Here is a 71896-nt window from a genome sequence, read left to right as displayed (position 1 = left end):
TAAAAAGAAGCCCTTCCTGAGATAATATTCCCCCGGGGCGCTCAACCTCTCTCCAGCGCACGTCTCGTCCGAGGTCTCTGATGGAGTTAACGCAAGGCCCCTTCAATCTTCTTAAGCATCTTGCCTTTCAGAAGACAGTGAGATCATTTCATTGCAATTTCCCGTGGACAATCTTCCCATTATATGCAGAGGGACATCAATTATGGAGTTAGAGCGGATTGCTTTGTGTCTTCATAAAAGGCCATTTAACCTCGGGTTGCATGTGACTCTCAAGACTCCGGATCTCAGGAACTGGCAAGACATCAAAGTAGGCTGGGCACACCAGTTAATTGACCACTCAGCTATTGACAATCAACTGCCTATTATTTGACTGTCGTCAGATATTGTCAAGCATTCCAAGAAAGCCGCTGGGTAAATGGTACCGAACCTTTCTTCTTTTAACAAAATCATTTTGATGCCCCTTGTTAGCAAGGGAGCAAATCACCTCCCTCTGTCTTTCTCCTACGACAGGGATGTCAGAAAAGTCCAGCAAGGACTGGAGAAATTCCAACGAAAGAGCAATGGCAAGAAAAACTGATGAACTATGCGGAGTTGGCAAAGCTGACAGACAGGACAATAGTGATTTTGAAAAAGAGTGGGAACCTTTCATATTATATTTGCAGAAACAAAGAAAGGATATTGACTCGATGGCAGGATTTAAATAAACATTCACAATTGTATGGATAGGGAACAAATAACATAACAAAGGGAAAATATGATAATATTGTAAAAACAGCAGAATACAATGGAGAGGATAACAAATCAGAAATGGAAGTTGAGGGAAGTCAAAAGAGAGGGAGGGGGATATGTTATATAAACTGTATGTTATTGTAATGGTTTTAAGGGGGTTGCTCGTGCGTAAGTTGCCGCCACTCCTGGCTAGGTTGCCTGGTTGAACCCTTTCTCTCTGGACAGCCCTTCACTTCGTGGCTGTCTCAGTCGCTGGCAGAATCCGTCAGTGGGCGTTTCTTAAACTTCTTCCAGCAAAGAAGTTCTTTGACGCCAAGTCTCCTCCTACTCTCCCTGCGCGGAAGTCTTCTGCGCAGGTAGGGTGTGGGCAGCAGAGCACCCGTGCTCTCCCCACTGGTCTCCGGTGAAGAGTCCTGGGGCCTTCTCTCCAATTCCCCCATCTGCCCCCCTTCTCTCCTGGTGTTACGCTGATTTCCTTCCCCAGCAGCTGGGCTGCCTCTCTCCCTGCTGGGACCCTCTCCGGCATCACTCTGGAGCCTCCCCTCTGCCTCTGGCTCCGATGGCAGTTCCCTGACAGTTATGGATATATTTGTGGTGAGAGAAAAGAAAATTAATAATTTTTAATTAAAGAAAAGTCCAGCAAGAATGGAAATGGGAGTTGAAATTGCCAATGTTCTGGCCTTGTCCTAAATAAAAAACGATTGCAGTGAATATTATTGGGACAACAGTGTCAACAAACCTAGCCATTTGGATATTCCAGAGGTCAGCCAGGGCTTCAACAGGGAAATAATTCATAATTGGTTGTGCCCAACCCCAACAAATTTGTATCGTGTTTCTTTTGCACTGAAATGAATGTGGTAGATTAACAGAATGACTATGTAATTTGCACAGTCAGTTACATACTTTACTCAAGTTACTTAAGTTTGCCACCATGGATGGTGAGACAAATGGCATAGGTTTTGGCAGAAGAGAACAGCAGGGGAACAGCAGGGGAACAGCAACTGCATGTGAATAATAATAATAATAATAATAATAATAATAATAATAATTTTATTTATATCCTGCCCTCCCCAGCCGAAGCCGGGCTCAGAGCGGCTAACAACAGTAAAATAACACAGCATTCTAAAATCAATTTATTATAAAATCAGTTCAAATCAAATTGATGGCAACCATTGGGCTAGAGTTCTGTGAAGAATTACCAAAGGAGGGGGGTCAGGCTGTGCCTTGGCCAAAGGCCTGGTGTCAAGTACCACAGGGCCTTAGTCTCTTGTGGCAGAGCGTTCCACCAGATCGGAGACACAGCCGAAAAAGCCCTGGAAGTGACCGTCGTGCGGATCACAGTGGCTAGGTCAGGGCGAGAGAGGTAAGGAGCCAACTGCTTAGTTTGCAGAGATGAAAAAACGCCGCCTTTGTTATAGCTGCAATCTGCGCCTCCATGGAAAGGGAGGTGTCGAAGATTACACCCAAACTCTTAACGGACGGTGCTGGCACTAATTACACCCCTGCAAGAGATGGGAGTTGCCCCCCCCCAATCCCAACCCAGCCAAAGGACCTCTGTCTTTGAAGGATTTAACTTCAACCGGCTCCCACGTAACCATCCAGCCATAGCTTCCAAACATCTGATCATCTGAACATCTGATGTAATGCAAGGTTGTTCTTCAACCCTGGATGTTGTTGAATCACAGCTCCTATCGTCACTGACCACTCGCTAAGAGTTTTAGTCCAGCAACACTTGGGAACTCAAGGTTGTAGGACCCTGGTCTAGATGTTTTTCAGCTCCAACTCCCATCAGCCCCAATCAGTATGGCCAACACTTAGGAATGATGGAAGCTGTAATCTAAAAATATATGGTGAGTCAACATGGAAGATGGAACACTGCTGTGGAGCCCTCCCATTGGTCAATGTTCCTTTTTTTTTTTGGGCAGGAGTCAGTTACTGTACCAGTCCCATATTTCATGGATCGGTGCTCTGGTCAGAGCCTTTGCTGGTGTCATCAGTTTCTCATTAGTGGAGACAGTGGAAACAATATTGCACAGCCTGTATCTATAACTCCAGGAATGCGTAACTGGATTACAGCAAAGAGGAATCCCAAGAGATGAAGGAGATTAAGGGAAGAAGAGAAAGGTCAGGTCAATGGAGATGGGGAGAAGATTGAAACGTCTCCAGAGCTAATTGGGGTCACCTACACTAGTGGAAAAATGCATGCTGGTTCAGCTGTCAGTCAATGTAAAGCCATCAGAAGTGGCCTGTTCATTATGTCAATGTAAACAAGCTGTGCAAAGCAACCACATTACTTGAAAAAAACACCCCACACGTCTCTGATGTTCTATCTTGGCACCATGTTCTTTTCCCCCTCGCCTTCACTGTCCTTGCCTTCATTTGCCTACGCAGCCTTGAAATCCAATCAGCTGTGGTGATTTTCTTGGCAAGCATCCATGACATTCCCAAGTCCAAAGTAGAACTGTGGCCTTGGGGACAAAACTGTGTGGATCATCACTGCAGGATTGAAGGGCAATGTAAGCAAATGAGGGCCAGGGCAGTGAAGGCAAGGAAGTGCAATGGTCTTCCAAGAGGAATAGCCTGTGGGATGTGTAAGTTACAAATGGGAAAAGGTGGAACCCTCTCGCCAAACAATTAAGACATAGGCTTATGGAAATTATGCTGATGATGAACTGATATCGAAGCATCTCATAGAATCGTAGAGTCGGAAGGGACCCCAAAGGCCATCTAATTAAACTCCTTGCAATACAAGCACTTTACAAAGTACAAGAGGACAGGTGCTTATCCCAAGGAATGTACAGACTAAGATATGATACACAATAAACACACGAGACGTAACTGGCTGTGTTCTTAGACAAATAAGATATACTATTCATAGTATCAAATTGTAAATTTCAACAGAAGGGACTCATAAAGTTCAACAAACGAACAAAACAGAAGACCCAGTGGATCAGATCATTCTATAGTCAGGTCAATCCGTGGAATGGTGTCTGTTCCACCTGTCTGTTCATAAACCATCCACATGAAAGGTTGTTACAGTTCCACAAAATCCTTTCACAAAGTCTAAGACAAGGATTTCCAGATTTTCTTAACCTCATTCTGGAGGTCCGTTCTTAACCTGAAACTGTTCTTAACCTGAAGCACCACTTTAACTAATGGGGCCTCCGGCTGCCACTGCACCGCCGCTGCATGATTTCTGTTCTCATCCTGAAGGAAAGTTCTTAACCCGAGGTACTATTTCTGGGTTAGCGGAGTCTGTAACCTGAAGCGTATGTAACCCGAGGTACCACTGTATTGGCCTTGTTTTGCTGTCCTGGGCTTCCTCAGTAGTTGAAGCTCATATGTGATATTACAGGGCAGTGGATCTTATGGCATAGTAGCAGAACTGTAACAACCTTTGTTGAACTTTATGAGTTACTTCTGCTGAACTTTACAATTCGATACTATGAGTAGTATATCTTATTTAGCTAAGAACACAGCCTGTTACGTCTTATGTGTTTATTGAGTATGCTTTACGTGACCATAGGTTTGTTTGTTGTTGTTGTTAAGATATGATACAAGCAAGAATATGCATTTATCTGAGTTGGAGCAGTAAGATTTGACAGGATTCAACACTTTCAAAATGGCAGTCTTAGGTGACATTAGTTGACATTATTGCTCTCAGTGATTTTGCAGTAGTAAAGGTAAAAGGTAAAGGACCCCTGGACGGTTAAGTCCGGTAAAAGGCAACTATAGGGTTGTGGCGCTCATCTCACTTTCAGGCTGAAGGAGCTGGCATTTGTCCACAGACAGCTTTCCCGGTCATGTGGCCAGCAGGACTAAACCGCTTCTGGCGCAATGGAACACTGTGACGGAAACCAGAGCACATGGAAATGCTGTTACCTTCCCGCCACAGTGGTACCTGTTTATCTACTTGCACTGTTGTGCTTTCGAACTGCTAGGCTGGCAGGAACAGGGACCGAGCAACGGGAGCTCACCCTGTTGCGGGGATTCGAACCGCCAACCTTCTGATCAGCAAGCCCAAGAGGTTCAGTGGTTTAGACCTCAGCACCACCCGCTCCCAGGTTTTTGCAGTAGTAATCGCTTGTACGTGGACATTGTAAATGTTTTTTTTTTTTAAAAAAAAAAAGTTATAAAAAGGGGGCCTGACCCTTTTACCTCTGAAGATGACCAAGGACTTTGTGACTGACTTCAACGCAAACAAACACCATTCCAAAACTAGCTGTAGGAAATCCAGCATTTGGAATGTGGTTGTGTGTGTTTGAACCATCCCAAGTGAGACATATAGGAAAGAATTTTCAGGTTTCCGTTCATGTCGTCTGAACAGCCTTGATTCCTTTTTAGGTCATTCTTAAAGCTGCAGGGCATCAGGAGCCAGGGATGGGCAAATGTGCCAATGTTGAATCCTCCCTTTTCTAAGCCTAAATTCCTCTCTCCACATCACTTTGCTTCCTTAAAATGTCCTCTCGAAAATCCATCACCATGTAAGTGCAAACTTCTAATACACCTGTTTTACACAATTTTGCCTAGCATGCACCTTGTCGCAGAGCATTTTTCATCAAAATCTTGTCAGATGCATTCATTTGCATGTTTAACCCCAGTATGTGCAGTTTTGTGTACATTATTTGGTTCAGTGACTGCACTGACAAATTTAGGAAAATGCCGGTTTTGAAGGTCGGCTGTCTTTCTGGTTCATGAATTGCTTCAGAAAGTGTAAATCAGGTGGGTTCACCTTTAAATGTGAACTGGCTTCCAATTTCACTCCCATCCTGCTTAGGAATACAGATCTCTTTGCTCTGAAGGTGGAGAGGAGCTTGAGGAATTTCCAAGAGCAACAGAAATCACCAGTAAATCCACAGAGCATTCACTGTGACCTGAAATTATCAATAATGCAGTGCTTTTCATTTTGGGTTAAATTCACTCTCAGTGTTGCCCATCTGAATTCAGGGAAATGCTGTTGTGGTGTGTTTGATTCCTGAGCTGCTACAAGCGGCTTGTGGAAGCTTATTATGGGATGTGGGTTGTTTTGTTTTCTTAAGTTGTAAGAGCAGAAGGAGGACACGGAACAAAATATCCATTATTCCGTTTACCCTTTGCACCAAGTCCCTCCCTGTCCCTGCTGGGAGGAGTCCACAGAAAAGAAATGCCATTGTGCATCTGCAGCAGCCCAACTGGACACCTTCATCTGCCCTGGCTGCAACAAAACATGTCCCTCCCATATCGGTCTCTACAGCCACAGCAGGTGCTGCAACCTTCCAAAAATTTGACTTCCTCCCCAACGGCGCACTCCTCTTTATTGGCACCCTAACACCCATCTCAGTGGACGCGGGTGGTGCTGTGGTCTAAACCACAGAGCCTAGGGCTTGCCGATCAGAAGGTTGGCTGTTCGAATCCCCGCCACGGGGTGAGCTCCTATTGTTCGGTCCCTGCTCCTGCCAACCTAGCAGTTTGAAAGCATGAAGTGCAAGTAGATAAATAGCTACCGCTCCGGCGGGAAGATAAACAGCGTTTCCGTGCGCTGCTCTGGTTCGCCAGAAGCGGCTTAGTCATGCTGGCCACATAACCTGGAAGCTGTCTGCAGACAAATGCCGGCTCCCTCGGCCTATAGAACGAGATGAGCACACAACCCCAGAGTCGTCCATGACTGGACTTAATGGTCAGGGGTCCCTTTACCTTACCTTACATTGTCCGTATTTCTTACATTACAAGTGGGATTAAAATCCTGCTAACGTTTTCCTCTGCTTACAGTGGTCTCCTAAATAAATTATAAACTTTCCCCGTTCTTCCTTGAATTTCTCGTCTTCTTGGTCTCTGAGTTTCCCAGTCAGTTTTGCCATTTCGGCATAATCTAACAGCTTAGTTTGCCACATTTCTGCATAAACCAGGGCCACATCCACGCCATGCATTTACAGCAGCATCATGCCGTGTTAAACCACCGTGGCTTCCCGCAAAGAATTCTGGGAGCTGTAGTTTGTTCAGGGTGGTGAGCGCTGTTGGGAGGCCTCCTGATTCCCCCCACAGAGCTACAGTTCCCAGAGCTCCCTGTGAAGGTAAAAAAGGTAAAGGTAAAGGACCCCTGAGAGTTAAGTCCAATCACAGACAAATCTGGGGTTGTGGCTTCTACAGTCAGGGGTACCTTTACCTTTAACACCCATCTCAGCTGCTTTCCACATCTATTTGTGTTTTATGAAACTGGGACCGTGGGCTATGCGCTAATGTCATCGCAAATGCTATGCATCAAATGCATAGGGTAAAAATCTGTTTTAAATCTTGGTCTCATAAATGCAGACAAAGTACCTGTTGGTTCTTTTTGTTCCTGAGTAGTGCAAATGCAGATTAACTGTGTGTTATAGTCTCCCCCTGAACAGCAACCCCCCAGCCTTAAAAGTTTCTTCTGCTGAAGTGGAATATGGATCCAGCTGCATCTTATGTGCTTTTTAAAAAAGCAGACATTATGGAAGCTAAACAGGATATGCAACTATTATTTAAAAACCCCGAAACCAGCTGAATTTGAATGGATTTTGTGTTCCAAGAGCTTGCTTTTGTTTCTGCCCTGATCCACTCTGTTGAGAAAGTAGATGTCAGCATTTCAAAAAGTGGGAAAGGAAAACCCTTTCGAAACGTTTTGCAAAAGTGTTCAAGCGACCCATGAAGAGCCGTGGCAGTCAGATTGCTTGGATCATAGTATGTCAAAAGGGAAACATTTTGCATGCTTTTTGGGGGTGGGCAGGCGGGTTGGGGTTGGTGGGGAGTTGTTCTTAAAAGAAATCTCAGCTTTGGCATCGTAGGAAACTTATTTTGTAAATTGAGTCAAGTCAGCCCATTTCCCTGCCCAGCTCTCTCTACTTTTTGGCAATACTAGTCAGTTTGGTGTAGTTGAACACCACTCCAGTCTCTGAGCGATGTGAAATTCCAGGGGTCCAGGCATATACCCATGCTTCTTTTTAGATATACGATATCTTTATTGTCATTGTCCCATACAGAACAATGAACTGAAAATCTACATAAAACATTCAAAAACTCCTAAAAACTCTAAAACCCCATTTTAAAATACAATATACTATAGAGACTCCTTATGCTGCGTTTAGAACCAGAATTGCATTTGCGTAGAAACTGTTTCTCTGGCAGCTAGTCCTAGTCTTTATAACCCTGTACCTTCTTCCAGAAGGCAGAAGCTGAAAGAGATCATTTCCGGGGTGTGCACAATCCTGCACTATCTCTGCAGCTTTCTTATGGCACCTGGAAGCATAGATTTGATCCAAGGTGGGAAGAGTGCACCCAATTATTCTCTCCGCAGTCTTTACAACCCTAGACAGCATTGTTTTTTCCCTGGCCATGCAGCTCCCAAACCACACACACGAACCATAAGTTAATGCACTCTCCACAGTACAATGGTAAAATGCCATCAACCAGTCCTTTGAGAGATTGTTTTTCCGGAGGATTCTCAGAAAATATAACCTCTGCTGTGCTCTCTTCATCAGGTCTTTGCTGTTTTCTCCCCAGGTTAGGTCATCTCTCAACTCCATTCCCAGAAATTGAAACACCGAGACCTGTTCCACACACTTCCCCTCAATAATAAGTGGCTGAATATTCAATTTACATTTCCTAAAGTCCACAATAATCTATTTTGTTTTCTTTAGGTTAAGGAGTAAGGGAATGAGAGACAGTGGAGATTGTGGTGTCCTTATGACATATGGTTTATTTACCCATATATAAAACCTGAGCCTACAGTGGAGGCATTGTTGTTGTTTAGTTGTTTAGTCATCTCCAACTCTTCGTGACCCCATGGATCAGAGGACACCCAAAAAGGTCTTGTTTCTCCCATAACTGCAGCCTCAAATTCAAGCAGGAATCAAACATTTTTTTCTTCCATGTCACATTTCAGCCCCAAAACTTCCACACAATCTCTGGCTTTTCCTTCCACAGCTGTGTGGAGATTAGAACCCAGATATTTTTCTGAACCATGCCTAACACACTATATGTCCTGTAATCTCTTTCTCCTCCATTTAAAATGCTGACATTTCCTGCACACTGGGGGTTGGGGTTTGCCGGCAAGGTCAGCTGACCAGCAGCAAGAGGGCAGGGCAAGTCACATGATCACAAGGCCATCAACACTCCAAAGGCCATGGAAAGCAGCTGCTATGATTTACAAACAGGTGAACAACTTCTTGGGAGAAAAGCAATGACAAACCTAGACAGCATCTTAAAAAGCAGAGACATCACCTTGCCAACAAAGGTCCGTATAGTTCAAGCTATGGTTTTCCCAGTAGTGATGTATGGAAGTGAGAGCTGGACCATAAAGAAGGCTGATCGCCGAAGAATGGGTGCTTTTGAATTCTGGTGCTGGAGGAGACCCTTGAGAGTTCCATGGACTGCAAGAAGATCAAAGCTATCCATTCTTAAGGAAATCAGCCCTGAGTGCTCACTGGAAGGACAGATCCTGAAGCTGAGGCTCCAATACTTTGGCCACCTCATGAGAAGAGAAGACTCCCTGGAAAAGACTGTGATGTTGGGAAAGATGGAGGGCACAAGGAGAAGGGGACAACAGAGGATGAGATGGTTGGACAGCGTTCTCGAAGCTACCAGCATGAGTTTGACCAAATTGCGGGAGGCAGTGGAAGACAGGAGTGCCTAGCATGCTCTGGTCCATGGGGTCACGAAGAGTCGGACATGACTAAATGACTAAACAAGAACAACAGAACAACTCCAGGTGCAAAGCATCCCAAAGGCCAGCCAAACTAATTTTCTATGGCACCAGAGGCAACTAGCTGCCTGATGGTAGATCATCCTACCATCTAATCGACATTTGCCCCTTGTGTATACAGTGGTACCTCGGGTTACAGATGCTTCAGGTTACAGACACTTCAGGTTACAGACTCCGCTAACCCAGAAATATTACCGTGGGTTAAGAACTTTGCTTCAGGATGAGAACAGAAATCGTGCGCCGGCAGCAGGAGGCCCCATTAGCTAAAGTGGTACCTCAGGTTAAGAACAGACCTCCGGAACGAATTAAGTTCTTAACCCGAGGTACCACTGTACATGCCATGGTACAATGTCTGTTGAATGAAATCCAATTCAGGCAGCCAGAAACATAGTAAAGGTAAAGGTAAAGGTACCCCTGCCCGTACGGGCCAGTCTTGACAGACTCTGGGGTTGTGCGCCCATCTCACTTAAGAGGCCAGGGGCCAGCGCTGTCCGGAGACACTTCCGGGTCACGTGGCCAGCGTGACATCGCTGCTCTGGCGAGCCAGAGCTGCACACGGAAACGCCGTTTACCTTCCCGCTGGTAAGCGGTCCCTATTTATCTACTTGCACCCGGAGGTGCTTTCGAACTGCTAGGTTGGCAGGCGCTGGGACCGAGCAGCAGGAGCGCACCCCGCCGCAGGGATTCGAACCGCCGACCTTTTGATCGGCAAGCCCTAGGCGCTGAGGCTTTAACCCACAGCGCCACCTGCGTCCCCCAGCCAGAAACATAGACTTACGCAAAGGAGATGAAGCTGTGAGAGTTGATGTCAACATGCAGGTCATTTCTCATGCTTCTTGGTATCCCTGGGCAACAGTGTACTTTGGGAACCATAGGAACTCCCTTTTTCCCATGTCTCCCAGCATCTCTAGTCTGCTGTGTCCACAGGTGTGATTATGGTCCACCAGAGATGCTGCCACAACACGTGGCTCGTGAGCTAAAGGGGGATAGAGGAGTTTCTCCCTTGTGGGCCTCTAGGATAGCGGGGGACCGGTCCACTCCAGAACCAGACCCCCAATATTAAAGGGGAAGGCTTGAAAATGGGGGAGCGCCGAAATCAGGAGGGGAAAGGGTTATGGTGACGGGGTGTGGCAGGGACAGAGAAGAAAGAACAAGGAGTGGGGTGGCAGGGAACAATTTCTACGGAGGAAGGAGCTGGAGAGGAAGAAAAATGGGGAGAACAGCTGTTCTAAGGACTGACAGAGGAAACAGAAAGGTCATCAAATACAAAGAAGGGCTTTGTTTCCTCGGGAAGAGGCTCCCTGAAAAACACAAACAGGAGGAGGGGATAGAAAGCTGACAGTCCTGTGGAGCTGGCCTGCATCCTGAACTGGTGTGGTATAGCCTTTGTCTCTCCACACCGCTCAGGAGAAGGGGTTGTGGCTCAGCGGTACAGCCTCTATCTTGCATGCCAAAGGTTCCAGGTTCAATTTCCAACATCTCCTGGGAGATGGCAGGGAAGAAGAAGAAGAAGAAGAAGAAGAAGAAGAAAAGAAGAAAAGGAGGAGTTTGGATTTGATATCCCACTTTAGCACTACCCTGAGGAGTCTCAAAGTGGTTAACAATCTCCTTTCCCTTCCTCCCCCACAACAAACACTCTGTGAGGTGAGTGAGGCTGAGAGACTTCAGAGAAGTGTGACTAGCCCAGGGTCACCCAGCAGCTGCATGTGGAGGAGCAGGGAAGCGAACCCGGTTCACCAGATTACGAGTCCACCGCTCTTAACCACTACACCACACTGGCTCTCGGGGTTTGAGCATGCACAGAAGTGATTCCCGGCACCGCGGACATGCACAGACACAATTTCTGGCATCTGGGCATGTGCAGAAGCGATTTCTGGAACCGCAGAAGAGAGTCCCTGCGCTGTGCTGCACCGGTTTAGTGCAGCACGCGGGGACTCGCCGAGTGGGTGGCTCAGTTCGGGAACGGCTCATGGGCCGGCTAGACGGCCTCCATGGCCCATTTCTGGCCTATGGGCCTGAGGTTGCCGGTCCCTAGTGGGCAGTTGGTCAGACTCACCTAAGGCTGTTTCCTATTCTTCACAGGTGAACCCAAATGGAAAGCAGACTGGTTGGGTGAAATCTCCATTGGCCATTACAAGTGACTTACTCCAAATGTAATGGCCTGGGAATCTGATTCAGAGGCTTAACCGGAGGAACCCCAGCCTGCACAGGAGTCCCCGCCTCCAGGGCCGGCTGAGCTGGGGCGGGGCCTTGGATCTGAAGCACCTGCACCTGTGCCGGATCCTCAGGAGCAGGCACCAGGTGATTCCACTCTAGCTCCGGAGGTGATTGAGGACACAGTGCCTACAGGTGTGCCTCTCCCGGCCCTGCCAGAGGAAGGTGAGTCTCCCCCTGGGTCCAGTAACTCCCCAGCCTCTCCTGAGCTGCAGAGGCTCAGGGCAGAGAGGCGGAGGGAACTGGTTTCTCTCAGGAGGAGTGCTCGCCCTAAGGCCGGGAGAGGCGGGTCTCCTGGGGGCCGGGACTGCCCCTGGCCTCAGAGAAGATAAAGGCCAGTCAGCCCGGCCCCAGGTTGTGGGAGCAACATCGTTGAATACCTGCTCCTGCCTGGACCTTCCAGTGTTCCCGTCCCCGCCCGGCTTCCTGCTTCGGACCCCGCCTCGCTCTTTGTGAACTGTTTCCAGACTAGTGACCCAGGACCGGACTTTGACTACGCCAATGGTAAACCTTCCCCCCGGGACCAGCACACCAAAGTTGGAAGCAGCAATGCTACTGAATGCCAGTTGATGGAAAACACAGAATGAGAGAGGGCTGTTGTGCTCATGGTCTCATTGCTGGTTCCCCACAGGGATCTGGCTGGCCCCTGTGAGAACAGGATTCTGGACTAGGTGGACCATTGGTCTGATCCAGCAGCTTCTTCTTCTGTTCTTAGGTTCTTGCTCTGTCTGGTGTTTTGTTGCGGTTTCTTTTCTTGTATAAGGAAGGACCTGATCCAAATAAATGTATGGCAATATATTCTGAACATCTTCACTGTCCCTGAAGGACCAGGTGTGCAGCCTGGGAGTCATTTTGGACTCACAGCTGTCCATGGAGGCGCAGGTCAATTCTGTGTCCAGGGCAGCTGTCTACCAGCTCCGTCTGGTATGCATGCTGAGACCCTACCTGCCCACGGACTGTCTCGCCAGAGTGGTGCATGCTCTGGTTATCTCTCACTTGGACTGCTGCAATGCACTCTACATGGGGCTACCTTTGAAGGTGACCCAGAAACTACAACTAATGCAGCAGCTAGACTGGTGACTGGGAGCGGCCGCCGAGACCACATAACACTGGTCTTGAAAGACCAACATTGGCTCCCAGTACGTTTCCGAGCACAATTCAAAGTGTTGGTGCTGACTTTTAAACCCCTAAACGGCCTCGGCCCAGTATATCTGAAGGAGCATCTCTTACCCCATATTTCTGCCTGGACATAGAGGTCCAGCTCCAAGGGCCTTCTGGCGGTTCCCTCCCTGCAAGAAACCAAGTTACAGGGAAGCAGGCAGAGGGCCTTCTCGGTAGTGGCACCCGCCCTGTGGAACGCCCTCCCACCAGATGTCAAAGAGAAGAACAACTACCAAAGTTTTAGATGACATCTAAAGGCAGCCCTGTTTAGGGAAGCTTTTAATGTTTGATGTATTACTGTATTTTAATATTTTGTTGGAAGCCACCCAGAGTGGCTTGGGAAACCCAGCCAGATGGGCAGGGCATAAATAATAAATTGTTGTTGTTGTTCTCTAGTCCAGCATCCTGTTCTCACAGTGGCCAACCAGATGCCTGTGGGAAACCAGCAATCAGGATTTGAGCACATAAGCCCTCTTTCCTTCTTTGGTTTCCAGCAACTGCTTTTCAGAAGCATTTTCTGCCTCCTACTGTTGGGGCAGAGTATAACCATCATGGCCAACAGCCATAGATAACCTTCTGTGATTTTGTCCAATCCTCTTTTAAAGCCCTCTAGGTTGGTGGCCAAGGGACGCAGGTGGCGCTGTGGGTTAAAGCCTCAGCGCCTAGGACTTGCCGATCGAAAGGTCGGCGGTTCGAATCCCTGTGGCGGGGTGCGCTCCCGCTGCTCGGTCCCAGCGCCTGCCAACCTAGCAGTTTGAAAGCACCTCCGGGTACAAGTAGATAAATAGGGACCGCTTACCAGCGGGAAGGTAAACGGCGTTTCCGTGTGCGGCTCTGGCTCGCCAGATGCAGCTTTGTCACGCTGGCCACGTGACCCGGAAGTGTCTCCGGACAGCGCTGGCCCCTGGCCACTTAAGTGAGATGGGCGCACAACCCCAGAGTCTGTCAAGACTGGCCCGTTCGGGCAGGGGTACCTTTACCTTTAGGTTGGTGGCCATTGGTGTGTCCTGTGGAAGTGAGTTCCACAGTTCAACTATGTGCTGTGTAAAGAAGTACAGGAGCATTGTGAGATCTTGCAATCACAGCGGGGCACTTTTGGCTGGGATCACACTAGTCCCAGGTTGGTTCCTGCTGTTTTAGATTTTGCTGAGATCTCATCATGCTGTTTCTTGGAGGTTTCCTCCTCACGCAAGATGGAATGGGCTGGGGTTTTCCTTTTTAAAAATGCAGCTAGGTCTCTGTAAGGCAGTGGTTCTCAACCTGTGGGTCCCCAGATGTTGCTGGACTACAACTCCCATCATCCCTGGGCTCTGGCCTTGCTAGCTAGGGGTGATGGGAGTTGTAGTCCAACAACATCTGGGGAACCACAGATTGAGAAAGGCTGCTGTAAGGTAAAAGGTAAAGATAAAGGACCCCTGGATGGCTAAGTCCAGTCAAAGGCAACTATGGGGTTGCGACACTCATCTCGCTTTCAGGCTGAGGGAGCTGCCGTTTGTCCACAGACAGCTTCCGGTTCATGTGGCCAGCAGGACTAAACCGCTTCTGGCGCAACAGAACACCGTGACAGAAGCCAGAGCGCACAGAAATGCCATTTACCTTCCTGCCAGAGTGGTACCTATTTATCTATTTGCATTGACGTGCTTTCGAACTGCTAGGTTGGCAGGAGCTGGGACAGAGCAACAGGAGCTCACTCCGTTGAGGGGATTTGAACCGCCGACCTTCTGATCAGCAAACCCAAGAGGCTCAGTAGTTTAGACCACAGTGCCACCCGCATCCCTAGGTCTCTGTGTGCATACTCTTTAGAATGAGTGTCAAGGGAGATGTTTACATAGCACTTCATTCATTCTTTTGAGCATGGCTGACCCAACTTCATTCCAGGCCACTTCTCTGGCCATGGCACCAACTTGGTGAGACTGAAAAAAAGAGAGAAAGGCTTGAAGTGATGCCAGTAAGTTGATGCTTCCTTATCACCTTGCTCTGAAGCAAGCACCATACCTCCTGCCTTGAGTGATGCTGTTCAACACACCATGTCCCTCTTCTTTCCAAATTCCCTGGAGCAGTTCATATATCATGGCACAGGTAAAGGCAGCGAGTGTGTTGGCCCCAGGTTTGGGGGTAAAATCATACAGTCATACTTTGTAATTCGAATAGAATCCATTCCAGAAGTCCGTTAGACTTCCAAAACGTTCAGAAATCAAAGCACAGCTTCTGATTGGCTTCAGGAAGCTCCTGCAGCCAATCGGAAGCCCCGTCGGACGTTTGACTTCCAAAAGAATGTTCAAAAACCGGAACACGCACTTCCGGTTTTCAATCGATTGGGAACCTATTAGTTCGGGAGTAAGGCGTTCAGAATCCAAGGTACGACTGTAGAATCATACACTTGCAGAGTTGGATTGTCTTGTTCAACCCTGTGCAACGCAGGAATCTCAAGGATCCATGACAGAGGACCATCCAACCTCTGCTGGAAAAGCTCCTATGAAAGAGACCCAACCATCTCCCGAGGGAGTCTATTCCACTGACTCTCCGTGCCAGAAACTTCTTCCTGATCTTTAGCCAGAATCTGCTTTCTAGTAACTCTTTTAAAGCCATCCAAGTTGCCTCTCCCAGCAGTGAGTTCCATAGTTTGACAAAACACCGCACGGATAACTGCCGTATTTTTCGCTCTATAAGACGCACCAGACCATAAGACGCACCTAGTTTTTGGAAGAGGAAAACAAGAAAAAAAATATTCTGAATCCCAGAAGCCAGGACAGCAAGAGGGATCGCAGCACAGCGATCCTGCTGGCTGTTCTGGCTTATGGGATAGTCGCGTGCCGCCTCTCCCGGGCAGGGGAGGCTGTGCGCAGCTAAGGCTCCCCCAAGAGCCACGCTCCCTTTAAAGAGCCGCACGGAGTGTGTGTGTGGCTCTTGGGGGCTTTTTGCTGAGGAGGGAGAAGGGAGCGCTGAGCAGAGCCTCCATAAGATGCACACACATTTCCCCTTACCTTTTAGCACGGGAAAAGTGTGTCTTATAGAGCGAAAAATACGGTACTTTTTTAAATTGGGGATCTTGTAGCCGGGGCGGAGGAAAGGGGATGCGGTGGGTGCAGGCCGCCCTGGGTGTCGCCACTGAGGGGGATGGCAAAATTCCGGGTGGCACTCACCACAGGGCCTGCATCTCGCTCAAGCCATGCGTCTCTCCTGGGAGTGACGCAGTGGCTTGGGCGCCTGCAGGGTCCGCGCTGCTCCAAGTGGTCCGCCTGCTGTCTCTCCCTCAGCTGTAGGGTGACTGAGGGGGAGGAGGCAGGCAGACTCCTCAGAGGCCCCATGGAGCATCCTGCCCCAGCTAGCCCCACCCCCGTAGGGAGCTGGCCCCGCCCCCATGGATGTCTGGCCCTGCCCCTGGGCGCAGGGCATGGGCTCTGCCCCAGGCGCCTGATCTGATTTCTCCGCCACTTCTTGTATCAGGGGATCTCCTCCATCAGCTGGCGTTTAAACTGGGGGAAGTCCATTTCAACTCTTCCCCATCTATGCAATAAATAAGCAACCCAATGTTCTCTCATCTCATCCGACGTAAGCTGTATGGACACTGAATGCTGCCGAAGCTGAAATTTCAATGGAAGTTGGGAGGACACTTTTAAGATTCACAGGGTGTCACCATGTGTGTGTGGATTCTATACATCTTTGATAGTGAATGCCCAGAAAACCTCAATGCGGGCCTCTTAATCCTTCCATTAGCAATAGTTTCCTGAAGGTAGATGGTGCATCAGTTTTGAGAAGTGGAGTTAGACATGGGTTTGGTCCGTTCCTGGGAGCCTGACGGTGCAAGGCCATATATGTCTACTGCAAAGTAAGCTTTATTGAGTTCATTGGGACTTGCTCCCAGGTAGGTATAGGATTGCAAGCCTAAGCCATTCTATAATTAGAAAGGTAAGAAGAAACAACAACAACAACAACAATTTATTTATTATACCCCACCCATCTGGCTGGGTTTCCCCAGCCATTCTGGGCGGCTCCCAACAGAATACTAAAAACACGAAAAAACATCAAGCATTAAAAACTTCCCTACACAGGGCTGCCTTCAGATGTCTTCTAAAAGTTGTTTATTTCTTTGACATCTGATGGGAGGGCATTCCACAGGGTGGGTACCACTTCTGAGAAGGCCCTCTGCCTGGTTTCCTGTAACCTCACTTCTCGCAGTAAGGGTACCACCAGAAGGCCCTCGGAGCTGGACCTCAGTGTCCGGGCAGAACGATGGCGGTGGAGACGCTCCTTCGGGTATACTGGGCCGAGGCTGTTTAGGCCTTTAAAGGTCAGCACCAACACTTTGAATTGTGCTCGGAAACATACATATACATGTACATATACAAGGTTAGAGTTGTCATCAACTTTTCTCCTTACGATAATATTTGAGATGATCTCGAAGGGTTCTGCTCCAGCTATGTGAGGAATTTGAAGGAATGAGTTTAGCTAAAGCTAGCACAACTTCATAGAAAGTTTCATACATAGTGCGGCATGTGGAAAAATACAATTCAGTTCTCATCCAAAGGCAATTCTATCCAATTTGTACATTCTAAAACAATGTGAGAAAGAACACCATCCATCAGAATTCATACTTGACTGAATTTTGCAATGCAGTTCTCTCACCAAAGAATGGCTGCCAAAAAATAAATAAAAAATTCGACACTTTGTGTATTCTCTAAGTCGTGTTTATTTTATTAAGGGAAAGTGTGCTTGAAAAGCAAACATATTTGGGAAAACAATGTACCATAAATGTATGATATTAGGGGGAAATGCTGCCAAAAAAGTCTGTGTCAATCATTACTGCATGTGAACATGTATTGATTAGGAGTAATGAACACAAAAAATGATGGTGAATTTTCATGAGGATTTTGAAACGTGTCTGTGTGTATCTGGGAGACCAGGACTCAACCATAAAACTCATTGGGTGACCTTCGGTCAGACACCACCCCTCAGTCTAACCTACCTTAAAGGGTTGTTGTGGGGATTAAATGAGGCAGGAGAGCCACCTTGGAAAAACAGGTGAGATATACATGCAACAACAAGAGCAACAACATATCCAAACTTGGTGCAGAACTGAATTTAAGGCTGGGAAAATGAGAAACGGAGGGGGTCAAAATTTGCAGATGCTTCCATCCCTAGTTGGGATCAGAAGCTATTCGTAACAACCTTTTTTGAATAAACCAAGCAGGCACTGCCATGTCTGTTAGCAGCTCTTTAGCATAAGTAAAACCACTTACCTTGGAAATTGCATAACCCAAATTTTAGAAAGAGCTCAGTCCCCATAGAGCGCAATGGACTCCTATAGTTGATAACAGGTGGAAAATATGAAATGGATTTTTCCACTCCCTTTTATTGCAGCAATCAAACTTTTCTTTTTAGTATTCAATTTGCTGTCCCTCCTTGTTCACCAAAGGGGAGAATAAATAGCCCCTGAGCATGTAAGGAGACCCAGTTAGTTCAGAGAGAAAGGCAGGGAAAGAGGGATGGAAGAGGAGAGAGATTCAAAAGCCTGGTAAGAGCTTTCGCTCAGGTCTGCCTCCTGCCTCCCTCGCTATCTGGAGAGCACAGCGAAGATCTTAGCAGCTCTGCAGACAAACCCTCCCAACGGCTCTTGCAGTGAGAATGCCTTTAAAAAGCACTTGGGAACAAGAGCACAGCAGAGTTTGTGAAGGAAGGCAGAGAAGTTGCCTGGGCGGGGGAAGCCGGTGGAGGAAGGAGGGAGGGGGGAAGAAACAAATTGGCAGGCAACTCGTGGTGCCTTGCATCCGTACCAGAGGCAGCATCAATTGTCAATGTTCCTTTCCTCCCTTTGTACAACACCCCTTTCCCTCCTACAGACCACCCAAAGCCCTATAAATAACCGGAGCACTCTCTTCCTCCCTCAGACTCCTCTCTCTTCAGCAAGGAAGCCTGCGAGCGAGAAGGCAAGAAGGAACAGGGCAGAGATGGCCAGCGAATTCAAGAAGAAGAAGTTCTGGAGGGCGGTGGTGGCTGAGTTCTTTGCCATGAGCCTCTTCATCTTCATCAGCATCGGCGCGGCGCTGGGCATCAACTTCCCCATCCCCAGCGCCAACGACACCGTGCCGCGGGTCCAAGACAACGTGAAAGTCTCCCTGGCTTTCGGGATCTCTATCGCCACCATGGCCCAAAGCGTGGGACACATCAGTGGCTGTCACCTGAACCCGGCCGTGACTCTGGGCCTCCTGCTCAGCTGCCAAATCAGCATCTTGAGGGCCGTCATGTACATTATCGCCCAGTGCTTGGGGGCAGTCGTGGCCACAGCCATCCTTTCCGGGATCACGTCTGGGCTGTCGGACAACTCATTGGGGCTCAATGCGGTAAGGCGAGCACATCCCAGACTTCCTTCTCTGCTCCTCCTCCTCTGTACCTGTACCTGTCTGTGGGTTAAGGCTCCAGAAAACCACAAAAGGAGATTTGCTCTACTCAGCTGCTTTGGGGGGCAGGTTATAAAGACATAGCAGAAATTGATAACTGAACAGGTGATGTGTAGGGAGAAGGGATGGAGTTTTGAAATGAAAGTTGGAGATCTTATTGTACTTAGGAACAGCAAAGGAAGGAGGAAAAATAGAAGGATCAACCAGGGGGTGGGTGGGAAGTCAGCTTTTAAAATTGCATAAAATTTGTACTAATTTGGTCACAGTTTGTTAAAAAATGATGAGAAATCAATTTTAAAAACTGGCAAAAAAAACAAACCCTCAAGAAAACCAATAGCCTCAAAAGGCCAGATGTTTGGCCACTGGTTTCCAGAGCCACTTGTTAAAAGGGTGTGGAGGTTGCTGGGTCTCTTTCCAGGGATGTTGGAGTCGTAAGGTGGCAAAGGTCGCAGATGTGCCAGAAGGTGGCCAGCTTTTATTTTCATTGGTCCAGCAGGGCCCTTTCGCTTCTACCCACTCTGCAACAGGACAGGGTTCAGCAGGTGCCCCGCGTTCTGGCTAGATGCAAAGGGAGGCGAATGGGTTTTGCAGAACGAAGGCATCTGGGGAGAGGCAGCTGACAAGTTCTCTCTTTTACAGGAAGGTTCCAAGCTTGGCAGTTGTGCTGGCTGTCTCTGTGGCTGGTCACACTGGGTGGGAATTTCCATACACAGCTGTGAATGGCCATGCAGCCCTGCCAGAAGAAAGTTGACAATCCCATTAAGACTCTCTCTCTCTCTCTCTCTCTCTCTCTCTCACACACACACACACACACACACACACACACACACGCTATGGAGACAAATGTAACAGGAGTGGCAGATGGGATGGATGTAAAATGAGAGTTCCCCGTGAAGACCATATTACAGGTGTTCAGGATTTCCGTAGTTTTTCTTGGAAATAGCTTCCTGGCCGGTAGAAACTTCAGCTGCTGGTGGTAACCAATTCCCCATCTCAGCATTTCATTCCGGGGGGGGGGGGGAACCACACCTGTTGATTTTCTGCCTGGCAGCTGCTATTCTGAAAATCACAGGAACTGGGAGACACCTGCTTGTTTCAGTCTGGCTAAAACCCCTTAGGCATTGCTTCGCGTGGGCTTTGACCGAATGCATTTACTGGCGAAAAGCACTAATTCCTGGAGAGTGAAGGATTCAACCCTAACCTTTGCCGCCACATGCATATATTGTAATCGTCAGCAACTGTGTATTTCTTATCCCTTTCTCTGGTTGCTTACTACGTTGGAGGTATTGAGAGTCACCAAAGCCATTGTAGGGCTGTCCAGTGTCGAGTTCGAGTGGGCTGAAGTATCTTTAAGAGTGGCACTGAAGGGAGAATTCTGCCAAAGGCACCCCTTTCCTTACCCAGAACAGTAACAACAGTGGCTGGTTCCTCTCGTCCTATGCTGCCAAGTTTCCACAAGTGGGAGCTGCAACAGAAAGTTGCAGTACATCCTTAACCCCTAACAGGACTGCTCCTAATCAGTGTCCCAGTCATGCCTTTCCATTGTTAGGGGCTAAAGCCAATTCACTCTACTTTCTTGGCTTCCCGTCGCTCTTTCCCAACTCAGCAGTTCTTGACTTTTGGTGATCCCCGAGCGTGTCGAATCTTCATTAGCTTTGCTTTTGTTGCGGGGGGGGGAGTTGGCCTCTTTCCATGTTTTCATTTTATTCTTTAAAAGATCACCTGCCCTTTTGCAAACCTTGAGGCTCCTCTGAGCATGCTTCTCTCTGGTTTGCTTCCAGTTTTGCTGGCACTCCAGTTTTGCTGGCACTGGAGGAAGCAGTGGGTTTGGTCCTGGGGTACATGGGGTACATCCTACATAATACCTGTACTCCACACCTGTAGAGGGATTTGAGCACTGAGCCCAGGTATTTTCTGCTCTTTGCTGACTGAAGTAGAACCATAGGAACACTGGCATTTGTTGGAGGCAATCTGACTGGTCGTGCTCTACCAGAAGGGATAATTGCTACAGTTGTCTCTTGAGAGCTGACCCATCTCTCAAAGTAGATAGGGCTCATCTCCTAGAACAGGGAAACCGATGCCCTCTAGATGTTGCCGGACTACAACTCCCATCATCCCTGACCGTTGACCATGCTGGCTGGGACTGTTGGAAGTTACAGTCCAACAATATCTGTAGGGTCATAGGTTCCTATACCCACCCTGCATTCGGGGACAGCCATCTCCAATTTGGCATCCTCCGCTGTTGTTGGACACCCCCCAGCCAGCATGGTCAATGGACAGACTCAGATTGATATTGGACCACAACTCCTGTGGTCAATGGACAAGGACCATGGGAGTTGTAGTCCAATGTCGATCTGAGTGCACCAGGCTGGGGGAGAGACTGTTCTAGGACCAGAAACCCAGAGAATTAAGAGCTGCTTCTTCCATTAATACTTGTGGGAGGTGTGGGGTGGAAGGCAGCATTCAACCACCACGGGGGGGGGGCTGAAAGAAGGAGGGGGTCCTGCCCATGTCCCAAAGCTGCTTTTTCCAGAGGCCCAGAGTCATAGCAAACTGGGACGCGGGTGGTGCTGTGGGTTAAACCACAGAGCGTAGAACTTGCTGATCAGAAGGTCGGCGGTTTGAATCCCCACAACGGGGTGAGCTCCCGTTGCTCGGTCCCAGCTCCTGCCAACCTAGCAATTCGAAAGCATGTCAAAGTGCAAGTAGATAAATAGGTACCAGTCTGGCGGGAAGGTAAACGGCGTTTCCGTGCGCTGCTCTGGTTCGCCAGAAGCAGCTTAGTCATGCTGGCCACATGACCTGGAAGCTGTACGCCGGCTCCCTTGGCCAATAAAGCGAGATGAGCGCCGCAACCCCAGAGTCATCCACGACTGGACCTAATGGTTAGGGGTCCCTTTACCTTTAGAGTCATAGTATGTTGTCTGCATCTCCACCGAGGGCCAAAAAGCAGCTAGAGGAGGGGGGAATCTTAAGCTGAAAAGGGACAAGGGGGAGGGTTAAAGACCCTCTCCCTAGTCACTCAGCCACCTTTCACTAAGTTGCAGCTTGCCTTGGAATGTTGTGTGTTAAAAGAGAGAGAGAGAGAGACCTACAGAGAGTATCGCCCAACTCCACTTAAACATGCCCTTTGGAGCCTTAGAGAGCTCTTCAGAAAATTGCAGCGTCTGGTCGCCCCAGCCGCCTCCCTCCCACCAGCTGGCTTCCATCCAGCGCACCAGCGGAGCAGTACTTCATTCAACTTGTTTTTATTATTGCTTGTTAGCTGCCCTGAGCCCAGCCTTGGCTGGGGAGGGCGGGGTATAAATAAAAATTATTATTATTATTATTACTGCTCCAGACCTTTTAAACATTTACTCTGCCTTAAACAAGCCCCCTCCTTCTCTGCGGCTACTGCAGACGGGCTCATAGGTTTCGAGGGAGGGCTGTCAGAAAATTGTGGCGAGGGTGTGTGGAAGGAGCCTGTCCCTCGTAGGAGGCGTACAGCAAGGCTAGGGGATGTCGATGGGCTACAACTAAGTATGGACACCCCCCTGAGGTCCTTAGAGAGAAAGGCGGGATATAAATGCAAATGACAACAATGACAATCATAATATTAATTTCAGTTCCATTCGTTGTTCCTAGCCTTGAGTTTGGTTTACCACTTTTCTATATTGCTTTGTTCTTTGTTCAAAACGAAACCAAAGCGCTCATGGAAATTTGCCAGTGTTTTAGTGAGCGTTCCTCCTAATCTACACATTTTTGCACCCCCCCCCTAAATTTAATGCATTTTTGTATGTGATTTTCACCAAATACACGCATCTTCACGATTGTGTCTCTCCAATAAGTGCATTTACTTGCACGTTTTGTTGTTGTTGGCGGAACTGCATTGCAAAATTCAGAGAAGGGAAAATTTCGGATAGCTGAGTCTCATTTTGGCCGTTGCTTTTGGAAAGTGCGAATTTAAGTACCAAACTGAATTTCTTCCCCATCCTCGTCTACTTTTTTAAAAATAAAAAGGCACATTAATTGCTTCCACACAATGAATGTGAAGTGCAGTGAGACCCTGAGAAACATCCACCTGTCGGCTAGAACAGGCAACACCTAGAATTTTTATCCATCTGCTGCTTTTATCCATGCTTTTTTGTCAGTTTTCTAAAAGTAGTTTTCTCTTGGGTTGCAAGCCAAGCTGGAAAAACAAAGGTCCGGCCAGCAAATTGTATAAGTATATCAGCAAATAAATTAGCGGAACGACCGCCTGACTCAGTAGAAGGTAACCACAAATGCCCACGATGAATCAGAAAGAGTTCTAGCCAACGCCCAGGAACATAGGAAGCTATGTTATAATGAGTCAGCTCAGTAGAGTCTACACTGGCTGGCAGGAGCTCTCTGGGATTTAAGATGGGGAGCCCCCACCCAGCCCCACCTTGAAATACCAGGAACTGAACCCAGAACCTTCTGCTTGCAAACCACAGAGCCACAGCCTGCAGTGAGCCATACTGGTGAGATCAGAAAAGCTTCTGGTCTTATCAACACTTGTTTTGCTTTCCTCAGAATTGCACAGGCTTTTATCCTCAGGAGGAAATTAATCTTCATTGATAATTCTTTTGCTGTGGGCACAATGAGGGGTGAGCTCTAAGGCCTTATCAGCTGTGGCTGAGAGATCTTCTTCATCAAGCTCTTTGTGGCTTAGGGCCCTTGTACTTATGGGAATGTCTTTCCTGGTATGGCCCGCAGAGAAGTCCATGAATAATCATAGTTTAGAGGTCCCGGGCCCTAAGGAAGTTAGATTATCCTCCAGCAGAGCCAGGGCCTTCTCAGTGATGGCTCCGACCTGGTGGAACGCTCTGTCCCATGAGACCAGGGCCCTGCAGGATTTAACTTCCTTCCGCAGGGCCTGTAAAACAGAACTATTCCACCTGGCTTTCAATTTGAACCTGGCCTGATCTTTTATTCCCCTTCCTTCCCTCCCCCTCCCTTTTTTGCGAAGATTACCCACTCTGGGATCCCACAGCTGGTTCTCTCCTGGTCTCCTCACTGGCCCAAGTGGGACTAATTTAGCCAGCTAGCCCTGGTGATCATCTAATGTTTATTGGATGGATTTCCCCCCTAAGTTGATTTTTGATTTTATTGTTATTTATGGTTTATACCGTATTTTATGCTGGGGTTTTTTTTGTAGCATCAATTAAGTGTTTTAAATTTGTTGTTAGCCGCCCTGAGCCCGGTTTCCTGAACTGGGAAGGGTGGGGTATAAATAATAATAATAATAATAATAATAATAAGCCCTAAACTCTCATCAAGACCTCTGATGCTGGTGAAGGACTTTACAGGGGTGTCGACTTGACTAAAATATGGGGGGGCAGGTAAACCTCACCCCACATAATCGATCCCATGATGTGATGCACACACACTATTTGAATGGCAATGGCCATCTTTTGGGGGGTGGCGGTGAAAGGACCTCAGCCCCTAGGAGTTGGATCCTACAAGTCTTTTCAACACCCAAACAACAGCTTGGGACCACAACATAGGTTAAAAAATTGTAGCGTCATATCTCCGCTGGGCCCCAATCCAGTTTATATCTCACCTTGAGCCCCCTCCTCGCTGAATCCCCACAACACCTTGTGAGGTAGGCTAGGTCCTAGTCCAATGCTCTAACCACTACACTACACTGCTGCCCTAAACATGAAAGCCTGCTTACTTTGAAGCAGACCCCGCTGAAATGACAGGCTGAGCTGCCGTGTAGGGCGGGGTGAATCTGTCAGCTGGACTTCAACTCCCATCACCCTTGACCATTGACCATGCTGGCAGGGGCTGATGGGAACTGTAGTTAGGGACGGGCAAAACTTTGGTTTCTCCTTTCCCCTGTCTTCAGTTCTCCATAGCCCCACATCAATTTACAACATTCCGTTTTAAGTCCCTGTGAAAATTCACAAGCATTTTAGTCCAGATCTTTCCTGATTATCTACTGCGTGCAATTCATTTTTTGCAAAGCAATTTCCCCTGACATTTCCCCTGTTCTGTGCATTTGTTATGCCTGCTCTCCCCCAGCACATTCACCTTTGTACATATTACTTGCCGGGGGTGGGGGTTGCATTGAAAAATTCGGTGAAGCCTGAATTGATTCCCTCCCCCTCTTTCTTTTTTTCCTTTCTCCTTCTGTGATGGAACTCCTATTTGGGGACTTCCCTGGCTTTTTCTAGCCCACGTAGGACCAGTCTGGTGAAGGCTTGACATTTTCATCCCCCAAGAAGTTTTTGATTTGAGTTTCTACTGAAATGAGGCTGCATTTTAATGTTGTATTTGTTTTTTAAGTTGTATTTTAATCAATTGTTTGTATAACTGGTGTTAGCTGCCCTGAGCCCAGTCTTGGCTGGGAAGGGCGGGGTATAAATAAAATAATAATAATAATAATAATAATAATAATAATAATAATAATAATAATTAGCGAAGGATGGCTGTGTTTTGGTTTGTGTATTCCCCCCCCCAAAAGTGACAATTTAGATAGGTTTGCCTTTAAATGTGATTCAAATCAATTTCCCTCCCCTCCCCTTCCCTCCTGCCACCCCCATTAACCTGAAACAGCTCAGAGTCAGTCTCTAAAAGGGAAGCTTGCTCATTCTCTCCGAAACCACCGCTGTAGAACTGGCCCACACAGCAAAAAAGAAGGTAAAGACCGTGCTGGTCGCGATGCCAAGGGATGCTGTGTCCTCCAGAAAACAGTTGGAGGAGCTGACAAGAGCTATTAAAGATGTGTGGTCTGGTTTCCAAGGGAGCACGGCTTCCCCAGAGTCGTCATAAAAAAAAACCTCTGGTGTTCTGGGATTCCTCAGCTAAGAGACAGCTTTTCCCTTTCAGAAGAATCTTTATTTACACCAGCCACTAGCCACAGCAATAAAATAAAATACAACGTACTGAAGACAGAGGTGAAAACTTAGCAATACAAAATACATTCTACAGCAGGCATAGGCAAACTCAGCCCTCCAGATGTTTTGAGACTACAATTCCCATCATTCCTAACCACTGGTCCTGTTAGCTAGGGATGATAGGAGTTGTAGTCCCAAAACATCTGGGGTGCCGAGTTTGCCTATGCCTGCTCTAGAGGTTTACATCAATAATCAAATAATAGATATTATTCTAATTGCCCCTGCTAAAAAAAATGCAGTTTTTGCTGTCACCTGATCAAGATAATCAGGTGACAGCAAAAACTGCAAATATTTTAGCAGGGGCAATTAGAATACTTCTGCCAGAAGTAAGTAGCAATGGTTGAGTGACCACATATGGGTATTAATGGAGGGGTAATAACTCCACTCCTCAAATCTTTATAAAGAATGCAAGCTAGAAGCCCATGAGCTACTGATTCAATACTGCTATCTCTACACAGTGGCATAGCGTGGGGAGTGCAGGGGGGCCGGCCGCACCGGGCGCAACATCTGGGGGTTAGGGTTAGGGGTAGGGTTAGGGGGCGCAAATCCAGGGTTAGGGGGCGCAAATTACTTGCCTTGCCCCGGGTGCTGACAACCCATGCTACACCACTGTCTCCACATGGTCATAACCGTTTTTTTCCAGTGGGATTTTTTGAAATCAACCCTCAGGTACACCTAAAGGCAGTATATTTAATCTCGCATAAGTGAGAGCACGTTTGTATTTTGGAATGGTCAAATTTTGCAAATAGGGTGCCAACGTGTCAAAATGACTTTGTTGTTGTTTAGTTGTGTCCAACTCTTCGTGACCCCATGTACCAGAGCACGCCAGGCCCTCCTGTCTTCCACTGCCTCCTGCAGTTTGGTCAAACTCATGCTGGTAGCTTCAAGAACACTGTCCAACCATCTCGTCCTCTGTCATCCCCTTCTCCTTGTGCCCTCCATCTTTCCCAGCATCAGGGTCTTTCCCAGGGAGTCTTCTCTTCTCATGAGGTGGCCAAAGTATTGGAGCCTCAGCTTCAGGATCTGTCCTTCCAGTGAGCACTCAGGGCTGATTTCTTTCAGAATGGAAAGGTTTGATCTTCTTGCAGTCCATGGGACTCTCAAGAGTCTCCTCCAGCACCATAATTCAAAAGCATCAATTCTTCAGCGATCAGCCTTGGACAAAATGTCCTTATCGTGGCCAAATTATTCTGTCACTCAGTATCATATAGGCGCTGTCTAATTAAATTATTTGCTTTACTGAAGGCCAGTGCTAATAATGGTTGTGGTGATAAACCAGAAAAGTAAAGCTTTTGGTTGACAGTTTTAGTCCAAGCACTCTCAGGACAATCTTGTGATACTAAGGGTCATAGACCGGTGGGGTTTGAATTTAGCTGACGCCAATAATTAAATGTCCTACACCAAATCTGTAATTCAACAGAGGGGATATCAGCCTCCAAGAGCAATGAAGAATTTGGAACATAGGATGGAACAGGAAAATCTTTTCCTTAGGAATTTGATTGAACAGCTTCTGTAGACCCAGCATGGAGAAAGCTCCGAAAACCAAGCGGTTGTGTGAAGAGGGTTCGTTTCTCCTGAATTTTCTGCTCCTTTATCATTTTGGTTTGATCTTCTTCTTCTTGAGTGATGCAAACTGGGAGTCACGGCCGCCCATGGGAGACAGGGCTGAAGCCAACTCAGGGAGCAAAAAAAAGGAACCAGAGTGAGGCAAATTCACGCCAGGCGCTTAAACCACTCATGGCTCCCAACAAATAATTCTATGAGCTGTAGTTTGTTATGGGTGCTGGAGTTGTTAAGAGGCTGCTTATTCCCCTCAGAAAACTTCATTTCCCAGAGTTCCCCGTGAAGAGCGATTTATTGTTAAGTCGCTCTGGAAATTGTAGCCTTGTGAGGGGAATGGGAGGTCTCCTAACAGTTCTCAGCACTCTTCAACTGCAGCTTTGGGGGAAGCCATGACTGTTTAAAGTGGGGTCATAGTGCTTTAAATGTAATATGTGAATGTGGCCCGTTTGGGCGAGGCTGTCCCTGGATAACTTTGTCGAGACTCATCATTTCCCAGATGTTTTCCCTCAGGAGGAGCGGCCATCTTAGCTCCAAATGTCACACGAGGTGAAAACCTAGGGGGCTGTAGGATAAATTCCTCCCTTTCCAGGTCCCATCGGCACCAAATATTTAAGACAGTCTCACACCACGTTAAGCAGGCCTGGCTCCCCCACAAAGTCCTCTGGGAACTGTAGTTTATTAAGGGCGCTGAGATCTGTCAGGAGGCCCCAAATTCTCCTCGGGGAGCTACATTTCCTAGAGCGGTTCGAAAATCAACCGCTCTTCCCAGGGACCTCGGGGAATGGTAGCTATGGCTACGGCTTCAAATGGTTTAGAAAGAACATCATAAAAATTGCAAATGTGACATGTTAAAACGACTGTAGGAGCTGAAACTCTGCTGGGTCTCAACAAAAATTACCCTGCCCGTTTGCATTAGGGAAAGGGCAAAGGAATCTCCCCAACTGCATTATCCCCGCACGAAGGGATGGACAGAAGTGCTAAAAGTGGTTCTCCGGGGAGAGAGAATACACGCCCAATTATCTCAAGCCAGCTCCTTACCTGAATATGAAAGGTCTAGCTTCCCCCATCCCCCAGTTGCCCGGCTCAGTTCCCCTACTCCATCCTCTCCCTCCCTCCTAGGTCTCTACAGATCTCCGCCTGCAATCCTGCAACCCACTCTATATTTATACGGTTTCGAACTATATTATTAACTGTCCCCGGAGCCTTAAAGTTTCCACAGACTTGCAAGAACTTAAAAATATAAGAACTGCTGGAGTGGATCTGGCCAAAATGAGCCAGCCAGATGTCTCGAGAAAATTCCAAGGCGGGGAAAGATGTGGATATACCCAAGTTTGTAGAATCTGCAAACATTTGGGCTCTGGAGTTACAGCGTCTCTGAAAATGGAATTCCTATGTTTTAGCTCTTTCAACTTTTTTAAAAAATGTTATAGATTATGTAATATAATGTACTTTGAATTATACTTTTCTTTCCACCTCCTCCACCTCACAGAGGGAAGCCTTAGCAACTAATGAACAGAAGCAAAAAAGCCTTTGAATCTGTATAACCCGCTGCAACAAAATGTTGAAGCCTGAAGTGCTTCTGTTCAGGGTTCAAGCCACCCTATTCCACGCTTCCCTGGTTTTCTATTCTTGCAGCTCCACCCGACAGACACTCACCATTCTGTAGCCACTGAGCCACTCGTATTTCATTGGCGTGTTTCTTTGTTTTCCCTGCAAAGCTTAGGATCCCTTAAACTTTCTGATCCCTTCGTCTTGTGCACGCAAGGCACCTCTTTTTGCTGCATAAGGATTCACACTCAGAGAACAGAGCTTAGTATTAGTATCTGTGATGGCTGATCTAGGGCATCTTAAAACATAAATGCATCCATTCATCCATGAACTCACGTCAACACTGGCTTGGAACAAATGAGTTTTGACATGCCGTTGAGAAACAGTGTCAATCATTCAAAGGAAGACATTTCAAAACCAAGGATTCCACCATCCAACAGATCCAACAGATCTTTCCTAGGGATCTTTCCTAGGAATCACCATCTTTCCTAGGATCTTTCCTAGGGATCACCATCTTTGGTGGGGAGTGGTCTTCTGGGAGAAGCATAAAGCTAAAGGGACCCCTGACCATTAGGTCCAGTCGTGACTGACTCTGGGGTTGCGGCGCTCATCTCACTTTATTGGCCGAGGGAACCGGTGTACAGCTTCCGGGTCATGTGGCCAGCATGACTAAGCCACTTCTGGCGAATCAGAGCAGTGCACGGAAACGCTGTTTACCGTCCCGCTGGAGCGGTACCTATTTATCTACTTGCACTTTGACGTGTTTTCGAACTGCTAGGTTGGCAGGAGCAGTGACTGAGCAATGGGAGCTCACCCCATCACGGGGATTCGAACCGCCAACCTTCTGATTGGCAAGCCCTAGGCTCTGTGGTTTAACCCACAGCGCCACCCGCATCCCACTCCAGGGGCCCTTTACCTTTACCTTTTTACCATGGTACATGCTCATTATGCACGGCTGAGCTGTTTGACGCAGCACTAAGTGGATGCAGCAGGTCTCAGATAAAATGAAGCCACTTTTTCTAGAATGGCAATATACCTCTATTCTCAGCAGCCAGGTTGGGAAAATAAATGCACTGTCTAATGAGCACACACAGAGAGATACTCCCATTCCCTCTGACATATGCTTTGCATTAGAGGTGGGAAAATGGAAGGGGTCTCCATGGAAATGGGTAGGGCGGCAGCTGTTGTTTTTCAGGAAGAGCAAAAGGGGAGGAAGTTTATGAAGCCTAGAACTGGAGCTGTAGTAAAGGGAGGAATAGGAGGAAGCGAATGTCCGCATGGGAAAGAAATGCAACAATAGCAGAGCAGGCTGGAAGTAGATTTTCCGGAACTCTGCTTGAAGGCAGCACCAAGAGAGAAAGAGAAAAAACACACACACGCACACACACACACACACACACACACACACACACACACAGAGAGAGAGAAGTTGAAAGGGCATGTGATTTAAAAACCCAAAGCTGTCTTCTGTAGCCATTGCCTAAGCAGCTGCGATACTACGGAATCTTCACAAACATTCCAAGTGCTGAGGTTCGAGGGAGACGCAGGGAGTGTTGAGATCTAATGCTTATAATAGGCGAGGGAGCCTCACACAGGATCTAGGAACAGATCGAGCTTTGTGAAGTTCTGTGAGGTTGATGCCAAGTGCCAGGATCCTGTCAGTTCATTGGTAGGCATGTAATAGAAATCTTGGCCTTGCAAGGTGACTCAGTAAGAAAATAATAATAATAATAATAATAATAATAATAATAATAATAATAATAATAACAACAATAATAATAATTTCATTATTTCTACCCCGCCCAGCAATATGCCCTTACTGCAGAAGGGGAAGCCTAGTTCATTTTCAGCAGGGTGGGCCATAGTTCCCTTCTGCTCTAACCATTGCACCTTTAATTGATGCATGATGGGCAGGAACGCAATAATTGAAGCTTTTCCTGGCAGGGAGGTACAGTGATGGGAAACGCCTGCCGTGCCCAATCTCTGCCAAAACTGCAAAGGAAGGTGGCATCCTGAGATCTCAGCAGTGGATTATGGCACTGTGGGATCTCTTTCCTATAAATCCTCACCCACCTTGGTCTCTGGTGCATGCCGATGCAAAACCCAGCAGTTTTCTTTTTTCTTTTTTTTTAGATAATATTTATTCGGAGTTTAAAAGTTACAAAAAGAAATAGAACAATATAAAATACAAAAAAAGAAAGAATACAACAGCAACAGAAAAAAAATACAAAAATACATTCACTTAAAAAAGAAAACGAACAGATTAAACCTTTACATAACTTTCTTCCTTTACTTATTTCCTTGACCTCCTCACACCTCCCAATTTTGTATTCTAGTTCAAATCGTTATTTCAGCAAATCCTTCCAACCTTATTTTCATTTAAGTAATTTAATTTAATATATTATAATTTAACGTCCTCTCTTTCGTCAATTTCATCAACTCCTTTTTACTTAATCCTTTATATCATTTCTACCAAAACCACCTAATTTTCTTTTTCCAACATCTTTCTAACAGTCCTTAATTTTACAATATTTTTGAAGATATACTTTAAATTTTTTCCAATCTTCTTCCACCGACTCTTCTCCTTGGTCCCGGATTCTGCCAGTCATCTCAGCCAATTCCATATAGTCCATCACTTTCGTCTGCCATTCTTCTCGGGTGGGTAATTCTTGTGTCTTCCAATAATTTGCGATGAGTATTCTTGCTGCTGTTGTAGCGTACATAAAGAAAGTTCTATCCTCCCTTCGCACCAATTGACCGACCATGCCCAGGAGAAAGGCCTCTGGTTTCTTCTGGAAGGTATATTTAAATACCTTTTTCATTTCATTATAAATCGTGGGCCTTGACTTCCAATTCAGTTCTGGATCTACTATAGACTCCATTCTTACACCCAAGGCTTTTTATCTCGGCTCTCTTGCTTTGATACATCCCAGCAAGGGAAGGGAGATAAATCTGCTATGTTTGCATTTCAATGCCAGCCTACTAACTCTGCCTTTCCGAAGCAGTATTTGACCGGCAAAGCAGCTTGCCTTGGGAATTTGCACTTCTCCAAATGTTGTGATCAGTTCCCCACCAAAATAACGTGTACCCAAAAAGTGGGGGCAAATTGTCCATAGATATGCATATCATAGCAAAAGCAACATATAGAAATGCATTACCGTATTTTGTGCTCTATAAGACTCACTTTTTCCCTCCTAAAAAGTAAGGGGAAATGTGTGTGCGTCTTATGGAGCAAATGCAGGCTGCGCAGCTATCCCAGAAGCCAGAACAGCAAGAGGGATTGCTCCTTTCACTGCGCAGCGATCCCTCTTGCTGTTCTGGCTTCTGAAATTCAGAATATTTTTTTTCTTGTTTTCCTCCTCCAAAAACTAGGTGCATCTTGTGGTCTGGTGCATCTCATAGAGCGAAAAATACCATATATTAGGGGGAATTGGTTTGTAGAAGCGTGTACCTCAGGTGAAATTGCATAGAAAAAAGTGTGTATATTAGGAAAGATTTGTTGGTGAATTCTCAAGACGACTTTCGAAAAGAATAATCTCCATCTGATGTAGAAGTCTGGAGAACCAAAGGCTGGAAGAGTCTCTGTTCCGAGTCTGGGAGGTGCTGATCATATCACTCAGATCGGACTCAGCAAGGATCAAATCCCTCAAGCATCCGTACTTGTAACCAAGCCTAAGGGCATTGAGCTGAAATAACCACACATAAGAGGCAGTGGTGGTGTAGTGGTTAGAGAGTTGGACTAAGACCTGGGAGGCAAGGGTTCAAATCCCCACTTGGTCGTGATGCTTGGGCCAGTCACTGCCTCTCAGCTTGACCAACCTCACAGGGTTGTTGTGAGATTTAAAAATGAGGAGGAAGAACCATGTATGCACCCTTGGAAGAAAAAGGTGGAATGTAAATGCAAGAAAACAAACAAATATATAAATTCTGCAGCCCAACCTCTGATTTTCTTCTCTTCATCTGTTGCTTCCTCTGTGCTAAATATCTGATTGTAGGATCCTTGGGGTAGAGACATTTTCTCTTTTACTCTGCAAAGGGCAGGCATGATGGTGGTGCTACATAAAGAATCACCACCTAAGGAGGTAACTTTTGCACTCCTCATTTGCTTGCATCCTGGGACTCTACTTTCTCTCCATCTTCCATTATGAGACACACTTTTAAATTCGTACCATGTATTTTATTCCTCTTCCCAATCTTATTCCATATACTATCTTAAGGTAAAGGTAAAGGCAAAGGGACGGGGCCCAGGTGGCGCTGTGGGTTAAAGCCTCAGCGCCTAGGACTTGCCGATCGAAAGGTCGGCGGTTCGAATCCCTGCGGCGGGGTGCGCTCCCGCTGCTCGGTCCCAGCGCCTGCCAACCTAGCAGTTCGAAAGCACCTCCGGGTGCAAGTAGATAAATAGGGACCGCTTACCAGCGGGAAGGTAAACGGCGTTTCCGTGTGCGGCTCTGGCTCGCCAGAGCAGCGATGTCACGCTGGCCACGTGACCCGGAAGTGTCTGCGGACAGCGCTGGCCCCTGGCCTCTTAAGTGAGATGGGCACACAACCCCAGAGTCTGTCAAGACTGGCCCGTACGGGCAGGGGTACCTTTACCTTTACCTTTAAAGGCAAAGGGACCCCAGACCATTAGGTCCAGTCGTGGTCGACTCTGGGGTTGTGACGCTCACCTCGCTTTATTGGCCGAGGGAGCCGGCATACAGCTTCTGGGTCATGTGGCCAGCATGACTAAGCTGCTTCTGGCGAACCAGAGCAGCGCACAGAAACACAATTTACCTTCCCGCCAGAGCGGTACCTATTTATCTACTTGCACTTTGACGTGCTTTTGAACTGCTAGGTTGGCAGGAGCAGGGACCAAGCAACGGGAGCTCACCCCGTCGTGGAGATTTGAACTGCTGACCTTCCAATCAGGAAGCCCTAGGCTCAGTGGTTCAGACTATTTTATTCCCCCCTCCCAATCTTATTGCACATGCTATCTTATTCCTTCCTAAACCTGGGACTTTCTTTATGGCAAACATATATGCATAGCCAACTGAGTTATGAGCGCTTTTTGCCTGACAATTGCAAGTCAATGGGTTTTTATTATTATTACTTTTGGTTGTTATTGTTATTTGCTTTTATGCCCAATCACAGATGTTTTTGACATTTTTTTTTATTGTGATTGATCGTATACAGTTATCAGTTTCTTAATGGTCTGGAGGAACGTTGAAGTTTTTGGTTTCCTAAAAAGAAAGTGGAGCAGTTCCCTTTTATTTGTGATGCTCAGGTGGTGAGTGCTGTTGGTTAGGAACAGGTACAGAACCGCCCACATACAAATGACAGGTGCCAACAGGCTCAGCGGAACCCCAAGGTTTGCAAAAGCTAAAAAGAGAAAAGAAAGAAAGAATAGAAGAATAGAAACCCTAAAAGAGAGAGGAAGGAAGAAACCACCAACAGCCAGATGAGAAGTGGTTGCTTAGTGGCTGTGGCAATGTTGATTGAAAGTTGGGGTGCAAGGATGGAAAAGTGGGAGGAAAGGGGGACAGAATGGAGGGGTCAAAATCCCCCAGAAAGGGCCATTCCACACTGCAACACTTGTTGCGCATCCCACCTGTATATTAATTTAAACACAAAATTCATTTCAAGGTGATTGCTTCAGGGCTTTGTTGGAGCTGGAGATGAAGAGGGCTGGGTTTTAGGAAGGGAAACTGTTTTTAAGATTGTAGAATCATGGAATTGTAAAAGAGTTGAAAGGAACCCAAAGGGTCTGTGCAGGAATCACAGCTAAAGGATCCCGGAGATAGGGCAAAGGCAGTCTTTGGGCTTTCAAATACCCACAACACCCTGTGCAAGGTCAAAATTTGGTGCCCCTACCCACTACCTTCCATTCTGTTCAATTCACTATGTCATGGTGAGAACGCCCTGATAGATTACGGTCGGAGACCAGCTTATAAAACACACTTGGGGGTACAACCCCAAAAGGAAAACAAGCATTTAAAACAATGTACAACAATAAATTTAAAATTTATAAATGCGATAAGCATATAGACACTTAAAACTTAAAGATAAGCTACCGCAGAGAGATGACCCAGAGTCACCCATGGTGATCAGAAGATTGGCGGTTCGAATCCCCGCGATGGGGTGAGCTCCCGTTGCTCTGTCCCAGCTCCTGCCAACCTAGCAGCTCGAAAGCACACTAGTGCAAGTAGATAAATAGGTACCGTTTCAGCGGGAAGGTAAATGGCGCTTCTATGCACTCTGGTTTCCATCACGGTGTTCCGTTGCACCAGAAACGGTTTAGTCATGCTGGCCACATGACCTGGAGAGCTGTCTGTGGACAAACACTAGCTCCCTCGACCTGAAGGCAAGATAAGCCCAATGACCCCACAGTTGCCTTTAACTGGACTTAACCATCCAGGGGTCCTTTACCTTTAGGGGGGGACTGTCATTCCTTGGAGGCCTTTAAGCAGAGGTTGGGTGGCCATCTGTCATGGATACTTTAGCTGAAATTCCTGCATTGCAGGGGGCTGGACTAGATGACCATTAGGGTCCCTTCCAACGCTACAATTCTATAATTCTATAATTCTAAACAGACCAGGAGACCTTTCTCCCACCAAACATGTAACCGTGCCCAGCTGGGATCCAGGCTAAAGATTTGTCAGGGATGGTGATGGAGGACTGGACAAACTTCTTGAGACTTGCTTGCCAAACGAAACTTTGCCTTCCAGACTGAAACAGGAGAGGAAGCCTTTGAAAGTGCCAGCGGAAGGGCTTTAACTTAGCAATCTAGGCCAGGGATGATGGAGAGGCCAAGGGAAAGGTGAACAAATCCGCCCCTAAGTGTTTCCCTAAGTGTTTGATATCAAGGCAGGATTACTACTGGAATGACTGCATTTTTAAAAATGTCTCGATCCAGATCTCAACAAACTGAGTGGCAAAAGCTTCTGGTTCGCAGCCAGCAGCTAAAAGTCGGGGAATGTGTCAACACTTAAAAGGCTTGGCTCCTTGAGATGCCTAAGCTGGCAAACACGGTTAATGGAGTAAAGCTACTTGTTTCCTCTTCCAGCTAAGTCTCTCTTCCAACTTGCCTTTTACAGTTCGGTCTCCCACCCATCCACCCCACTTCAAATGCTTTTGTGAGAAAAGGTCACAGCGGGAGATGCCAAGAGGTAGGGAAAATTGCACACCCAACACTTAAAGCCCATTTAAAACACATGGGGGAGAAGCCTGGGAAGTGTAGTTTGCCAGTCACAGAGCGACAATCCCAGCACCCTTAAAAAAACTACAGTTCCCAGAGTTCTTTGCAAGAAGTCATGTGCTTGATTTGTGCTTTAAATGTATGGTGTGTATTTGCAGCCCTGAGGATGCCCTGAAAGAGAAAAGGCTTGGGAAACTCCTTCAACTGTCAGGAAACGCTAATAGTGTGAGGGATTTTGTTGTTGTTTGGGGTGGGTGGGGGGAAGCAGGCTAAAGCCTCATCCACAATTGGACCGTGCCTAGAAAACACAGACCCTCCAAGTGTCTCTATTTTCCAGGGACAGTCCCAGATTTACAGAAGCTGTAAGCTGGTTTCTCACTTGATCCAGGAATGTCTGGCTTTCCCTATTTTCATCGGAAAAATATTGGAGGGTACGGAGTTATGCAACCCCTGAGCCAAGGAGATGAGTAACTAGACAACCTTTAGAAGACATCTGAAGGCAGGCCTGTATAGGAAAGCTTTTGAATGTTTAATTATGTTTTTATATATGTCGGAAGCCACCCAGCATGGCTGAGGCAACCCAGTCTGATGGATGGGGTATGAAGATTATTACAGTGGTATCTCGGGTTACATACGCTTCAGGTTACAGACTCCGCTAACCCAGAAATATTACCTCGGGTTAAGAACTTTGCTTCAGGATGAGAACAGAAATCGTTCTCCGGCGGTGTGGCAGCAGCGGGAGGCCCCATTAGCTAAAGTGGTGCTTCAGGTTAAGAACAGTTTCATGTTAAGAACGGACCTCTGGAACGAATTAAGTACTTAACCCGAGGTACCACTGTATTATTATCAACATTATTATTATTGAATAAAAAGGTAAAGGTACCCCTGCCTTTACGGGCCAGTCTTGCCAGACTCTAGGGTTGTGCGCTCATCTCACTCTATAGGCCGTGAGCCAGCGCTGTCCGCAGACACTTCCGGGTCACGTGGCCAGCGTGACAAGCTGCATCTGGCGAGCCAGCGCAGCACACGGAACGCCGTTTACCTTCCCGCTGGTAAGCGGTCCCTATTTATCTACTTGCACCCGGGGGTGCTTTCGAACTGCTAGGTTGGCAGGCGCTGGGACTGAACGACGGGAGCGCACCCCGCCGCAGGGATTCGAACCGCCGACCATGCGATTGGCAAGTCCTAGGCGCTGAGGTTTTACCCACAGCGCCACCCGCGTCCCAATTATTATTGAATAGGACACCCCTATTTTCATTGTAGAAATGTTGGAGGGTATGAAAGCACGGGGCTGAGTGTTTTGCTTTGCCTCACCACTTTCCCCGGAGAACTCACTCTTTAGTGCTAAATCGGAACAAACAGCAATTCACGGAAAACCCAATTGCTGTTTGTTCTGGTTCCGCACTGATCTGTGGGTTTTCCCAGGGCAAACAGCAGGGCAAACAGAAGAATGGACAAGCCCCCCTGTTGATAAGCATGAGCCACTGATGTAGCGACTTGACTGCAACACAGGAAACCCCGGCAAGCGTTGCTATGTTAGGAAGATTGTTTATGCAGCAAGCTGAAATCCATCGTTCGGATGACACACACAGTTGTGGTCACTTAGGGTGCCATGGCAAATTTGGGACAAACAAGGGTGTTCAGCCTGATTGATGGGGCTTCTCCATCTGCAGGTTCCCTGGATACGTTCCCCTTCGTTTCTTCGCTTGCCACACCCGTGTCCTTGGTGATGACATTTATTCCCCTAACATTGGTTTGGTCGCAATCCATTGTGGTTCTGTTTCAAAAAAGGAAAAGTTGGGGGTGGAGAGTGGTTCATATTCCCCCTTTGCTGTTCTTAAATCGCTTTCTGAGTAAGTGCCTATTTTAGTAGTTGCATCTGTACCTATCTTGCTGAGATCAGCGGAGTTTTAATTTATTTCTCCCCGTGGCAAAACGCTTCGGCTTCCAGCTTCATCAGCTACTACTTCCCCCCTTTCCCCTCTTTCATAATAGTAAAACTTTGGGTCACCCAAACACACACACACACTGGCAGGAGATTCAGGCTGGGCCAATAGAAATACCGTATTTTTTGCTCTATAAGACTCACTTTTTCCCTCCTAAAAAGTAAGGGGAAATGTTTGTGTGTCTTATGGAGCGAATGCAGGCTGCGCAGCTATCCCAGAAGCCAGAACAGCAAAAGGGATTGCTGCTTTCACTGCACAGCGATCCCTCTTGCTGTTCTGGCTTCTGAGATTCAGAGTATTTTTTTTTCTTGTTTTCCTCCTCCAAAAACTGGTGCGTCCTATAGAGCGAAAAATATGGAACTTGATTAAGCATGGATTAAGCAATGGGGGGCCATTGAGAGCCAGTGTGGTGTAGTGGTTAAGAGCGGTAGTCTCGTAATCTGGTGAACTGGATTCGATTCCCCGCTCCTCCACATGCAGCTGCTGGGTGACCTTGGGCCAGTCACACTTCTTTGATGTCTCTCAGCCCCACTCACCTCACAGAGTGTTTGTTGTGGGGGAGGAAGGGAAAGGAGATTGTTAGCCGCTTTGAGACTCCTTAAAGGGAGTGAAAGGCAGGATATCAAATCCAAACTCTAAAAAAAGAAAAAAAAAGCAATGGGGGGGCCATTGCCCCAGGTGAAATTTCTTCAAGGAAGCATTTTGCTCCACACGCCAGCCCCACACTGCCTTGCAAATCCAACACCACACCCCAGCCTCGCCATGCAGAATGATCTGGACTGATTCTGTCTGATCTGGACAGATTGAAAGGGCAAGTCCTTGCCCCACTGCCCCCTCCTCATATCGCCCCCCATGCCCCACCCCACTGGCATTCTGGTGCACAAACACCCTGGGTGCCATGAGGACACGCTCTGGCACTGGTAGAGCATCTCTGCCTTGCATGCATGAGATCTTCAGCATCTCTCTAAAATCTCCAGCATCTCTCTAAAACCCTGGGGAGAAAGCTGTTGCTTGTCTGCATAGACAATAGCGAGCTAGATAGACAAGGTAAATGGTCCCCTGGATGGTTAAGACCAGTCAAATTTGACTATGGGGTGCGGCACTCATCTCTGCTTTCAGGCTGAGGGAGCCGGTGTTTGTCCACAGACAGCTAGGTCTCTGTAAGGCAGCGGTTCTTAACCTGTGGGTCCCCAGATGTTGTTGGACTACAAACCCCATCATCCCTGGGCTCTGGCCTTGCTAGCTAGGGGTCATGGGAGTTGTAGTCCAACAACATCTGGGGAACCACAGGTTGAGAAAGGCTGCTGTAAGGTAAAAGGCAAAGGTAAAGGACCCCTGGACGGTTAAGTCCAGTCAAATTTGACTATGGGGTGCGGCACTCATCTCTGCTTTCAGGCCAAGGGAGCCGGCGTTTGTCCACAGACAGCTTTCCTGGTCATGTGGCCAGCATGACTAAACCGCTTCTGGCACAACGGGACACCGTGATGGAAACCAGAGTGCACGGAAGCGCCGTTTACCTTCCTGCCGCAGTGGTACCTATTTATCTACTCGAGCTGGAGTGCTTTCAAACTGCTAAGTTGGCAGAAGCTGGGACAGAGCAACAGGAGCTCACCCCACCGTCGTGGGGATTTGAACTGCCGACCTTCTGATCGGTAAGCCCCAGAGGCTCGGTGGTTTAGACCACAGCGCCACCTGTGTCCCTGAACTAGATAGACAAATGGCTTGACCCAGTTTAAGGCAGTTTTTTACGATCCTAAAGATGCTGGACTCAATCTCTTTTCAGCCCAATACAGCAAGACTCTTCTTGTGTTCCTTCCTTCCCTCCCTCCTCCTCCTCTATTTCCCCAACATAGAGTTGCCCATGGCAACCATTTGTTTATTTGGGAGACGTCAATTGGATCCTTTCAGGGGGAGGGCTAAACTTGCTCAAAACGATCTGAAGTCATTGCAAACGACTTCATTTGTATGACCCCCTCCAGGGTGGCTGCAAGTGATTCGAACAACCTCTCCAATAAGAGCCATGCAGGGCCCTGTTTCTTGACAGATGCTTGTTCCATGAGCCAGCTATTAATTCAGTTGAGGCAAAACCCCATGCAACACATTTGCTTTCCCCAATAGTGTTCTGGGATCCATAATGATCCCCAACTCGGCTTGCCACACAGATGATGCATCACCTCTTGGTACATATAAACCAGGGGTCAGCAAACGTTTTCAGCAGGGGGCCGGTCCACTGTCCCTCAGACCTTGTGGGGGGCCGGACTATATTTCTGGGGAAAGAAATGAACAAATTCCTATGCCCCACAAATAACCCAGAGGTGCATTTTAAATAAAAGGATACATTCTACTCGTGTAAAAACACGCTGATACCCGGACCGTCTGCAGGCTGGATTTAGAAGGCGATTGGGCCGGATCCGGCCCCCGGTCCTTAGTTTGCCTACCCATGATATAAACAATGAGCCACTTGCGGTAAACTTTGCTGCTGTTTCCAAACTGCTTGTGTTTGTGCAGGGTGAGTTGTCAGTGTAACATTTGCCTTGCAGAGAAAATTTAAGGAGCATCGAGCTGGCCCACAAAATTCACAGACCACTTTACATTTCCTTTGTCTTACAGTTTCTCTCGAGATCCAAACTCCTTGCATTGTTCTCCTGAGATGCAGTTCAGTTGGTTTCTTGAACACTTTTCCTTTTGTGGTTGTGTGTTTTCCACTGTAAACTTCTAAACTATGGTTTATTTGTTGTAACCCATCCTATTGAAAACTCTCTCGCTAAACCTACCGGCTCACGCCCTTTAGTTTGCCATGTCCAAAGCCTGTCTGATTTATTCCCAGCTGTCCTTCGCCTCCCTCCATGAAAAGAATTCCCACAGGGATGAGACAATGGCATCCTCTAAACGAGACAACTCAGCAAACGGAATGGTTCTGCGCTGGCAACCATGAATGAGAGACCCAAAGAAATACAGATAGTTACTGTCTGTCTGCTAGGCTCATAATACTCTTCTTTTTATATACCTTGAAGCTAAAGGGGACCATAATTCTTCTCTTTACACTCTGTTACCCCCACCTGCAACTAAGGCACACAAAAATGATTCCTGGTTTTCTGCCATGCTCTAGAGTTATTGGGGATCTGCCAGTTTGTTGTTAGTTGAGGTTGGCTGAGGAACGAGCCATGCTCTCTCTCTGACAAGGACTGGAGCACCTTAGTCTGAAAATGTGGGGCTGCTTGCTTGTCCAGCCTCTCTGAAGAAACCCCACCCCTGACATGGTAGTTGCTTAATAATAATAATAATAATAATAATAATAATAATAATAAATTTTATTTATACCCCACCCTCCCTGGCCAGAGCCAGGCTCAGGGCAGCTAACACCAGTAAAATTACAGTAAAAACATAATAGGGAAAGAAACCAATTTAAAATACAGGTTAAAATGCAATTTAAAATGCAGCCTCATTTTAAAAGTAGCCCATAAATCAAAACCATAAGAGGAGGGAAACATAAGGGTCAGACCAAGTCCAAACCAAAGGCCAGGCGGAACAGCTCTGTCTTGCAGGCCCTGCAGAAAGATGTCAAGTCCCGCAGGGCCCTGGTCTCTTGTGACAGAGCGTTCCACCAAGTCGGGGCCAGTACTGAAAAGGCCCTGGCCCTAGTTGAGACCAATCTAACCACCTTGCAGCTCGGGACCTCCAAAGTGTTGTTGTTTATGGACCTTAAGGTCCGCTGTGGGGCATATGCAAAGAAGTCACACCCGTTCCAGAAGTGGTGCAAAGTTGGATAGAAAGCTCTACCTCCTGCTCTTGCCGATTGCATGAACTGGGCTCTACTGGGGAATCCAGTTAGGAACCTCAGTTGTTGAAATAGAGAAGTCCTTCCAAGCTTTTACAGAACCCCAATTAGAAACGTCGCTAGTTCTGGGTTTGGAAGAATGTCAAAACGCATCTCAAAATTTCCCTGGGGGGAAAACAAGGAAGCACCTGCTGTGATGCATTGTGGGGTGGTCTCCAGTTCAAGATACTGTTCTCCACCCCTGTCCCTAAATGATCAGCACTTGGTATGTCCTGAACATGCTCCCTTCTCATTAGGCTGTTTTTAGACACCCCTCCCCCAGTTTTTCCACCCTCTAAAGGTATTTTGCACTTCTGCAAACTTTAGAGTTTGCTTGAGCCTGCTGACACATCTGTGTATAGATAGTGCTGTTTCTGCTGCAGAAACTGTGGCGTTCGTAGATTCTTGGAATTGCAGAATTGGGAGGGACCCAAAGGGTCATCTACTCCAGCCCCCTGCAATGTGGGAATCACAGCTCAACTTCAGAAACAGAGCAATAGATTCCATGCGGACTGTCACCCAGCCTCACCCACCTCAAGCCTGGAGTGGTACAGTCCATGAAATGTTCAATGCCTTGATTCTGTTGAAATTGGACCTCACGATGTGGTGTGTGAGAAAGGGCCAACAGATAGTGTGGAATTCATGGTGCCCAGATGACCCTGTTCCTCTTCTTTCTCCTTCTTCTTTCTTTGGCAATCATTCATAGCCAAGTAAGATTGTCTTCCATGAACACAGTTTTAACAATCAGTCCGTAAGTGACTGTGGAGGCCAATTCTGGATCCACATGTCCTTCCACAGTGGGGACATTGGTTTCTGGGTGGGAGTTGGTCACAGTGTGGATTTGCCAAGCGTGCCTTCCTCTTAGCACGTTTCTCCCTTGTGTCCTGAGTTCGAGTGTCTTCAAAGCCGATGACACCTTTAGTAAAGGCTGTTCTTCAATTGGAGCGCTCGCAGGCAAGTGTTTCCCAGTTGTCGGTGTTTATACTACATTTTTAAAGATTTGCCTTGAGACAGTCTTGAAAACTTTTTTGTTGACCACCAGCACTACGCTTTCCATTTTTAAGTTCGGAATAGAGTAGTTGCTTTGGAAGACGATCATCAGGCATCCAAACAACATGACCAGTCCAACGAAGTTGATGTTGAAGGACCATTGCTTCGACACTGGTGATCTTTGCTTCTTTTAGTACACTGATATTAGTTCACCCGTCTTCCCAAGTGATTTTTTGGAGACACCATTTTTTGGAGACACCATTGATGGAATCTTTTGAGGAGTTGGGGATGGCGTTCATAAGTGGTCTATGTTTCACAAGCATACAGTAAGGTTGGTAGTACAATAACATAGTACAGTGGTACCTCAGGTTACAGATGCTTCAGGTTACAGTCGCTTCAGGTTACAGACTCCACTAACCCAGAAATAGTACCTCGGGTTAAGAACTTTGCTTCAGGATGAGAACAGTAATCATGCAGCAGCAGCAGGAGGCCCCATTAGCTAAAGTCGTACTTCAGGTACCAAAGTTTCAGGTTAAGAACGGACCTCCAGAACAAATTAAGTTCTTAACCCGAGGTACCACTGTACTGTCCTAGTGGGGTGGTTTGACCTCTGATTTGCATGTGGGAATTGCAAATTCGTAAGGCCAGAGCCATAAAGCAAGGTGAGGTGGCTGCTTCAGGCAACAGGATCCAATGGGACAGCAGATCCCGGTGTCAAATTTTCTCCCCTGCCCCTGTTCCTGATGTAGATCTTCCATGACCCCTTCTTCCCTGGTGGGGAAGGGTGGGGTGCCATTTTAGGGCCCACCTCGGGTGCCAAAATGTCTTAGGCCAGCCTTGTTCCTCCTTAAATCCTTCCTGCATGTGCAACCCATCAAAGGAAGAAGAAGAGGCTTCTCCATGGCGTGCTAGCTTTGCAAGCCAAGGGAGATTTTAACATCTGCTAGAGCTCAGCTTTATAGACGTTTAATAACCCTGTCCAAACATTTCCTTTTGCGACCTTTCACATTCTGGTTTACTGAAGTTTTATGGGTACACTCAAAGTTTTTAATGCAGCATGGCCATATTTTGCATGCAATTGAAATTATTGCCGGGGTGGGCTTTCTGTTATAGATTCTTGATTCAGATTTTCATAGTGTTTTCTCCATCAGTTGTGTGCGTGTGATGAACCAGCCAATCCCAGTTTATACAAAAACGAATTTAATCGCAGATATCCTGTTCCCTAATGAAAGGCTGTTTTGATCGTAAGGGATCGTGCTTTGCACACTATGGTGTCCTCTTGCATAACAAACAAATAACATCATTTTTCCTGCCGTTTTCAGCAATCTTCCCCTCCCCATTTGCTACCCTTTGTAAAAATAACAATGATAATCTAACAGGGGCAGAGGATATCTAGCTGCTGGGAAAGAATGTAGGCTGGTTTACCTTGATCCAGTTCAATTTCCTGTTTCTTTCTTTTTATGTAAGCGAGATAGCAATGGATATGAAACATTCTCTCTTCATTACTCTCACGCTTCCTTAAAATTCTGGAAGTGGGTCTCCTGTTATGGGAGCAACATGCGCCAGAGCTTGTTTATGCAACCATAACACAAAGGTCAGGTTAGTTTCTGAGCAGAATTCAAACTCCCAGCTTTGACCTATAAGGCCTTAGGTGGCTAAGGACCTCAATACCTCCAGGACCACCTCACTCCACATGAATTGAATGGGACCCTGAGATGGTCAACTGAGGCTCTTCTCCACGTGCCCCTTCCAATGGCAGGTCCTGAGAGTGGCAACATGAGACTGGGCCTTTTCTGTGGTGGCTCCCCACTTGTGGAATGCTCTGGCACCATCCTCAACTATTTTTCGGTGCCAGGTTAAAAGCTTTCCCTTTTATCCAGGCCTTTTGTCCTTAATTTGAAGGGCACCAGGCTGCAGGTTCTGTAGAACCCGTATAAATTGGGTTTTAGGTGTTTATTGATTTTGTCCGTTCTAATTGACTTTAATGTTTAGACCATTTTTGTAAGTCGTTTTGGAAGACAGACAGACAGACAGACAGACAGACAAATAAAGGGTGCCATCTCAAAGTTTTCATTAGGAGATAATATCCTCGGTCCAGGACTTTATGACATAGTTTTCTATGACGTAGTAAACCTGGGTCTGTTCCATACCGTATTAGAGGCTGACATCTCGGGGTGCTTCTCCGTATTAAAACAAACAAAAACTAGATGTTCAGGAGAGAGATTCTGCCTTAGTTTTTCCCCCTGATAGGCTAGCTTTCTGTGAGCAGACTGCAAATGATGGCTATTTCATCCCAAATGTGTTGGCTCTGCTAAGCGCGTGTATGGATATTGTTAGCGAGGCAGTGGGAGATGTTGATGGCTCTAGATATGAGTGGATCCGAAAACATGAAAGAAACCAGCAGATGTTGAAAGGCAAAGCATTCTACCCAAAAGCCATGCATTAAAGTCTTCTCTGAAGCCACAGCAAATACTTATCTCCAGGAAATTGTGCTTCAAATTTTGGAGAACCAGATTGCTTTCAAGTTTTTCTGAGCACAATTTCCTGTGCTTTTCCTATCACAGACTGGGCACAAGATGAGTTCAACATGTTGTTGTAATGTATGGCCTTGTAAAATAAAATCCTGGACGTAGCAATAGACTGTGCTATCAGCTTGTTTCAATAATATATTGAGCCATTTCCCACTTCTTATTGTGTAACTGGTGGTGGCCTTTGCTGTGCCATGAAGATTTGGAGAAGAAAAAGGGGAACGAAATGGGCGGTTTCCTAATAATAACTTTACAGTGTCTCCTGCAAATCTCCTAGGAAGCTCTTATACAGCTTCTCAGATTCACACAATGCCATTTTTCACACTGGGTGCATGAGAACAGGGCTGCTGCTGTTTCCAAGAATCTGCATGTGTACAATTGCTTCGTAACACAGTGAACATCTGCTGTCCTCACTTCTCGAAGTGAAATGCACACATTCACAGCTGTGCATTCTCAAGCTTTGCCACATTGCATTTTCCATAGTTGATTTGTTGTGTTTGAGATCATTCCCAAAGTAAATCAAGGAGTACCAGAAGCAGGGTGTTTATCCTCAGATGCGGGGAAAATTGACATTAATGTACTAACAAAGTGGGGGCTCATTTACCTAGAAAAGTGCATTGAATATAAGTTTGCATAGTCTGAAAATTTCCAAGAAATAGCTTTAGTGTATCCAGAACATTGAAGGCATTCCCTCCCTTTGGGCATGTAGAAAAATGAAGGCTAGATGTTTGCTGCTGACTTTTATCCTCTCAGATACAGATGACTTTTTACATCAGAGAGCAGATGTCTAGTTCCAATTAACACATTCCCTAGGAAAAGGTACCACTTGGACATGTTGGTGCAAGCCACAACAGCAGCAATTCATATCTGGTTGGCTGGGTTCATGCTTCTATGTTGTATCACCCAATTCTGTTTTGATCAGGATGCTGTTCTCAACAACTGGGACTGTGAACCTGTTACCTTTCCTCTTTGGACAGTGCAAACTGTAGGCTCATGCCAATCCACACCACTTGTTGCAAGTAGAGATGGGAAATTTGTTTTGGTTTTCATTTAAATGTGACCCTACCTAATTCACAGTTTTGGAAGCAACACACAAAGTAAAACGCTTCTCTGAATTTTGCAGTGCAGTCCTCCAGCCAAGTAAGGTTTACAAAAGTGCATACACTGAGCTGAAGTGTGCACCTGTCTGTGAAAACAGCGTACATGAATTGCATTGCATTAGGGGATGTTGTATTGCAAAAAAATTATGTGTATCTCATGCAAAAAAAAGTGCACGGTAGGAAAAATTCGCCGTAAAATACTGATGAATTTTCGTGAGGGTTTTCTCTCTTTAAAGCAGACTAATGTGGAAAACTGAAATTAAGAGAGGGAAAATGAGAAACCAATAGAAGCCAAAACAGATTTTCCCATTCCTAATTGTTGGTCTGGTCTACAGAGTGAGGGAGTGAGAAACCTAAGTAGGGAGTTGAGAGGAATGCTTTCTTGAGTTTCGAACTCAGACTGTCCTTCACATCCTGTACTTCTTCAGATTTCTAAATGCAGTCCTCGGTTCAGAAGCACGCTAACATTTCTCGCGACTGCCATTAAAATAAGGGCACAATGATGTGCTGCGAGTTTTACATTACATCATTTTAATTTAGTCTGTCCACTGTTTATCTGGCCAGTTCTGTTTGCATATCCTTGCATTTCCTACACAAACAGCCATGGCTGGGTGGCTGATAGATTCTTCAGTCAAGGACAGGCAATTTGGAAATGTTGGTAGCAGACTTAATTATGTTGGCTTGGACAGCCTGCACAGAAACTTTGTTTGTTTGTTTCAGATTCTCCTTGTTAGGTTCTAACCTATAATATCCATCGTCCATAAGATTTATTGTATTTCTCCTAAACTTTGGACTGGCCCTGCTCACACAGAGGAGTTCTGGGTTCTGAGTCATCAAGTGGCAAAACGCTTATGCGAAGGAGACCCTAATACTGAACTGTTGTTTGTGTGAAATTCTCCATCTCAGATACAGGATTCGCAGGTAGAATATTGCCTCCTTCAGCATGTAAGAAATAACCTCTCCTTCTCTTGGCTTTGCCCTCTCACAGCTAGCAAATGGAATCAATCCAGGACAAGGCCTTGGCATCGAGATCATTGCGACCTTGCAGTTGGTGCTCTGTGTGCTTGCCACGACAGATAGGAGGAGGACCGACGTCACTGGATCAGCACCCTTAGCCATTGGCCTCTCAGTGGCCCTGGGGCATCTTCTTGCTGTGAGTATGAGCTTGGATCAGAGAACGCTTTGCAGTCTCCGGGACGGCAAAGCACATTAAGGCATCCGCTTGTGAACTGCTGAGGATGAGCAAATGCATAACACACACAGGCAGAAGAAGCTGCCCATTTGCATAAAGCCTGCATATGCTAAGTTGTGCATATGCTAAGTTGTGAAATGAAATAGAAATGAACTGCATCTTGCTATAGGGGAAGTTGCCAGGGACTTCTGTGCCAGCTTAGTCTGCTGCCAGGTGCTTTGGATAGATGACTTCAGTTACTTCAAACAGAGCTGAAAACAAAACTAGGTCTCTCCACACACAGCCTGCATTCAAGCCTGTTTCCTCCTGAAGAGAGATATTTAGCACACCATCCTCTTTGGTGGCTTGAGGGAGAACCAAGACTAACTCACACAAAATGGAGATTTGCAACTGAATACACCTTGTGCGTGATCTAAGTTAAACACCACGTGGGATAGTAGCAGAGATACATCAACAGTTCATCATTTACCTGTTAGACTCTCCTTTGTTCAGCTACAGTGGAAGTTTCCATGCTGTTTATTTAGCAGCACAAAATACAGAGTTATACAGAGTTGTTTTCCACTTCAGTGTGCAGTTAAACAATTATACCTAACAAATGAGAGTTCCTCTGCAAAGCAGGACACAGGTTCATCTTGAGTTGTATTCAAAAAAGGACGCAGTAAAGACTATAGAACCAGGATCAGCGGGGGTGGAGGTGGTGATCCAAGGGTCTCTCTCCCCAGAATGGCCTTTTGCTCATAGGTGCTGCCACCTTCACACAACTCCTCTGCTCTGGGTTTAGTTATAAAATGGCATAGAAGGTACCTCATACCCGGGTCAGACTATTGGTCTGAAGAACACTGTGATGCCCACCTCTTCCCGATCCATATCCGAGTCCTGACAAACATAAACACATAAGAGGAGCCCACTTAGACCACTATCCTCTTCTCACAACAGCCAGTCAGATGCCCAGGAAAGTTGATAAGCAGGACTTGAGTACAACAGTGTTCTCCCCACCTGTGATTCCTAGAATTGGGTGTAGAGAGGTATACTGACTCCGCAGTGAATGCTGTCAGGAACCGTGCTGAGGAGGGCTGCACTGAGGAAGAATTGTGGGAGCCACCCCCTCCTTCTGATCCTGATCCTGAATCTTCCCAGGAGCAGGAGGACAGTTTAGATTTGGAACAGTGGTTTGCAGAGGGGTATAGTTCAGAAGGCAGAAGCTGGGAAATACTGGATGGGGAACAGCTAGCAGTAGAGACACTAGAAGAGAGAGAGAGTTAACAGATTCACAGTCTCTGGGTAGTATCCACCCCCCTTCCTTAAAGTCCCGGAGAGCTCAGAAACTGTCAGAACAGAAAGCACAGAGGCTACAAACTCAGATTAAAAGATGTAGGAGTGACACAGATTAATAGGGATGGAGGGAAGAGTCACCTTAACTGGGAGCACTGCCATTCTGGTTAGATGCTTTCCTTTGTCCTTCGCTTTGTTTATTAAAGAAATTAACAGGTAAAAATTCCCTTTCGTTTGATCTGCTCATTTACGGCCACGGGGGAGGAAGTCGATTCCCCGAAGCCTGACAGATGCTCTCTTCAAGGGATGCTTCCTGAGATCTTTTTCACTGGAAATGTGGGAAAGCAGTTTCAACGTGCAACTGGATATGAATTAACTACCCATTTGCATTTGGGAGGTAGACAGGGTCCCTCAACAGACTGCCAATACCTGATAGAAAACCTGCCTCCTTGTGATTGTCGCTCTCTCTTCACTCACCTTAGATTGACTATACTGGTTGTGGAATCAACCCTGCAAGATCTTTCGGGTCCGCTTTGATTACCACTAACTTCACCAATCACTGGGTAAGTTTCAGGTCTTAACACTGAAATGGGTGCCCATTTGCAGAGGTATCGTATATGCTACTTGTGGTATGTGCTGGAAGCAGAGGAGAGTTCTGCTATGACTGTCAGTTGCCATTTCCGCCTGCTGTTTGTGGGTTGCCCATATAGGAGATATGATAGCCATCTTCAAGTATCTGAAGGGCTTTCACACTGAAGGTGGAAAAGACTTGCTCTCTGCTTCTCCAGAGGGTGGGACCAGAACCAGTGGATTCAAATTACAAGGAGATTCTGGCTAAATATTAGGAAGAACGTTCTGGCTGTTAGACAGTAGAACGGACAGCCTTGGAAGGCTTCATTGTGGTTTAAAAGAGAGGTTAGAAGGCCATCTCTCAGGGACTATTTATCTGTGATATCTGCATTTGAGGAGGGTTGGACTAGACACACCTGTTTGTTTGTTTGTTTGTTTGTTTGTTTGTTTGCTTGCTTGCTTGCTTGCTTGCTTGTTTGTTTGCAATATTACAAAAAAACAAAACAAAACACAGAGACTGGATTAAAAAGGGAAGCAAATAACTTAGCAGTGTGCTGTTACCAAGCTATGGGCAAAACTAAAACTAATCAGATCTTCTTAGCTTCTTTTCCCTGCTGGTGTCACCCAGAACTAATCACCTGCATACAACCAGCTCTAAATCACTTTAGTTCCTGCTCACATTATGCCACCTATTGACTACAGCACTATTCATCTTCTTCTCTAAAAATCTTCTCTTGGGTGGAGACAGTTTGAGGACCTCTCTTCATTGCTAGGAAATGACGAACTGGGAGGGGGTGGAAATGTGACAATTGCTTACGCCTCTGAAATAACTGATGGCAAAATGGCAATGTTTCTTTGTGAACTGCTCTGTCAAATGCGTCTTCTGTTGACCTTGCATTTCAGATTTTCTGGGTTGGCCCGCTGATTGGAGGGGCCAGTGCTGCCCTCATCTATGACTTCATCCTGGCTCCTAGGAGCAGCGACGTAACCGATCGCATGAAGGTCTGGACCAGTGGCCAGGTGGAAGAATACGACCTCGATGCTGATGACTCCAGGGTGGAGATGAAACCAAAATAGAGGCGAACCGAGACAGGAAGAAAAAGAAGACAAACAAAACCAATCTCTGAAGATTTTTATCAGTATTATAGACTCTTTGTAAAGCAACAAGCAATTCTTCCCAAAAATTTTATAAGTCATTAGAGTTTTTGTTCTCTTATTTCGTGCCTATTCTTTCCAGACTTTTAGATCTGTGGCTGCACAGTGAAACAAAAGAAAATTGGTGGGGCGGGTGGGAAGGAGATGACTATATTTTGTACTATATATGTGTGAAAGAGCTAGGGAGAAGATTTGCAAGTAATGATTCTGGAAGCCCAGGTTTAGATTTCTTAATCCAAAGGGACTGGCTTCTCCTGCAGTTTGATGGGCATATTGCAATGAAGCCCACACGAACAGCCTACAGGCAGTCAGAAAGGGATATCTGAAGAGATTTCACCTGCCAAATTCTAGAAATGAAAAAAAAATAAATCAATGGAAGTGCCTGGTGAGAAGATTTTGAACATGGAGGGCCAATTTTCATATTCTACAGATTGTGCAGATCTCTAGAAAGTGTCTGAGACACCAGAAGTGGTTTGTTGTTTTTAAAAATCACATGCAGACCCATTTAAGAACAGGCTCCAGAAGGAAGTCAGTGTTATTTAGTGCTATTTTTCCAGAAAAAGAGGTGCTGGAACTCACCATGAACATTTCCCTTGTTTTCTTATAATGGCAATGGCACCCACCCAACTGAGTTCTGGTGAGTTCCAGCTGAAAAAAAAAAGCCCTGGTGTTACTTAGGTGCATACTCTTACTTACAAATAATATGCGTTTATATATTATATGCATGTCGCTGCATACAAAATCCAAAAGAGAGGCATAAAGCTAAAGTATGGAATATCTCTTATTTCTTACAACTTGAAAGGACTTCTCTTCCCCTTTGTAGACATCTGTTGGCAATTTATTTATTTTCAAAGCCACACCTTGATGAAAAGTTGGCAGGGGCCAGGTATAATTTTTGTCACCTGGCCCACCGATTGCCTTGGAGATCAAAGGCTAGCATACCAGCTACAAGGAAATTCCCAAGTCAAGCGTCAATGAAATTAGTGGGGGTTAATGCAATTGGTTTTTCAAAGCTTCTCTATATTCCCAATGAGGTTTGTGCAGGATTATCACTTGGTGGGTTGTGCCAGTAAACTTTATTGTATGTACTTAACGTCAGCCCAGGTTTATTCATGTCTGTTAACACACATTCCTCTTCACGATGCACCACTAATTCTGCCGCATGTAAAAACGCTACCGACTCCCAATAAATGTTTACACCTTATAGTTTTGCATGTATGTAAACTGTATCTGTACATACCCGTATTATAAATCAGCTCCCCTCCCTGCCCCACCAACCTGCTTTGGGATGACATCAGTCATCAACTCCAATCAACATGGCAGCAGATGATGGGATTTGTAGTCCAAAACATCAGAATGGGGGCCAGAGAATACACGTCTAAAGAATAAATCAAATATTTTCACAATTTTTCACAAATTCCAAATCAGGAAAAACTTCCAAATTCTTTTATTGTTCAAAAGTTTGCTTTGAGGGATACTTAAGGTAAAGTATCAAAATTTTGTGGATGGATTTTATAGCGTTGTGCATTAGCTTGAACTCATTAGATTTGCAAGTTTATTTAATAATAATAATAAATTTTTATTTGTACCCCACCCTCCCTGGCCGGAGCCAGGCTCAGACCCCCTAACATCATATAAATAATACAATATGCATAAAAACAAGCAGTCAATCGATTAAAATGCATCCCAAAATTAATTCAAATAAATTAAAATTAAAACTGGAAAAATGGCAATCCTCAGGTTAAAATTGAAAGCAGTTAATACTCAAAAGAACCAGCTGTTTCCATTGATATTATAAGGACCTGTGAAACCTTTCTCCCCCATGCTGACATCCCACCAGCAACAAAAAATGCGATCCTATCCCGGGTTAGGAATATTGGAGGAAAAAATAGATGGGGATAATCTGAACTGGATTTCTACAAATGAATTTAAATTAGAAGAATGTACTGGAGATTCTTCCTCCCGGAAAAAAAACACTTCAGCCCTAAATCCTCAATAAACAGCAGTAACCAGGAAAAAGATACGATGATAATTTGTCCTTTATCTCTCTTTCAAGAGCAACATCCATTTCCCAAGGTATTCTGGAGTAGTTCAGTTCTCACAACAGCCCTGTTAGGTACACAAGATGGAGCGATAGGGACTGTTCTGAGGTCACCCAGTGGGCTGAGCTATATGGCAAAGCGGGAATTTGATTCAAACTCTCTGTAGTTTACCTCTGGCACTATTTTACTTGACCTCTCTGGCACAGTTTAGCAAACACTCAAATCTTCATAACCGTCACAACACCCATATAGGGAAGTCACTCCCCTAGGAGGAAAGAGAGCGGTCTTGGGGATTTTTTTTAGTTCAGAGAAAAGGTAACTAAGAGATGGGGTAGGAGAAGACAACACATATATATTGGCTCCCAGTACGTTTCCGAGCACAATTCAAAGTGTTGGTAAAGTAAAGGTAAAGGTACCCCTGCCCGTACGGGCCAGTCTTGACAGACTCTAGGGTTGTGCGATCATCTCACTTAAGAGGCCGGGAGCCAGCGCTGTCCGCAGACACTTCCGGATCACGTGGCCAGCGTGACAAGCTGCATCTGGCGAGCCAGCGCAGCACACGGAACGCTGTTTACCTTCCCGCTAGTAAGCGGTCCCTATTTATCTACTTGCACCCGAGGGTGCTTTCAAACTGCTAGGTTGGCAGGCGCTGGGACCGAGCGACAGGAGCGCACCCCGCCGCGGGGATTCAAACCACCGACCTTTCGATCGGCAAGTCCTAGGCGCTGAGGCTTTAGCCCACAGCGCCACCCGCGTCCCTACAAAGTGTTGGTGCTGACCTCTAAAGCCCTCAATGACCTTGGCCCGGTATACCTGAAGGAGCGTCTCCACCCCCATCGTTCTGCCCAGACACTGAGGTCCAGCTCCAAGGGCCTTCTGGCAGTTCCCTCACTGCAAGAAGTGAAGTTACAGGGAATCAGACAGAGGACCTTCTCGGTAGTGGCGCCCTCCCTGTGGAACGCCCTCCCAGCAGATGTCAAGGCAATAAACAACTATTTTACTTTTAAAAGACACCTGAAGACAGTCCTGTTTAGGGATATTTTAAATGTCTGAAGCTGTATTGTTTTTGATATTTGGTTGGAAGCCGCCCGGAGTGGCTGGGGAGACCCAGTCTGATGGGTCGGGTATAAATAATAAATTATTATTATTATTATTAACTTTCCAACATGCTAACTCTCCAATGGCTTGGCTTCATCTAAGAAGCCCCATACTTCCACTGTCTCCCAAGACAGATGGATTGCCAACCATGGTAGAATTTAATAAAATTACGCATGGAGAAAATGGATAGATATATTTCTCTGTCTCTCTTGCAACACTAGAACTCTCAGACATGCAATGAAACTGAATGTTAGTAGATTCAGGACAGATAAATGGAAGTACGTCTTCATGCAGAATATAATTAAACTTTGGAACTCACTGTCACAGGATGCCATACTGGCCATCTTTGAAAGAGGCTTGAAAAGAGGGTTCAACAAATGTATGGAGGACAAGGCTATTAATAGTTTTTCTCTCTCTCTCTCTCTCTCTCTCTCTCTCTCTCTCTCTCTCTATATATATATATATATATATATATTACCTCCACTGTCAGAGTCAATATGCCTCTGAGTATCAGTTTCTGGGAATCGCAGGTGGTCAGAGCATCCTTGCATTCATGTCCAGTTTCTTAGTTTCCCACAGACATCTGGTTGGCCATGTTGAGAACAATATACTGGGCCAGATGCTGAACCGCGTTGTTGCGATGTACGGAAGCCCTCAGTAGTCAAACTGTTTTTTAAGTAGGGCTTCATTCCAATTGCTGTCTTGCATCCCCATAAAGCAGTCTTCTTAACATCCAGGAATCAGCACAAACAGGCAGGGTTGCATACGAAGTGGGGACATCTACCAAGAAGAGATAGGGGGAGGCAGGTTCTGGCACCTGTCAGTCTTGCCCATAAGTTTCTCTGTTTGTATTCTGTTTCCTTGAATAAAGAATCAACTTTACTGATCGTCTCTCAGTCTCCGTGCTGGTCTGCAGCTGAACCAGACCTGTCACAGAGCAACTTATAAAATACAAAGCCTTTTTTTACAAAAATCGGAAAGTACAATGCATGACCTAGGACCCACGTACCTACGGGACCGCCTCTCCTGGTATGCCCCGCGGAGGACCTTGAGGTCCACAAATAACAACACTTTGGAAGTCCTGAGCCTCAAGGAGGTTAGATTGGTGTCAATCTTAGCACTGGCCCTGACTTGGTGGAATGCTCTGTCACAAGAGACTAGGGCCCTGTGGGACTTGACATCTTTCTGCAGGGCCTGCAAGACAGAGCTGTTCCGCCTGGCCTTGGGTTTGGACTCCGTCTGACCCTTATGTTTCCCTCCCCGTATGGCCTTGATTTATCGGCTACTTTAAAATGAGGCTGCATTTTAAATTGCATTTTAACCTGTATTTTAAAATGTCCCCCCTCCCCCCCTATTATGTTTTTACTGTGATTTTATTGGTGTTAGCCACCCTGAGCCCAGCTCTGGCTGGGGAGGGCGGGGTATAAATAAAATTTATTATTATTATTAAGATTCCTAAAAAGTTCAACGCCACAATAAGACAGGCAGCAGCTAGCTCTAACCCCACCCCACCAAAAGATGGGCAACACAGAATTGGGTACCTTAATTACCAAAGGCCTTAGTGTACTAAGATGTCTCAGTGTTGTCGTGGGGGGTGCATTTCCCTAGGGACAGCATTCCACACACAGGGGGGCACCATTGAAAAGTCCAAGTAAAGTTTGTTGTGCAACTACAACTTTTCAAAGAGGTTTTTTTTTAATATAAAAAAGACAACTTACTCAGGGAGTGGGGGGAACTGGCTCTATGATGGCACAGAAGCTAGCCAATCAGAGCTGTGCGCAGATGGCTTTTGCTGGAAACACAGCAGAATTGGTTCCTCCTGGGCTCGATTTTGTAGGTAAGATGGCGCAGGTGGCCCCAACAACTTCATGGTGGCTTGACAGCGCTAATAATAGCCTTGCGTGCCCTGAAAACAACAATGTTAATGAATCCCACTAGGCAGGAAGTTTCTATTGTCTTCCTGATACGCAACAGCTGCCCGCCGGTTCTTTTGTTAAAATGAAACATCATCTTTCATAACATTGCCGTTTGGGGGAAAGGGGCTTATGTTTCTCTTTGTCCTCTGGCAGTCTTGCGTGTTGGACTCAGATAAAACCAGGAAGTGAGGAAACAAAGACAATTGTGACACTGAAAAGAAAGGGAGGGGGGAGACAATGGCCTTTGGCTTGGTTCTCCAAGGTTTGCATATAAATTCCAGCGTGGGTCCAATCAGAACAGAACCAAATTAAGAATTCATTAAACACATGAAGAATCGAAGTAGGAGGTTTAGGGAGGAACTCATGGAAGACAGAGCAAGCTTATTGTCTTGTGCTCTGGAGGGTAGGACTCAAACCCATGGATCCAAGTTACAAAAAAGGAGATTCTGACTAAATATCAATAAGAATTTTCTGACAGTAAGAGCTGTTGGACTGGACTCCCTTGGGACATTGTAGACCTCCTTGGAGGTTTTGAAGTAGAGGTTGAGTGGCCATCTGTCATGGATGTTTTAACTGAGATTCCTGAAGTTCTATGATTCTTTGGGGTACGTTGGCAGGACACATGCTGTGCATGCAGAGGGTCCCAGTTTTCAGTTCCTGATAACTCCAACTAAAACGATCAGTTGGCAGATATGACAAGTCCTCTTCCAGAGACCTTGGAGATCCACTTCCAATCAGAGTGGACAATGTGGGCTATCATCATCATCATCAAACCTTTTATTGGCATCACATAAAGGTAAAAGGTAAAGGTACCCCTGCCCGTATGGGCCAGTCTTGACAGACTCTGGGGTTGTGCGCCCATCTCACTCAAGAGGCCAGGGGCCAGCGCTGTCCGGAGACACTTCCGGGTCACGTGGCCAGCGTGACATCGCTGCTCTGGCGAGCCAGAGCCGCACACGGAAACGCCGTTTACCTTCCCGCTGGTAAGCGGTCCCTATTTATCTACTTGCACCCGGAGGTGCTTTCGAACTGCTAGGTTGGCAGGCGCTGGGACCGAGCAGCGGGAGCGCACCCCGCCGCAGGGATTCGAACCGCTGACCTTTCGATCGGCAAGTCCTAGGCGCTGAGGCTTTAACCCACAGCGCCACCTGCGTCCCACTATTGGCATCACATACATACATCCAAAACAAATCAGTACAGAATTACCGCTTCCCCAGTGGCACAAAACATTTGCTAAAAGAAAGGGGGCAAAGCAGTCTATCGTCACATCTCTAGGTCTCCGGGGAGATCAGACGTCTGCAGTGTGTTTCGACGACAAAAAAACAAATAGAGATATTTAGCCACTAACTTGGTGAGCTCCTGATCATTCCCCAGTAATAGAAAATGTATGACCTCCAACTCTGGTTTCCATTTGGGGTTACAGAGTTGATCTAGAAATTGCTGGCGGAGATCAGCATATAGTTTACAATTGAGAACCATATGTGTAAGGGTTTCCACCAGGTGGTCTTCACATGACCAAGTTCTTCATCCTCCTCCTCCTCCTCCTCCTCCAATCCTCCATTCAAAGATCCCGGGGCAGTTCACAGGATAAAGTTACAAAATTTTGTTGTTTAGTTGTTTTAGTCGTGTTCGACTCTCCATGACCCCATGAACCAGAACATGCCTTGGAAACTCTCACTTTTCTTCTCAAAGCTTCTCCTTTTTTTATGTCTATGGAGTTTTCTTGGCAAAATGCTGGAGTGGATTGCCAGTTCCTTCTCCTGGTGGATCACATTTAGTCTAAACTCTTGGCTATGACCTGCCCATCTTGGGTGGCCCTGCACGACATAGCTCAGAGCTTCTCTTGAGTTATTCAAGCCCCTTCACCATGACAAGGCAGTGTTCCATGAAGGGGAAAATTACAAAATAAGAACCCACAAAAAATGGACAAAAACATTTTCGTCCTATGGTTGGGGAAAGCATTCTGCAAATGGGGAGCCCCTTACCAAAAAATGCACCAACAGATGTGGAAAGGTGAAAAACTGAATTTAAGATAAGGATATAGGTGCAATGGCGGGTAACCAAAATGGACAGATCCTTATTCATGACCCACCATGACAAATGCAATCTGTTTGTCAAGAATGTATAACTTGCTGTTGAAATGGAATACACAGGATGAAACGGTTAAATCTGCTATGATTAAATGGGCACAAGATGTTGGACATAACATTATGATGGCTGACTGGGAACAGTTATGGACCACTGGCATGAAGTTTACGGCATGTAATGCCTTAAGAGAGAATATAATGGAAATGATCTACAGGTGGTACATGACGCCAGTCAAGCTTGCAAAAATTTATCATTTGCCCGATAACAAATGTTGGAAATGTAAAGAGATTGAAGGTACATTCTTTCACCTTTGGTGGACGTGCCCAAAGATTAAGACCTTTTGGGAGATGATCTATAATGAAATGAAAAAGGTATTTAAATATACCTTCCAGAAGAAACCAGAGGCCTTTCTCTTGGGCATGGTCGGCCAATTGGTGTTAAAGGAGGATAGAACTTTCTTTATGTACACCACAACAGCAGCAAGAATACTTATCGCAAGGTATTGGAAGACACAAGATTTACCCACCCGGGAAGAATGGCAGACTAAGGTGATGGACTATATGGAACTGGCTGAGATGACTGGCAGAATCCGAGACCAAGGAGAAGAGTCGGTGGAAGAAGATTGGAAAAAAATTTAAAGTTTATCTTCAGAAATATTGTAAAATTAAGGAATGTTAGAAAGATGTTGGAATAGAATTATCTGGTTTTAGTAGAAATGATATAAAGGATTAAGTAAAAATAATTTTGTGAAAGAAGAGAATGTAAAATCACAATATATTAAGATAAACTATTAAGATAAAAACAAAGCTGAAGGATTTGCTGAAATATCTAACTGAATTAGAATACAAAAATGGGAGGTGTGAGGAGGTCAAGGAAGCAAGTGAATGAAAGTAAGTGATGTAAAGGTTGGATCTGTTTTTTGTATTGTTTGTATTTTTTCTGTCCTTTCTATTTTTCTTTTTCTTTTTTCTCTTTGTAATCTTTAATATTGGAATAAATATCATTTAAAAAAAAAAAAGACAAATGCAATCTGTGGGTAATGTATTGCTCCCAGGTGGAACTGGAAAAAAATATGTTTTTTACCCAGCTTGCTTGATGCAGCAAAAAGGAATGGCAGGATCTGGCTTATATTGAAGGCCTTTGGGACAGCGCCTTTGGCTGGCTAAGACCTTGGAGAGTTCCTGCTTACGCAGCTGGAGAAGCTAGTAGCTAGTCTGAGAGTATATAAAGCAGTTCCTTATATTCTTGAGAAGATTGTCTTGCAAATTTCCTACTGGTTTGACCTGCTATCATTCCTGTTTCTGATATCATTTCCAGCTAAGGACAAAACAAAGCCATGCTTTCCGCGATTGCAACGAATAAACGTGGTTGCCAGCCAGAATAGATGAAAAGCAGGAAATGGTGTCTGAAAAATGTATTTCTGATAAATTTCCAGTCTATAAACATGGGAAGGGAAAGGCCAGCACAGTTCCAATTTCAGCTCGCTCTTCTGAAATCTTGGGCTGTGCAATGATCTCCAAATTGGCCCTCCATGGGGGAACACACACACACAGACACATCTCTGGCAAGCTACAGAGGATATTGTGGAACTCCAAGCAACTGACGGATTTTGTGACAGGCCAGAGCACCACAATACGTGCCGATGTTAGCGCAGAATTTGGGACAAAGAATCATAGCTGATTTGGGCTTGAATCATCACAGTGCTTCTAGTTTACAGGGCAGATTGGACCCAACAATGGCAAAGGGCAAAGTGACCTCCATACCCCGCAAGTGTCCTGGGAAAACTAGGACAGCTTGTTTTTATAATGCGAAAGCATGGTGGCCATTTTGGGCACTGTGATCTCATGGAATTTCACAGCGAGATCTCACCTTGAAAAAGCTCTTTCTTTGAGGCTGTGATCTCACAAGGTGCCCCAAAATGTGTGTTTTGGGGCACCATGCTCGCCCTGAAAAAAAAAAGAGTGTCTTTGGGATTCCATGAACTCGTACACATCATGTGACTGGTGTGGCAGCATGACTAGGAAAATACGGGTCACTGGTTGGGCCCTGGTATAGGCTGGATCACTCTGGGCCCAGCCCAACCTGTGCCCTGAACCAAGTCAGAGGCCATTGATTGCCCTAGGATAGGTCAGCAACTGTGATGGCCTGGGACTCGGGCTCGGACTTGGAACCAGAGGAGACTCAGTCTGCACTGGATCCTTTGCCTCAGGCATCATCTGAACCAAATCTGGGGCCTGATCCTGAAGAGTCCCAGTCTGCACAGGTTCCCCTGCAACAAGCACCAGCTGGGCTGAGTCAGGGGTCTGAGCCTGCCCTGGCTCCAGATGCGGGGATTACCTCGTTGCCTCCAGCTGGGTCATCACTTACAGCTGCTCCACTACTGGTTGGGTCAGTGGAGGCTGAGGTCTAGCAACCCCTGGGTCTAGCAACCCACAAACATTTCCCTAGAAGCAGAGACTGAGGTCTGAGAGAAGGAGAGACCTGAGTACTCGGAGGAGGAGTGCTCGCCTTCAGGCAAAACAGGGAGGTGAGTCACTGGGGGATCAAGACCAGCCGCTACCCCGACAAAGATAAAAGGCTGTTGGACCCTGCCCCAGGTTGCGGGAGCAACTTTTCTATATGCTAGATCCTGTACCTGTCCTTGCCTGGTTTCCTGCCTCATGTCCTGCCTTGGCCCTGTCGGACTGACTTCCAGCAGATCCTTCAGATTCTGGACCAGTCCTGGACTGCGTTTCACGGGTTACCCCCAGAACCAGCACAGCAACGAATGGGGAGAAGGAGATCATGCAGGCAGGACTTTGTTTAATTAGGGCTACAGTGGTACCTTGGTTTTCAAATGCAATCCGTTCTGGAAGTCCGTTTGAATTCCAAAGTGTTCGAAAACCAAAAACTGAAAGCAGAAGCCTCAAAATGGAAGCCTCACTATGGTAAACTCAAAATGGAAGCCGTGCTTCCTTTTCAATTTCCGGGGCGTGTTAGAAAACCAAGGCGTTTACTTCCCAGTTTTTTACGTCCGAGTTCCGTAACGTTCAGCTAGAGAGGCTCTCGAAAACTGAGGTAATACTGTACTTTAAAATGAAGCCAGTGCACAGACAGGATCTTGAAAACCTTGAAAAAAAGTTCTCAGGGGGGATCTATTTTAGTTCTCTTCTGTTTCCCACATGTCCTTGTCATCGATTCATTCTCTCCCATTTCCTTTCTTTCCCTTTTTTATTTTTCTAACCTTTTGGCAATTATTAACTATAATCAACAAAACTCTGCCCCTCCCCCCCAAAAAAGCCCTTCAAATCATAATATTTTGCACCCTTCCCCATGTTTCACATTAAGCAGAGATGGGGGGTGGGTTGGTATAACACCTACTAGAGGTCAGGCACAGGCCAAACCATTAATATTTTTGAATTCACATATATGCTTCATGCAGCATGAATTAGGTAAGTTCACATTAACACGCGGACCAAAGAGAATTCTTGCTCCATTCCTGTTTGTTGCTAACTTGAAACACACACACACACACACACACACACACACAGGCTTTTTAATACTTGCTGACCAGCTTCTATAATGCATGCAGATGGAACAAGGAGGGATTTATTCATTCACTTTGCCATTTGGAAGACAAAAAGCTCCCTCATGCCACAGGGAAAATGGAGGAAAACATGCTTGGCAGAGATGTGGAGTTTTTCAAGGCTATTTCTGGGAAGTGTTTGCAACTCTGCTTAGAACTGACTGCTGCAGAACACTGACTGCTGTCTGCTGAAAATGCATCTTTTGGCCACGTACAATTGGGAAGGGTGTAGAATGAAGGGCTGAGGCGGCAGTGAAAATTTGGCTCAAATGGAGTATCGGGGGGAAGTTCAGGGTTTGTTTCTTTTAAAACTTCCCTCCCAGGCTGACTGATGATGTTTTCAGGTGCATTCAGATGTGAGGAATACTGCATTAGTTTTCCTGATTGAACCTTGATGCTAGATTACTGCAATGCACTGTTTGTGGGGCTGCCCTTGGGTCTAGTTTGCAAAGTCCAACGGGCACAGAATTCTGCAGCCAGATTGCTTCGGGTTGAGAACGTGGGACCCCTTTGTTAAAACAGCTGAACTGGCTGCCCATTTACTGTTGAGCCAGGCTCAAGGTATTAATTGTATTAATTAACAAACCAAACAACTTAGGTCCAAGGTGCCTCAGGGACCACATGAACCCTTACACCTCAGCTCAAGTGTCAGAGATCATCTGCAGGATGTCTTTGGTCATTCCCCAGGTTGGGGAGGCTTGCTAGACAACAATGAGAAATGGCGCCTTTAGCGTCATTGGCCCAGTCCTGTGGAACTCTCTGCCACAAGAGATTCAACGGGTGCCTTCTGTGCCAACTTTTAAATGCCTGCTGAAAACTTTTCCATTCTGCTAGCCCTATGAATGCATCCCCCCACATGGCTTATTGATGTTTACTTTAAAATATCTTTTTGCAGAACTTTCAAAACTGACATACAAGTTGCTTATGGGACAAGGATAACTGTGACTTTAAAGATGAATGGGGACCCTTTACAAAGTATTTGAAGACGCAACACAGTGAACTGGACTCCTTGGCTGGTTTTGAAAAAACATTCACAAACTTTTTATTGGTAATTATCAGCTAAATAGTTTGGGGATCTATACAACTGTGTAACATGCAGAAAACAGCATTTTTAGAGAAATCAAAGAGTGGAACTGAGGGAAGTCGGGGGATGGGGGTGGGTGGGTTCTGTGGGGGGGAGGGAGGAAAAATGGGGGGAAATAAGGACGATATGTTTCTGGATAATATGTTTTGTTTTAATTTTGAATAAAAAAGTAATAAAAAAAATATCTTTTTGCTTTTAACTTGTTTTTAACTTTGTATGATATCATTGCTTGGCTTTACGTTTTTATATTGTTGTAAACCACTGTGATATATATATATATATATATATATATATATATATATATATACACACACACACACGACACAGGGGTATATCGATATTTTCATAATCAACAAACAAATTATAATGCTAGTGCTTCTGTCCCGTTTTTTTGTTGTTCCTTTCACAGCACAGTACCAGAAATGGAACTAACCGTGTTTCTCTCGGCCGTCCAAGTCTATCTTCTTCCTCTGTATTCTTCAGCATGTGAACAAGCAGGCGGGAGAGAACGTATCTGCAAATTGCATTTCAGGCTCTTCCCGGAGCTGTGAAACACCTCCTCCTTGTCCCTTGTAACAATTGCAGCAATTCTATCCTACCTTTGGACCATGAGTGGGAAACCTCTGGCCCAGGATTGCATTGTGGCCCTCCACATCTCTGTATCTGGCCACCAGAATCCTCCCTTCACTGGCAAGGTGCCCTTGAACTCTGATAACGCCCCTTGCTTATCAGGATAGAGAGATGGCTATGTGATTGTGGGCAGAAGCTGGCCTTCTTTACAGGACCGCCTCCCCTGGAATGCCCCGCAGAGGACCTTAATGTCCATGAATAATCATAGTTTAGAGGTCCCGGGCCCTAAGGAAGTCAGATTATCCTTCACCAGGGCCAGGGCCTTCTCAGTGGTGGCTCCAACCTGGTGGAATGCTCTGTCCTATGAGACCAGGGCCCTGCAGGATTTAACTTCCTTCCGCAGGGCCTGTAAGACAGAGCTATTCTGCCTGGCTTTCAATTTGTACTCAGCCTGATCTTTTATTTCCCTTCCTCCCCCCCCCCCTTTTTATGAGGATTACCTGCTCTGGATCCCACAGCTAATTCTCCCCTGGTCTCCCCGCTAGCCCAAATAGGACTAATTAGGCAGCTAGCCCCCCTAAATAAATTTTTGAATTTTGAATTAATTATTCACATTTTATACTGTATTTTATGCTGTTTATTGTTGCATGAATTAAGTGTTTTAAATCTGTTGTTAGTCACCCTGAGCCCAGTTTTCTGAACCAGGAAAGGTAGGGTATAAATAAAAATTTATTATTATTATTATTATTATTATTATTATTATTATTCTGTACAAAAGTCAGAGACCTTGCTCCAAGGTCCATTCAATAACCTAGGCAGTCCACGTAATGAGCACTCACACGTTGCACTGTGGGTGCCCTTTGCGGGGTCACGCGCGGCGCTCCAGACCCCAGGGAACTTACTGGTTGTATGGGCTGATCTGCCTCTCAGTGTTATTCTTTGGAGGTTCACGCCCAGCCTCAGTTAGTCAATTTACACTGCTGTAGATTGTGAAGCCAGTTGCATAAATAGGGGGTGGAGCCAACAATAGCCAGGCAGTCGGCTCAGGAGCTTCTAGGTTGTTACTCAGGAGCTCCGCATCTTGAAATGCACCTCCTTAATTTGAGCTGCACCAATGATCCCCCTTATCCATCACTTTTAGGCCTGAAAATTGGTTGATCCTCTTTCCCCAGCGCCTCCATGTGGGCTCCATGCGCCCCAGAAAGGTACTGCCAGTCATTGTAGACCAAACTGAGTTGGAAGGACCAGTGGGTTCTGATTCAGTATAAGGAGGCTCTCTGTGGAAGAATGGAAGAAAAAGGCAGGAGATTTTTTTTCTGGCACGGTGCTGACACCAGTTGTTAATATAAGAGCACCCAGGAAGGGACGGAATCAATGAATCGCTGGTGTCGATAAGAGAAGTCTGAGCAACGGCTTCACAAGGCAGTAGGGAGAAATCAGAGTAGACGTCATAGAGAGAGAGAGAGAGAGAGAGAGAGAGAGAGAGAGAGAGGCCCATCATAATTCTTCAAGAGCTGAGCACATTAAGCAATGGATCCAGCCTGCCAGGAAAGGAAATGAATCAGTCCCAGGGCAAAAATATGCAAGGCTAGACGGGCATCTGTTATGGAATAATCAGATCAGCTCCAGCTGCAGTGAAAGTAGAGAGAGGCGAAAACGACCCAGTTGTTTTGTCTAAGCCAAACAATGCTGCTTGAGAGATTACCGGGGCCATGGCTAGGCCTGCAGGAATGGCATCTGCCGGATTCAGCAGCGCAGCCTGCAAGGTGCTTGGGTAAGATCCCCAGTTTTGCTGGGGAAACAACACATGGCAAGGAACCACTCCGTGCAATAGAAATGAGTGCAGCAGAATCAGCAGGTTTGCAGCTGGGACACAGAGAGAAGAAATAGGCCAGACCTTTGCATGCAGCTGGGTGAGGGACAACCCATACACCAAAATGGTTTGTTGTTGTTGTTGTTTAGTCGTTTATTAGTGTCCGACTCTTCGTGACCCCATGGATCAGCGCACGCCAGGCACTCCTGTCTTCCACTGCCTCCCGCAGTTTGGCCAAACTCATGCTGGTAGCTTCGAGAACACTGTCCCACCGTCTCGTCCTCTGCTGTCCCCTTCTCCTTGTGCCCTCCATCTTTCCCAACATCAGGGTCTTTCCCAGGGAGTCTTCTCTTCTCATGAGGTGGCCAAAGTACTGGAGCCTCAGCTTCAGGATCTGTCCTTCCAGCGAGCAGTCAGGGCTGATTTCCTTAAGAATGGATAGGTTTGATCTTCTTGCAGTCCATGGGACTCTCAAGTGTCTCCTCCAGCACCAGAATTCAAAAGCATCCATTCTTCGGCGACCAGCCTTCTTTATGGACCTTCTTATGAAGGTGCGGAAATGCAGTTCTGAAAGCCCCCCTACACTAGAAAACAAAAAATGATGCCTCCTGCCTCTGGTGTAGTATAAAGGAGTGCAGCAATTCCTTGAGAGCCACAATCGAATCTTTGTTCCTGAGGAACTAGATTTCTTCTTGCAGAGGATTTCTATGTGGCAGCGGCGGGTGAGGGCAGCATTTGAAAATGGCATACCGTTTTTAAGCCTCTCATGGTTGGAAGAGAGGCACTGCCTGCACTAATTGGCAGAGGTGCTCTACAATCTCTCCCTCTCTCTCTTTTTTAGATATTTATAAGATATTTATTGAAATTTTCAAACATAATACATTGTAAAACAAAAAGAGAAAAGACAACAAAAATACCAAAAATACAAAAATAAAAACAACTAAAAAAAAGAAAAAAACACATAAAGTTTCCATTTACTTATTTTCTTTTAACTTATTTTCCAGACCTCCTCATACCTCCCTTTCTTATATTCCAATTCAGATCGTTTGTTCAACAAATCCTCACCATCAGATTATTATTTTTTTCTTATTTCAAAACCTTGTTTTCCATATCTCTTAAGCCTTACAACTGGAAACCACTTAATTTCTGTCCAACATCATACTAACATTCATTAATTTTACAATATTTCTGCAAATAGTCTTTAAACTTCTTCCAATCTTCTTCCGCCGACTCTTTTCCCTGGTCTCGGATTCTGCCAGTCATTTCTGCCAATCCCATATAATCGATCATCTTCATCTGCCATTCTTCCAGAGTGGGTAAATCTTGTGTCTTCCAATATTTTGCGATAAGTGTTCTTGCTGCTGTTGTCGCATACATAAAAAAAGTTCTATCCTTCTTTGGCACCAATTGGCCAACCATGCCCAGGAGAAAGGCCTCTGGCTTCTTCAGAAAGGTATATTTAAATACCTTTTTCAATTCATTATAGATCATCTCCCAGAAACGTGCTCTACAATCTTAGGCAGGGAAGATCACCAGTGCTTCCTGGGGATTGAACCTGGAAACTTCTCCATGCAAGGCAGAGGCTCTACCCCTGAGCTACAGCTCTCCTGCAAGCGGATCCTCCCTGGCAAAGTGCCCCCTCAAAAGTGCTAATGGCAGCGTTGGTGGCAGTGGCAGGGGACAGGCAGCTGTGAATCACCAGATCGTTATAATTTCTCACCCACGGGTTCTCTTCTTCTTTGGCAATCCCTCGCAGCCGAGTAAGATTGTCTTCCATAAACACGGTTTTAACAGTGAGTCCGTAAGTGACTGTGGAGGCCAGTTCTGGATCCACACATCCTTCCACAGTGGGGACATTGGTTTCCGGGTGGTAGTTGATCACAGCGTGGATTTGCCAAGCGTGCCTTCCTCCTAGCACGTTTCTCCCTTGCGTCCTGAGTTCGAGTGTCTTCAAAGCCCATGACACCTTTGGTAAAGGCTGTTCTCCAATTGGAGCGCTCACAGGCAGGCAAGTGTTTCCCAGTTGTTGGTGTTTATACTACATTTTTTTAGATTTGCCTCGAGACAGTCTTTAAACCTCTTTTGTTGACCACCAGCATTACGCTTTCCATTTTTAAGTTTGGAATAGAGTAGTTGCTTTGGAAGACGATCATCAGGCATCCGCACAACATGACCAGTCCAACGAAGTTGATGTTGAAGAATCATTGCTTCAACACTGGCGATCTTTGCTTCTTCCAGTACACTGGCATTAGTTTGTCTTCCCAAGTGTAAAAATTTTCAGAGACACCGTTGATGGAATCTTTCGAGGTGTTGACTACTCACTCACAGCAGTGTTATGTTGGAGGAATTGCAGGTACAGCCGTACCTTGCAAGTTGAATGGAATCTGTTCCGGAAGTCCATTTGATTTCCAAAACGTTCAGAAACCAAAGCGCTGTTTCTGATTGGCTGCAGGAAGCTCTTGCAGCCAATTGGAAGCCACGTCAGACATTCGGCTTCAAAAAATAGTTTGAAAACCAAAACACTCACTTCCAGTTTTCGATCGTTTGGGAGCTGAAGCGTACAGATTCCAAGGCATTCGGCAACCAAGGTACGACTGTAATTAAACTGGTAGATGGCTTGCAAATAGTGCAAAGTACCCTCCAACATTTCTCCAATGAAAATAGGGACATCCTGTTCTTCCATCGGGAAGCTTCTCCCGTGTTTAATCTCACATGGACATCATATGTACATTGACATCGGTCCCCTTGAGCCAACTGCAACCTCTCCACCGAACCTACCTCACAGGGTTGTTGTAAAGAAAAAATGTGTGAGGGAGGGGATCATGTACAATACCTTCAACAGTTATATGGAAGGGGGGGGGGAATTGAGCAGTAAGATGCCTTGAGTCCCTGTCAGGGGACAAGCGGGATACAACAACAACAACAACAACAACAACAATAACAACAACAACAACAGAAACTGTGAGATCAGGAACATACCAGAGCAGGCATCCCCAAACGCGGTCCTCCAGCTGTTTTGGGACTACAACTCCCATCATCCCTAGCTAACAGGACCAGTGGTCAGGGATGATGGGAACTGTAATCCCAAAACACCTGGAGGGCCGACTTTGGGGGTGCCTGTACCAGAGAGTAAATCCTATTGAACTCAGTGGGACTCAGTTCCGAGTCAAGATGTTTAGGATTGCGGTGTAAGGCTGCTCAGTCTTTACCCAGTTACCTGGGAGTAAGCTCCATTGAATACAGTGGAACTTCTTGGTAGTCAGTGTAAGGTATTCGGGAGCCAAAACGTTCGACTTGCAAGGCGTTCGGGATCCAAGGTACAACTGTATTTGTTTATATATTTTATTTACTGCATCTACATCACACCTTTTTTCTCCAAGGAGCTTTTTCTCTGCATGGAGAAGGTCCCAGGTTCCATGTCTGGCATCTCCTGAGTATGACTGAGAATCGTCCGCTTCCTGATACTCTGCCAGTCAGTGCCAGCAGTACTGAGCTAGCTAGATTAATGGCCTAACTCAGTGTAGAAAGACAGAAGCCTTTGGCCCATGAGCTAGCAGATGTTGACCCCCCACTGAAAAGCACAAAAGATGAGACTCCTGAAAGTTACTGCTAGTAGACGACATGAGCTAAACTCTGGGGATGTGTGCTTTTGACAGAAGAAGAACCCTCTAATCATGTCAGCCAGACAAACAAATATCGGGATGAATTTGTGCCCTGCAAGCTCACGCTCCATCCGTCCCCAGAATTGATCTACTGATTCCAGCTTTGTGTGCCTGACAAAGTAGGTTGTGGCCTACAAAAGTCTTTGTGCTAAGAGTAACAGACATTAGTCTCTCATAGAATCATAGAATCATAGAATCACAGAGTTGGAAGAGACCACAAGGGCCATCGAGTCCAACCCCCTGCCAAGCAGGAAACACCATCAGAGCACTCCTGACATATGGTTGTCAAGCCTCTGCTTAAAGACCTCCAAAGAAGGAGACTCCACCACACTCCTTGGCAGCAAATTCCACTGTCGAACAGCTCTTACTGTCAGGAAGTTCTTCCTAATGTTTAGGTGGAATCTTCTTTCTTGTAGTTTGGATCCATTGCTCCGTGTCCGCTTCTCTGGAGCAGCAGAAAACAACCTTTCTCCCTCCTCTATGTGACATCCTTTTATATATTTGAACATGGCTATCATATCACCCCTTAACCTCCTCTTCTCCAGGCTAAACATGCCCAGCTCCCTTAGCCGTTCCTCATAAGGCATCGTTTCCAGGCCTTTGACCATTTTGGTTGCCCTCCTCTGGACACGTTCCAGTTTGTCAGTGTCCTTCTTGAACTGTGGTGCCCAGAACTGGACACAGTACTCCAGGTGAGGTCTGACCAGAGCAGAATACAGTGGCACTATTACTTCCCTTGATCTAGATGCTATACTCCTATTGATGCAGCCCAGAATTGCATTGGCTTTTTTAGCTGCCGCGTCACACTGTTGGCTCATGTCAAGTTTGTGGTCAACCAAGACTCCTAGATCCTTTTCACATGTACTGCTCTCAAGCCAGGTGTCACCCATCTTGTATTTGTGCCTCTCATTCTTTTTGCCCAAGTGCAATACTTTACATTTCTCCCTATTAAAATTCATCTTGTTTGTTTTGGCCCAGTTCTCTAATCTGTCAAGGTCGTTTTGAAGTGTGATCCTGTCCTCTGGGGTGTTAGCCACCCCTCCCAGTTTGGTGTCATTTGCAAATTTGATCAGGATGCCCTTGAGTCCATCATCCAAGTCGTTGATAAAGATGTTGAATAAGACGGGGCCCAAGACAGAACCCTGTGGCACCCCACTAGTCACTCTTCTCCAGGATGAAGAGGAACCATTGATGAGCACCCTTTGGGTTCGGTCAGACAGCCAGTTACAAATCCACTGAGTGGTAGCATAGTCAAGTCCGCATTTTACCAGCTTCTTTACAAGAATATCATGGGGCACCTTGTCAAATGCCTTGCTGAAATCAAGGTAGGCTACATCCACTGCGTTCCCTTCATCTACCAGGCTTGTAATTCTGTCAAAAAATGAGATCAGGTTCGTCTGACATGACTTATTTTTCAGAAATCCATGCTGACTATTGGTGATCACAGTATTCCTTTCTAGGTGCTCACAGACTGTTTGCTTAATGATCTGCTCCAGAATCTTCCCTGGTATTGATGTCAGACTGACTGGGCGGTAATTATTTGGGTCCTCTCTTTTCCCCTTTTTGAAAATAGGGACAACATTTGCCCTCCTCCAGTCTGCCGGGACTTCGCCTGTTCTCCAGGAATTCTCAAAGATGACTGCCAGTGGTTCTGAGATCACATCTGCCAGTTCTTTTAATACTCTTGGATGCAGTTCATCTGGCCCTGGAGACTTGAATACATCTAAATTAGCCAAGTATTCTTGTACTATCTCCTTAGTTATTCTGGGCTGTGTTTCCTCTGCTGAATCATTTGCTCTAAATTCTTCAGGTCGGGCATTGTTTTCTTTATTGGAGAAGACTGAGGCAAAGAAGGCATTGAGGAGTTCAGCCCTTTCTGTGTCCCCTGTTTGCATTTCACCATCTTCTCCTCTGAGTGACCCCACTATTTCTTTCTTCTTCCTTTTGCTACAAACATACCCATAAAAGCCTTTTTTGTTGCTTTTAACCTCTCTAGCAAGCCTGAGTTCATTCTGTGCTTTAGCTTTTCTGACTTTGTGTCTACATGTGCTGGCTATTTGTTTGAATTCCTCTTTGGTCGTTTCCCCCCTTTTCCATTTTTTGTACACATCCTTTTTAAATCTTAACTCAGTTAAAAGTTCTTTAGATAGCCACCCTGGCTTCTTTAGGCACCTTCCATGTTTCCGTCTCATTGGTATTGCCTGAAGTTGTGCTTTTACTATCTCCCTCTTAACAAACTCCCAGCCATCATGAACTCCCTTTCCTTTTAGTATTACTGTCCATGGGATCTCACCCAGCACTTCCCTAAGTTTTATGAAGTCGGCTTTCTTAAAGTCAAGAAATTGAGTCCTAGTATGCTTGGCTGCTCCTTTCCGCTTTATAGTAAACTTCAGAAGAGCATGATCACTCACGCCTAATGATCCTTCCACTTCTACCCCACTAACCAGGTCATCAACATTGGTTAGGACCAGATCTAAAATGGCTGTTCCTCTTGTTGCTTCTCCCACTTTCTGGACAATGAAGTTGTCTGCAAGGCCAGTGAGGAATCTGTTTGACCTTATGCTCTTGGCTGAGTTTGACATCCAGCAAATATCCGGGTAATTGAAGTCCCCCATTACTACTATCTCCCTTCCTTTTGCATGCTTGGCCATCTGTTCCAGGAAGGCATCATCTATGTCCTCCGTTTGGCTTGGGGATCTATAGTAAACTCCCACAATGAGGTCCCTGTTATTTTTCTCTCCCTTAATTTTGACCCAGATGCTCTCACTTTGGCTTTGAGATTCTAAATCTTGGATCTCTTCACAGGTATACACATCCCTGACATATAACGCCACTCCTCCTCCTTTCTTGTCTGGTCTGTTTCTCTGAAATAGATTGTATCCCTCCATTATTACATTCCAGTCGTGGGACTTATCCCACCAGGTTTCAGTGATGCCTATTATGTCATATTTAGTTTGCTGTACCAAGAGCTCAAGCTCATCTTGTTTATTACCCATGCTTTGCGCATTACTGCTCTCAAATGAGCAGCCAGAAACATCATAGCCAGACACTGGAGAAACCTGTCAGGAGTAAGCATGGGCCAATGGTACCAAATA

At 46.0% G+C, this 71896-nt stretch overlaps 1 protein-coding gene across 1 annotated transcript; it reads left to right on the top strand.

The window, feature by feature from the left end:
- The first annotated feature begins 18580 nt into the window (after positions 1-18580).
- AQP1 (aquaporin 1 (Colton blood group)) lies at positions 18581-52167 on the top strand. The gene is made up of 5 exons (XM_079947055.1): positions 18581-18599; positions 18697-19149; positions 47763-47927; positions 49721-49801; positions 50712-52167. The coding sequence occupies exons 2-5, from the start codon at positions 18757-18759 to the stop codon at positions 50883-50885; spliced, it is 813 nt and encodes a 270-aa protein (XP_079803181.1). The 5' UTR covers positions 18581-18599; positions 18697-18756; the 3' UTR covers positions 50886-52167.
- The last annotated feature ends 19729 nt before the right edge of the window (positions 52168-71896 follow it).

The sequence above is a fragment of the Podarcis cretensis genome, assembly GCF_951804945.1.
Source record: "Podarcis cretensis genome assembly, chromosome: 12".
Taxonomy (NCBI): Eukaryota; Metazoa; Chordata; class Lepidosauria; order Squamata; family Lacertidae; genus Podarcis; species Podarcis cretensis.
Note: the sequence above shows the minus strand (reverse complement) of the source record. Positions and strands in the feature narration are given on the sequence as shown.

What these genes read in the sequence shown, in the direction of transcription:
- AQP1 (XM_079947055.1), top strand. Translation starts at nt 18,757, where the DNA reads ATGGCCAGCGAATTCAAGAAGAAGAAGTTCTGGAGGGCGGTGGTGGCT. An exon ending in ACTCATTGGGGCTCAATGCG is followed by an intron (nt 19,150 to 47,762) that starts GTAAGGCGAGCA and finishes GCCCTCTCACAG; the next exon opens with CTAGCAAATGGAATCAATCC. An exon ending in CCCTGGGGCATCTTCTTGCT is followed by an intron (nt 47,928 to 49,720) that starts GTGAGTATGAGC and finishes CACTCACCTTAG; the next exon opens with ATTGACTATACTGGTTGTGG.